Source organism: Pleurodeles waltl, chromosome 7, assembly GCF_031143425.1.
Source record: "Pleurodeles waltl isolate 20211129_DDA chromosome 7, aPleWal1.hap1.20221129, whole genome shotgun sequence".
Lineage (NCBI taxonomy): Eukaryota > Metazoa > Chordata > Amphibia > Caudata > Salamandridae > Pleurodeles > Pleurodeles waltl.
Window position 1 is genome coordinate 24,448,562 of NC_090446.1, and position 60,948 is coordinate 24,509,509.

Below are 60,948 nucleotides of genomic sequence, written 5' to 3' on the forward strand. Positions count from 1 at the left end.
GGGGTCATTTATTTCCTTTTTTTAAACTACTGGGTCAATAGGCAAAATTGGCCTGTAAGATTGTGGGTCATTTTTTCCTTTTCTTTTAAAGATTGGGGTAATTGTGAAATGGGACAAATAAGGTGGAATGCCAGCAGTAGTGGCAGCTTTTAATACCTGTGTAAGCAATGACCCCAAATGAGGGGATCAGATTTGTGAAGACGAAGACCTGAAGCCACCCCATCTAGTCCCAGGGCTTTGTTTTTAGATAGCCTCACTATTGCTTCACATACCTCATCTATCATGAATGTAATATGCATTGACCCTAAGGATGCAGTTATAGAAGGGTCATGAATTGGGGTTCTACATAGCTATGTATTTCTTGAAAATGGATTACCCATTTGTCTTCTGGTAAATGAAATGCCTGAGTTTCTGTTTAGGTCTATGAGGTTATAGTCAACATAGAAAACAGTACAAAGACCAAACATGATAGCAGTCTTCTACAGACAGCTGTCATGGAAATCTCAACTATGTCTTGGAAATCTGTAGTATGGAAGAGAGTACTGTGGCATAATATTACCTGACAAAAACAATGTGTCCTAAATATCATTTTCAAAAATATTGTGGAGTTAATAGTAGAACATCTACCACCAGTGTAACCGTAGTTTTGTAAACTATGTTTAGGCCACAACATTTAAGTCAGATAATATTTTTGCAACTGATATTCTGATATACAACCAACTCTACAGCAACTCATAATAACAATCAATTAAAAATGCACAGGGAATAAGTCCAGACATTCGTGTTCATTAAAAAATGTAGAAAATGACTTTAAATACCTTGCTTCATGAATGGGAAAACCATCTAATCTTTTAGGGTTAGACAGCCAATTTAAAATGGGATAGGTTTTCCAGTGAATGAAATATAAATTAAGCACACTCAATTTTATCTACAGTGATTGATGTTATTAATCTAATGTTTTCATATTTTCATTTCAGATATAATAATCTACAGAAAGCATAGAGAAAGGAAATAATACTGCCACAAGGGAATTTGGTATAAAGTGGTTGATGGTTGGCCCAGACCTACGTCCCCTCTTGTTCTTAGTATTTTTAATTATTTAACTCTTAATTGTTTGCAGCACTCTCATGATCATAGTGACAATATCTGTTGATCTTCAACTGAGAACTCCAATGTACTTCTTTCTCCAGAAACTATCCTTTCTAGATATCTTCTCCGCCTTAGTCACATTTCCAACACTGTTGGTCAGTTTCATGGATAAAATAAAGAGCGTATCTTTTCTTGACTGCATGATACAACTCTACTTCTTCATCGCTCTGACATGCTCTAATTTTCATCTTCTCACGGCCATGTCTTGTGAACGCTAAGTGGCCATCTGCCACCCTCTTCGATACACTGTCATCATGAATAATAAGTTGTGTTTCCTGCTAGCATGTCTTTCATGGTTATGTGGTTTCCTGGCTGTGGTGGCCCACCTGTTTATTGTATCTGGGATGTCTTTCTGAGGATCCAATGTAATCAATCTTTTGTGAGCCTGCTGCCCTAATAACACCCTGCTGTAATGACACGTATGCCCTTGAAACAACATTCTTTGTTGTTGGCACCTTTGCAGGTGGCATTCAATTTTTAGTAACTATTACCTCTTATGTCTGCATAATTTCTGTAATATTAAAAATTCATTCCTTGAAGGGGAAATGCCAAGCCTTCTCCAGCTGCACCTCCCACCTCACTGTTGTTACTCTTTTCTATGATTCTGTCTTTGGCATTTGTGTGCATCCTTCATCCTCCTATTCACTTGATGAAAGGAAGATGCTTTCATTAATGAACATTGCTTTAATTCCTGTGTCTAACCCTCTTATTTATAACCTTAGAAACAAAGATATGAAAGCTGCTGTTACAAAACTTGTAAGTGGAAAAGTTGCTTCACTGAAGTAATCTAGAGAATTCCTGTTTTGAAAGACTTGTTTCAAGATGTTGATGTTTAGTGCAAACTTAGTTTTATGGCCAGTAATCATGAACTCATAATTTCCATAAAAGTAAGACACTACCAGGATCATCAGTGGCTCCAGTGGCATTCTGAGGTTTCCAGTATAGTGCAGAATGTCAGATATCAATATGAACCAGTAATGTTTTATCATAAAGAGTATGTGTGTCATAGAGAACTCAAAATGAACCACTGCCAGTGACAGGTTTTTTTCCATTGAAGAAAATACGTTTCGCACTGGAAATTAAATTATGGAAATTAAATTAGGAAAAAGCGTTTTCTGCTAACTAGCATCAATTTTGTGATGCTAACCCAGAGCAAAATGTTGTAAATTTACCCCCTGGTCCCATGACAACCTTTCTGACCCTCATAATCTGCCACATGCAACCACTCCTTAAATATTGGAGAAAAGTACCACACTGAGGGCCTCATTTACAAGGCCCATGCTGCAGGACAGTGCAACAGGTGCCCAGCTGCATTGCCCTGCACCACCAGGAAAGGACAGAAATGTACCATATCTACAAGATTCAGCACATTTCTGTCCTCTCCCCCTGCACCGGTGGACAAATTGCTACCATGTGTCAACGTAGGCACCCTTGCACAAAGGTGCAAGGGTGCCTGTGTTGTGGTGATGATTGTTTTTGTGCAGGAAGGGACCCCTTCCTGTACCCCATGAGACCATCACACTGTCCACGATGTGGCCAGATAGAGGATGACTTCATACATGTGATGTGGCAATTCCAATAGATGGTGGCTTACTGGGACAAAATACTGTAGGCAGTTGGGAGGACCACTGGGGGGGGGTCTCTTCCCAGGGAGGTTGGGCACTGTCTATTAGAGGAGGTCCGGAACACCAAAACCAGGAAAATGAACACAAAATTCTAATTGTTGGGACTCGTCCTAGCAGAGCGACGATTGGTCATACAATGGTTGTCGCCCAAGGCTCCCACACTGAATGAGTGGAAAAAAGATATGATTGAGTGGGCGAAGGCTGAAGAATGTCATATGCATCATACGAGCAGAGATATAAAACTGGGGGCCGACCTGCTAACTTGGGCAACCCCGTTGACTGGTTTACTTGATCCAGATAATGCTGGTCCACCACAGTCAGGGGATGCAACTGGAGGCGGTAGCGGTGGAACTATAAGAGATACTGTCATTGAAATGCAGACGATAGATACAGCTGGTGCGATTGATGCTAATGCACTAACAAGATCTATTCCTATAGAGTGTGTTACATGAGTACTGCTGAAATGGGCTGGAAGTAAAGGGGTTTTCACTTTTTGCAACAAACACAATCTGGGTACGACACACTGAAATGTATCATTACAATGTTTGGATGTTGTTACACCATGAAATGCCAATAAAAACTTATACAAAAAAAAAAAAACAATCACAAGAGGTGTTTTCCTCTTTCTATTATTGCTGCATTCTCCAGAGCAGATAGAAAGGAAAAACATGGGAAGAAATAAAGCTATTTCTCCCTGTTGCATCACTCGCATGCCATGCCACACTCGAGGTGGCATCAAAATCTGACCCATTCTCAGACTTGTAAATCTGGGAATGTATCAGGGAGAGGATAGCACTTTTCCAAAGTTGAAAGAGACACAATCTCATATTCCATGGGGATGCACAACAAGGCTTCACTCAAAGGGAAAGATATGCTCTCTCTTGCAAAGTTTGGCACTTGATTTTGAATCCCTATTCTTTTTGTGTCACAGCAGAACATACAGTCAAACAGTGGGAGAGCAAACATGGGTCTGATTTAGAACTCGAAGGATGGGTTACTCCGTAACAATGGTGATGAATATCCCGTTTGCCAAAATCTAAATCCCATATGATGCAACCAGATTGAGATTTTGCTGGAGTGAATATCCGTCACTTTTGTGACGGATTAACCCATCCTCCTGGTTCTCAATCAAATCTTTCGCTTTTTAAATATAATTAGGTTTTAAACGATAAAATATAGGTTCTTTTGTTATATATATAAGTAAGACAGTTTGGACAACATGTATTTTCTTTGAGAGCATATGTAGCTATTTATGAGCAAGGCTCAGTGAAGGCAGGCAGCCATGTCAATGTAACATCTATAAATTTAATAGATTAACAGCATTGATCAAAAATCTAAAAGTGATTCATTCCTTTAAGCAGCTTTTGGGAAGAAAGGGTAAAGAATGTATAAGAAAGAGATAGTGTTCTTTTTCAAAGTTACATCAAATACAGAAAATGTCTATGAGTACTGGGTGCAAAAGAAGCAGGAGATTCCATTGTATTTAAAGGGAGTATATGACATTAATTAAGGACAACTTTCTGGTCTCTCTACACCTCTGCATGCAAAACAGAAGAATTATCTATTCTTAAAGAAAGACTTCAAAGGAGGTTGTGTTGTATGGCGTTTTGAAAAATACACATTAAGTATCACCACCATCTTTCAATCCCAGACATAAACAGATGAGGGTTTTGTCCTGAGGTTGAACACAATGTTTAGAGTAGAGATCTAGTAGGCAACTGCATTCCCAAATGCCTAGTCGCATACCTGGAAACTCCAAGGAGGCACTTTTTGGGTCATTAATTTCTGTTCTTATATTGTCTCTGTTGGGTGCTAAGATGTATAGCAGTTTCACTTGTATTAGTGCCAACCTGGCTTGCAAGATTGTACTGTGATATGGCGAACTTAAAGCGAGCCAATTCTGAATCTAAATTCCAAATGCACAAGAGGCAATAGCGGCCACCGTCTAGGGTCTCGTTTCATTTTAGGGCTGTGGCCAGAATCCTTCATTCAACAAATTCTGAGTAAATTTAAAGGTTTCTGCCCATTGATTTTTTCATTTTCTTTTAGAAAATGTTTGGGCTTTCATCTTTGGATTTTTGTCAGCTGGGAGACAGACACCAGTGAAACATCTTGAAGGTCTGTGGTTCAAATTCCTGACTGAGCGGTCCTGAATCCTGATTAGTCAAATTTTCCTTTTCCAATATCTGGAAGTTAATCATCATCTGGATTCTGCTGAGCTTTTTTTTAGTTTTTATGCAATAAACTCTCTATATTTGTGTTTCTCGCGGAAACACAAAAAACTAATTGCTCTAATGCGCTGAGAAATTTTACCCAGTGCATGGAGGTAATTTATGTTTTTCCTTTTTGGGACTGTTCTTTCTAGATTGGTTGGGCCTTGTCATGTTCAATGGCCAGTTTTCCTCTAATGGTTGGGATCCCACCTATAAATGAAGAGGGACCCTAGAATTTACTAAGGCTCTCTCTGTCAAACTCAACATGAGGTCTTAAAATGTTGAATCCAAAATATGCTGCTAATGTATAGGAACTCTACAGCACACTTGAATATTCATATTGCAAAATGCCACACATTAGAATTCAAATTGGAAAGATTCTTTAGTTCAGCTCAAAATCAGATCCACTTTTTCCAGGATAAGTGCTTTGGCCGAGTAGTTTTTATTTCAATGCTCTGACTATTGCCAGAATTTCAGAAAGCAGAAAACATAGCTTTATGTACTCACCTTGAGTGTTTATTTGTAAAATGGTGATGGATACTTACCTGCAGTATTAATGCACTATGTGGCCTACAAAATCTATTTTACAGAAACACATATATAAATCAACCTCTTAAGTTTAAAAACACATACATATAAGACTATTTCAGTCTTGAATCACACAAATTGTGACATAACACGACCCAAAAGTGAAACCCCAGGGAGCTGGTGTTATTTAATATATTGCTATAAAAAGCAATCTGGGGTCCGGAAATATTCAAGAAGAGTTTCAGATAACTGATGTTGTTTTTGTATTTGCAAATATTTCAAAAGCACCAGGAATTAAGCCATTGTTTAAATCAATTTTGATTCATTTTTACTTTCATTTTGTAAATTGTTTTACATGCAAATAAAAGACATTGTTAAAACCATGGAGCTAGTTAGATGCTTTCTGCAGGGCACCCTTACTAAGCAATGAGAAGGAAAGGGACACACTTTTGGAAAGTAATTCCTATATTTGTGTACAAAATGAGAGCTGTGTAGATTAAAGATAGGAATAAAAAATATTAATGGTGTTAAAACTCGGCTGTGATGTATATTCTAAACTAAGAAATTGCATGGGCTGCAAACAGTGCCTAGTTTATAAAGAACAAAAAATAATAATAAAAAATAAGGGGCATATTTATGAGCCCTTTGCACCATCATTGCTGCACATTTTGTGATGCAACAGCGGCGCAAACCCTTAAATCATAGCTATGAGACCACGTAAATCTACTTTGCATTGCTTTGAATGGTCTCATAGATACGGAGAAAGGCAAGGCAGTGCAAATCAGCAAGTATTCATCATTTTTAAGGTGTATTGATTTAATAAATAACTGCTGTTGTGCTCATCTCTGAATTAGACAAACAACACCACCATGTGGCAGACTGCCATAAGTGCCGATGTTGACAATTAAGTGCCGGTACTGAGCACCAGAAACCACCAGCTCAAATCAAGCACTGACTGCAAATTGTATAACATTAATATAAAGAAGCATGCACATGCAGGCCCCCGTTAAAAGTTGCCCTGGGACTTGGAATTTCAGCCTGCTCAGTTACCACTACTGCTCGATACGGTATCACCAGGGACCAGACAAAGAGCGAAGAGCATCTTTCTGACTTGTACCCTGATAGACCACAAAGAAATGAGGATTTACTGGGTAAATCAGATTTCTGGTTCCATTCCCACTTGTAATTCTTCAACCTTTGGATCAGAATTATAAGATTTATTTTCTTTCTCATTTCAATGCACAATTGAACTGATTTTGTTTGCATAATTCATTCATATGGCCTTGTAGGATTTTGACTGAACTTTTATTTTTTACGCTTTGTTCGAAATAAAAGTTTTGAAGTTGACACTGTTTCATTTTTTGAATTATTGCACTACAGTACCCTTCTTAAGATTGTGACTGCACTCAGTGTCATTTGGTGTGTATTGTTGAAGATAGAATTTTGAAAATGTAAGAGGTAAATTAATACGTGAACATGGTCCTGTGTGATTGCAATTGGATCCTCATCACAAACTATGTGATTGGGAAGAATAGTCTATAAATATAATCTACTTATGTTTTTTTAAGCTACTATTACTGCTCACCAGGAAGGTGAGGAGGTTTTTATGCTCAGTTATGCCTATTTACAGATGAGTGCTAGAGGACAGCTTTAAATATTTGTGATGCCAACTGCTCAACTGTCTGGTGTCGTCAGAGAACCCCTCACAACTGAAGGCAGGAGATGACAAAAAGTTTGTGCAGATAGAGGAGGCATCTACTCGGACATTAACTTCCAGGTAAAGTTTATAAAGCAGCACAAGGCTGATTCCCTCATGTGGTTTAACTGACCTTGGGGTAGAACCAGTCTCCATGCATGTCACAGACACAAAGGACAGTTACTTGTTAAGAGCAAGACTTACAGGATGTCAGACATGGTTTGGGAATGCCACATTTAGTTAGCCAGCATGACAGGTCAGAGGGTGATTGAGCACACCCTTAGTCCACAGGATAGCCTGTTAGTTTGGTTTCCAAGTTAATGTGATGAATCTACACATTTGCCTAGTCTCCCTGTGTTTTAGTACAGTGACCAAGGCCATTGTCCATCCCATTCCATGTCTAGACAAGCTTGTGGGTAGGTTAAGCAGTGCAAATCTGCTCTGCACTATGGACCTCAAGCCTTCAATACAACGTTTTGAAACACTAGCAGAATACTCCATCCAAGACCATCATAGAGTATGTCAGCCTCCCATTGTAGCTCTCACACTACACCCCATGGGCTATTAGCCTAGCCTATCTACTAGATGTAGCATCCACATACAGCTGGATACAAGTAGAGACAACCATGCAATAAAAATGATATCTCATTTACACAATCAACTATTCTAAAACAACCCACCTCAAATTTTCAAGCAAGACAAGTGGTATGTTTGCTTATATTTAATCACTCCTGTTAACTAAATCCACACTGTGTTGTATAGTTGATTTAGGAGGAACTTAACACCACTCTTTATGGCACCCCCCCAAAACTGTGAGGTTCAGACCAATCTCTTCTAAAAACTGGTTTTGCTCCTGAGAGACACATATTGTGAAGTTAAGGACGCAACAGTAAAATTCGATGTGCAACCACAGCTTAGAATCTGATACTTATCCTACCAATGAAAAGTTTCTCAAGAGTTCCACAGGTTTCATCCCTTGGACTGATAGAGATTGCAAAATGAAGCACAGAGGTGGGAAGAGAAGCATACTAGGAAGACAGCTGGAAAATACATGCATTCATAGAAAGGCAACAGGGTGTAGATTTTGATATGCAATTTATTCTACATTTACACTTTTTTTTTGGAGACTGACAATTCAGTTTCTTTCAACAAATGAATGTATTAATGGAAGAAAACAATGCAATAATAACTCTTAGAACACTGGCTTCACTTCCTCTTTCCCTTTGTCTTGAGTGTGATCTATTTCCTAGTTTTAACCCCTTCCCTCTTTTGCCCCTCTATCTTCCCAGCCCCTGTCCAATCTCCTTGTTTTGTTCTTTGCCACCCATTCCTTATCCTTGATTCTTTCCATTCTCTCTCCCACTACCTTTTGCTGTCACCCTCCCATGCTGTGCTCCTTTTCCTACTGCTCCCTCTGGTTTACCTCCATGTCCTTTTCCTTTGCCAGTTCCCTTTTCACTCCTCTTTTCTCTTTCCTTTTGGTTCTCTCTTCCCTTGCTATTGCCACCACCCGGTTCCTTTTCACCTTTTCCTTTCCCTTGTCCCTTCCCTCCCTTGCCACCCTTACCTCTTCCTTCTCCCTTTCCTTTCCCATGTCCCTCGACTCCTTCTCTGCCCTTACCCTTTCCTTCACCCTTCCCATGCCCTTCATCTCCTTCTCTGCCCTTACCTTTTCCTTTACCCTTCCCATGCCCTTCAACTCCCTCTCTGCCCTTACCCTTTCCTTCACCCTTCCCTTTCTCATTAGCGTTTCCCTTTCCTTTCCCACCCAGGTTTTCTTTTTCACTTCTTTTTTCTCGCTTTCCTTCATGTCCTTGTTCTCCTTCACTTCCTTCCTCTGATTCTGACTCTTCACTGTTGTCTTCTTCTTCTTCACTGTGATCTCGTTTTGGTCTTAGCTTTTGTTCTGCACCTTTCTCTTGTTGTTCCTTTTCAGTTTCAGCAGCTCTGTGGTTCTCTGATGTGTCCACCTTGCCTTCTTCTAAAAAAAAAAAAAAAAATACAATATGGGAATGGCAGATAAGAGATGGCCATTTTCATCATGTCCAGAGACAGGCTGCCAGCTTCCTGCAGGCATAAATGCATTATTTACTTATCACATCCAGAAGAACACTGCACTCCTACCTCTGGCTGGAGGAGTAAGCTCTTCATACAGCTGACATAAACACACCCACAGATTGCTGGGTATTTTCAACCCACAGTAAACTGTCCTCACCCTGGACAAGGTTGCAGAAACACTCCAGCCAAAGGAAAGAGTAAAAGGGCTTTCAGGGTGAGAAAGATTAGTGAACCCACTCAAATGTGGTTGGCTTCTCGGCAAAAGGATTAGTTTACCTGGAAAAATATGTCAACCACTGAGGATTCAGTTCAAATGTATTGATGTATGTATGTATGTATGTATGTATATGGTATATTGATGTGTCAAATTTGCACATTCGTGAATGCACCCTTAGTGAGAAGCATTGTTTATATGTGGGAACACAGAGGCCCTCATTATGACAGTGGCGGCAAATGCCGCCTACCGTCACAGCGACAGCCGGCAACATACCATTGCGTGGCTACCGACCTACCATGGCATTATGACCGTAGATGGAATACTGCCAAAATGCTGTTGTAATTCTATCAACAGTCATGGCAGTAAGGTGGCGCTGCTGCCAGCACCAGCGCCACGCCAGAAAAACACTGCGTACCGTATCATGTTCCATGATATGGTCTGGCGGTGTTTTGCTGGCTGCTGCTGGCAGCAACGCCGCGTCCCGTCTCCTGCCGGAGGACCCCCTGCAAGCAGGTAAGTTGGATTCTCCGACAGGAGAGAGGGGTGGGGGCATTGTGTGCATGAGTGGGGGTATGTGTGACTGTATGTGAATGATTGCATGTGTGTGTAATGCATGTGTGAATGAGTGGGTGTGAGTGTATGTGCATGTTGTGTTGCAAGATTGCATTTGTGCCTGGATGTATGTATGTGAGTGTTGCTGTGAGTTTGTATGAATGTATAAATGCGTGGGTGAATGTGTGTATGCGTGTGTATGGGTGTGTATGTATGTGCGTGTATGTGTGTAAATGTGTGGGGGGGAGGGGGTGGGAGGGGGAGACCCCTATCAGTGACAGGGAAGGATTTCCCTGGCACTGATAACGCCTACTGCCATAGTTTTAGTGGCAGTCCCTAAACCACTGAAACCATGGCGGTGGGTAGGGTCATAATGCCATGGGCGGCCTAGTGACGGTCATTACCGTTGTGGCGGTTGGTGTGGTACATTTGCAAACTGCCAATGTCATAATAGTGGAGGTAGGTACTGCCAGCCTGTTGGCGGTAATACCTCCACTATTCCATCGACCGCCAGGGTTGTAATGAGGACCATAGAGTTCTTTGTGGATAAAGTCTGTAATATAATTGAAGTGTAGTGTGGCCTTGAGATTATCAATGCCATTGAACACACAGTTGACTGCTTTAGTCCGTGGGACTATACTGTGCATATTCAAACCACAAAAGATATGGGGGTATATTTATTTAAAAAATCACACAGTGCAGCTCAACAAGTCATCTTGATGTGCTGCGCTGAACAGCATGATAGGGGAAGGGCAGGATTGCTCCATATTTAACATTATTTCACCATGGTGCAAGGGTGTCTGTGTTGTGAGCAGGACTGTTTTTGTGCACAAATAAATACTCCAAGGCATTTTCCTCTTTCTATGTGTGCCCCAGAATGTGTCACACATAGAAAGAGGAAGGAATAAGGAAACATAAAGATATTTCTCTTTGTTGCATCTCTCCTGGGAAGGCATTGCATTTGATGCATTCTCAGGTCCAACAGTATCTGTAAATAGGGCACGTGGTTGTTGGGTGTGTCACAAGGAATGAGGCAGATGTTGCAGCACTCTCTGTTACAGGAAATGCTTTGACTGAGAGCAAAAACTGTGGACACTGAATGTGAAATCACTGCAAAATACATGTTTCCCCGAGACTACCTGTCACTTTTTAATGACCAATGAAGATATTAACTAAACATCTTACCCTTCCTGGCGCCTCGTCTGCAGACCATGATTTTGACCTGTTGAGCTCTGTGTGACACGGTAATAAGCACTAATCATACAATTGTGAAATAACACTAAGCTATGTTTTTTGGGCCTTAAAATGTGCAGAACTGTATTAGGTAAAATGTTTATTGGCACATTTATTAAGCTTCCACACACTGAGCACATATAGCCTTGACCTGTGCAGATCTTGTATTACTCCAGCACACCTATGAGTAAATCTCGAATTGTTTTGAGCAAATAAAGGCTCACAGGACTGTGAAGCAAAGAAGAATACACTTTTCTGGTGCCACACAAACTTTTTGTAGCTGTGGCAAAACTTTTTTTCACGCAGGTGTTCTCCGAAAGGTAGTGTGTAAAAGTTATTTGTTTCATGATAAGTATGTGCATTGCTCAATGGATACACTTTTCAATTTTGTCCAGGCTATTGAAGACTTACAAAAAGGTAGGAGCATAGAGAACATCTAGAGTGAGAACAGGGGAGAGAATGACAGAATTTGCAATGAATTTGCAATGATCCCCAGGCTGTCATTTTCTATCTCCCAGGTTTGTTGTGCAGCATGTTGTTTTGACATTATTTTGCTGTGATGCTGTATTGGCAAATTTTGTTTTTGTGCTCTGTATCTGTCATGTATTGTGTTTTCTTTGTTTTGTCTTTAAATTTGTTTTGTGTTTATATTGCCCTTTATTTTATTTCCAAGTGGTGATGTGCTGTTGTTTTGTTGTACTTTTTTGTTCTGTTCTTGTAGTTTATAAAAGCAGGAAAACAGAACACACATAGTGGAAAAGTACCTACCCAGAGAAAGGAAATGAACTAAGATAAAATGGAAAACTATAGAGGTCAGCACTAGCACATTGCCATGGTCCTTTCCTGCATATTTTCTGTGTATCTTTCCCAAGGCAGAATCATTTACATCATTTTACACAACAAATAGAAAATGTCCCCTGACCAGTGAATATGTCAACAATGCAGAAACATTTCCTGAATGGGATTGCCAGGGGGTATTTGTTAACTTATTTTCCTGATAACTCTGGAACAAAATATGTGACTGAGAATCTGCAGTCTAACTTTGGAATGTGTCCACTGCTGGTTCAAAGGATGGCATTATTTATTGGAAAGTTATCTGGTTCTTTATATTCCCCTAGGCAGGAGGAGTCCATGTGCCCCCTGTATTAAATTCAGTACTTGGGATGTCAAAAGGAATCAAATGCTCACCTCAGTTAAACGATGCTATGACAAAGCAGAATATAGACCCAAGGTTGTACATGCTATAGAAATGGGTGTGTTAGACATGGCTCTCTCTACAGGGACACACCCAAATCTTTTGCCTTCCTCCTACTTTTTGCTGGATTTCTGCTTATTGGTCCTATAGGGGCCACAGGAGTCTATGCTGTTTCTGTTCAGAAAGGTGAGACATGCAGAACATTTTTGCCCAAAATGGAGTGGCTTAATTAAGAGCTAGACCAGGAGTCCTCTGTCTATCTCCATGCCATCTCTCACAACACTACTCCTACCTAGGAGAACAGAACTTTGAAAACATGAAAATGGCTAAAGGGTCTCTCTTATTGCTCATCACATTGGCAGTAGTCAAGATGGAAAAACCTGGACCTTTGTGTGGAATGTGCAGCCATCTTTGTATGGAGTAATTAACAACATTTACCTGGAATAGCTGATGCACCCTTTAGTGTGAATGACATCAGTGTACTTATATATGCTTTTTCAGTGACCAGCTTTAGAGCCACTTCTGAATGCCAACTATGTTATTTCCGTGACGTTGTTCAACTCACTTAACTCTGTCCATATGAAAAGGTAGAAAATAAATCTGAGAGGGAGGGAAAAATAATTTCAGTGTGACCTGCTTTGGAATCACTAACAAATAATTCATTGTTGATAGTAACTAAAGAAGCCAATGCTAGAACTATTCTCAAAACCTCCCTTATGTTTCTGCCACAGGTGGAGAAGTCTGTTGATCTCCAATAGCCCTCTAATGAGCGCTCTCAGGATGGCGTATCTTCCTAGATACTGGCTAATATTATTCTGAGACTTTGATGCAGTAATTGAAAACACTTAGGTCCATATTTATGAAAAATGGCGCACAACTGTGCTAACACAGTTGTGCGTAATTTTTTTAAAAAGCTGGCTAACGCCATCCCCTAACAGCATATTTATGAAATGATTCACAATGGCGCTAAGGAATGGCTAGAGTCTCAAAAACAGACACTAGCCTGTGAGGGATGGAGGTAGGGGAAATGGCACTAGTGGGACAGAAGTGACGTTAGGCAGGTTAGCAACAAAATATCTGCCTCTAAGCCGCCTAGAGTCATTTTTTGATGCACAAGCCGCCAGAAAATGACTCCTGTCTAAGTATAGCCCAATGCCCACCACATGGAATCAGTGTCCCTTGGGCAAGCCCTACATACCCAGTGCCAGGCAGGGGGCCCTATGTAAGGGACCTCCAAAGGCACACCACACACATACGCAAACACTTAGCTGAAACTTATCTGGGATGGGCTCCCTCCGCCTGTAGTGTCCCTGTGCTATGGGTGGTGGTGTTTCTGGGGCTTGGGGTGGGCATCTGTGAGCCCATTCCATGGTGTTTCCTCATGAAAATGGGCCTATTGGCACTTTAATGCCTGGTCTGACCAGGCTTTAAATAATGGTGCTAAATGGGCTTAGCACCATTATTGAGGCCTTCTTCTCAGTTGCACATAGTTTCTGCGCAGGGAGTTAAATATGGTGCAGGGGGGGCTAGTGTAATTTTTAGGAAGGGAATGCCTACCCTGCAACTCATTGGCGCAAGGTGGGTTGGTGTTTCCTAAAAATAGAGCTAACTCCAAAACTAGGATGTTAGACTGGTCTTGCATCAAAGTATAAATATGGAGTTAGGTTCGCGATGCCTTAGTGCCAAAATAAATGGCGGTAAGGCAACGCAAACCTTTCATAAATATGAGCCTTATTGAGTAAGGTAATTGAAATTCCCCTAAGTCCACTTGATATCTTAAAAGGAAACAAAGTGATCTTTGTGGGCACTCTAGGTGGCACCATTTGAGATGGTGGTAATTTATTGTCTGTTCTACCCCATTCACAGTAGTGCATGCTCATGCATTGACTATTGACAGAAGACCCTGACAAGAGAGAGAAGAGACATAATAGGTCCTTACCAAATATTGCCTTGGTGCACCTCATGCCGACCTTGGTGCTGCAGCATTTGTCCTCACCGTCGCAGTCCCAGTCTATAGAGCAGTTCTTCAGCTTGGAGAAGTCAGGTTTGGGGCAGGGTTTTTTATCTCTGTAGGGATTTGGTCCTTCTTTACTCTGCTGCAGATTATGGTGTTGCAGAGCCTCTCGCTCTGACGTCTCGACGGGTGATTTATTCTTAAAGTTCTCAAACTTTTGACCATGTTTTTGGATGTAGTCTCCAAAACACATCCCGGGCTTACGAACACCTTCATGCTGAGATTCACCTGGATTAATGCAATAAAGATATCACAGGCTTCACCACAGACCCATTATTTCTGATCTAAAAAGTCTTTAAAATGCAGTTCTCTTCTGCTTGCAGAGAGTTTGAACACCTATCTGACATCCAAATATCCATCAAAGGAAATGTACTACTGAGGACTGGCAGAGAATCACATTATACACTGGATTGACAAACCCATTGACCATCTTTATTGATTTCCAATCACCATGACAAATTAAGTCTTGAGTTTTAATATATTCAAAGTTAACATCCATAGCTCGATTTTCCTAATTAAGACATTTCGAAGTTTAAGTGGGGCAGAGCCAAGTCTTAAACTTATGGCCACTGATTCAAAGCCTTGTATACCTGAAGACAGTTCTTTAATCTTAGTGCAACTCACGTTTAAATCTGTGCAATCTGTGCAGGTAACATTCAACACAAAAGACCATGGGCAGCTACTGGTAAGATGTGGAGTTTACTTCTTAGTGGGCACAGTGTGTGAGTGAAAAGGAAAAAAGGATCAGACCGCAAAAGAGAGAAGAAACAGTCAGACTGATCTTGAGCGGAGGTAAGCAAAGGCAGTGGTATTGATTTCTATCATCACTGAGATGTTTCTTATGAGTATCCAACTTCAGAAACATCCTAATGTTTTATGAATATTTTACAAATAAGCTTAATTGTATCGCTAAACATCTTTTTACCAGAGAATTTTACTGAAACAGGATATCTGGTGAAATAATATTTCCTAAAACATTTATTTCTGAGAAATGTTGTTCATATTTGAGATTTACAAAGCTAGGATTTTCATTTTACATTAGAAACATTCTTGAAAGAAGTGGAATATGAAGGTGATGTAATTTTTATACTGTGCAGTGTCCAGGCGTGCACTAGACTTGCCCTCTGTTTAACCTATTTCTCACATATGTTCACTCAGTTTTGCTCAACCTTCAAAAGAACCAAGTTTGAACAATCTCTGCCAGTACCAAACTCTACTGTAATTGCTTGAATGGTGTGGTGCATGTTGACTGGATGGCAGCAGGACAGTAGAGCAGATTACCTGCAAAGAAGGGACACTTTGGATGAAATGACCCTACAGTCCTACCTGAATATTTTCACCAACAGTTTGTAAATGAAGACTGAGGTCCTGATTTTGACTTCGGCGGGTGGAAAAGGATGCCTGCCGAACTCCTGCTCCTATTCTGAGTTTCTTGCTGGGTCAGTGGGCGGGAACTCCAGCCCACTGGCCCTGGGGGAAATATCCCACAACCTTGATGCCAGTTCGTAATTCAGCTGCCGGCAATGTTGCAGTGCGTATGTCTGCTAAGCATGACAGTGAAAAGTGTGATGGGGCTGTACATGGGGGCCCCTGCACTGCTCATACCAAGTTACCACCATGCAAAAGATGGTGTAGAGGGGACTCGTAATCCCCAGGGTGGGGCTGCATGCAGCGCTGCCCTTTTGGATTAGGGCCACAAGCATGACCAGCCCCTCCTGTGGAGGGAAACGTCCGGTGCCGGGCGGTCCGACCATGGCACTTTTGCGATGCCTATATTGTGGAGGTCTGACTGCCACCAAAGAAGTCAGGCCACCTCTTTGGTGGCGGTCAGACCGCCATTGTGGCCCTGGCGCTCTAAAGACCACCAGGGTCATAATGAGGCCCCAAGTGTTTTCGAGAATGTAGCAAAGACAAAGTAGTGTCATCCATTAACATAGATGAGAAACAGCTGCCTTCAACTCAGCACAAACAAAACAGAAGTACTCATCATGGGCCCTCAACCCAACACGTGGAATGACTCCTGGTGGCCACCTACTCTTGTAAACCCGCCCACCCCCACCAGCCAAGCCCGCAACCTCGGAATCATCCTGGACTCCAACCTCAGCATGAACCATTAAATCAACTCAATCACCTCTACCTGCTTCCGCACCCTCTGCCTCCTACGCAAGTCCTTCAAGTGGATCCCCCTCAAACATAGAAAGACTTTCACACATGCCCTGATCACGAGCAGACTGGACTATGGCAATGAATTCTACACCGGAATCAACAAGAAAGTCAACCACAAACTAGAAAACATCGAGAACACTGGCTTCCCATACAGAAAAGAATCACCTTCAAGATCCTCACCCACACACACAAAGCCCTCCACAACACCAGACTAACCTACCTGAACCAGCGACTCAACCTCTACATACCCCCCAGGACCCTATGCTCAGCCCAACTCTCTCTCGCAGAAGTACCCTGCTTCAGGAAAACCAGAACAGGAAGACACTCCTTTTCGAACCTCGCAGCCACCGCCTGGAACGCCCTCCATCTCCACATCAGACAAACCACCTCCCTCCTCACCTTCACGAAGGAACTGAAGACATGGCTTTTTTAAGAACCACCTCACAGGTATCCGCTACACTTCTCCCCCAGCGCCTTGAGACCCTAATGGGTGAGTAGTTACGCTATACAAGCACTGATTGATTGATTGATTGATTAATACCACTTAAGAAAGGAGAAGCACTTTTGCAAATACATCAGGGCTTTGAGTTTGAAAAATTACTGTTGAAAAATGTACAATTTCTAGTGCTATCTCATGCTTTCTCATGTTTTTTCTTCACTCCTTTTTCTTTTGCACTTGTGCTGTCTTAACCACCTTCTCATTTTTTGTTACACTACTCATATCTCTTTGCTGTAAAGAGGTTTCTTTGCAAAGGTGGACCTCTGTAACCATGCCCCAGTTAGTGCTGTCAGGGGTACCAAGGCCTGTCTGTTACAGTCAGTATAATAGGCTTTTTGGGAAGTAGTGCCCCCTGTGTCAGAATTGAGAGAGCAGAGCCACACTACTAACTGTAATTACAGAACTACATGCTCCCTGATGCAAACAACCAGAAATGAGTGAATGTGTCACAATGACTACTGGGCCTCAGAACTGAGATCTGCCAATTCACACAATCTCACCGCATGACACACAATATTGGCTCCCATCACACGGTCACTCAGTGAGGAGCCAATATCACATGGTGGCAGCGAAAACAAGCTTATTTTCAGAGGCTTTTAACTACTGATGTCCATTGATGTGTATGAAAACACCCCAGGACATTGACTACAGCCTCAGCGAAGATTTTGTTTTTATTTTTCTTAGAGGAGGGAGTTTGGGGCTGGGTTGGGCGTGGTGGCAAAAGTGCCTCTTAGGTGTCTCTTGACATGAGGCCATACCCCATCAAAAGCCCTGCCCCCTACTCACACTGTGAGATTTATGTTGAATTTGGCAGGTCCGGGTAAACGCAGTTCTATGCACATTATTTTATATTTATCAAGTACTGTCACACATTGGGCTGGCTGGCAGTCACCTTATGTACTTGCTACCAGTAGGGGCCATCTACAGTCTCATTGCTTGGATGTCTATATGTAACCAGAAATCCATTGAGATTGTCAACTCATTGTACACTACTTTGGCGTCCAAGAAAATTATCCTTTTCAAGTGGCTCATTACGAGTAGCCTGGAAATAGGGTGTGATAATAAAAGTTGAATAGAAATACTGGGTCCTGATAATACCGGGGGATCACAAGTTGATCCCCTATAGGTGCCTTGCTGCTACGGTGATCACCATGTGCCAACTTGCAATCCTGCTTCTCAAAGTATATCTGTGCAGCATTACCACACCCAAAATACCACTGCACTCCTTTTGATTCCTGATAGGTAGACTATCAGGAGTTAATGTCCCCATTTGAAATATTTGGATACTTGGGGTTCATATGTATAAGGACTTACCAGCTGGTATTACAGTGGCCGCTGCGAGAGCGAGGAGTGCAGAGAAAAGGAGGGTCCGCATGTCAGCTCAGCACTCGACGCAGTCTCAGGATCTGCGCTTAGGATTGATAGGACAAGAGCTCTTTCCACTGCACACTAGGACCAGAGCATCTACTATTTATAAAACTCCAGGGGCGGAGTCAAGAATACAGAACAGAACAAGCCCCACCCCTTGATTAAGGGATTATTCCACCTCACCTAACTCCAACAGAAAACTGTCAGTAGCTTATTGTTCCCTCCATGTGTGCATAACCTTTACATTGTTGTGTCACAAGCACTTGTTAAGAATATCTGATAATTTGTTTACTTACTGATTTATTTCCAGTATAAGCACAGTTATCTATATATATATGGAATCAAGTTGCATTTTGTAAGTTTGATATCTTTTTCTTACAATAGGGAATGTACAGCAGTGCTTGGAAGTAGATATGACCTTGGACAAAACCTTCAAACCTATCAAATCACACGACAATTACTGACAAAAATATGACTTCAACCTTTGCTTTCTAAATCCTTTCGATAAGCAGATGAAGATGAAAACTTGAAATCTACAACTTCAAAAACTCCTCAGCTTATAACATTATCATCAGTAGAAAATTCTACTAACTCCTACTTATATTTAATGTTCCTCACCTTGCAATTGTTCTGACATTTAAACATATGGTTCAATCCAGTTGTTGAAAAATGAACAATTGTACCATGAGGGCTGATAGAGGAGGGAGAGGTTGCAGAGAAGTAGGTGGCAAAGGGCAACTTCCTGGGGTACTCATGCTTTAAAACTCTTGTTTTGCTTTAAAAGAAACTTTTTTATGGATGTTGCATGGAACATAAACACAAATTTCTCTGCAAAATGACAGCAATAGACTCAAACATCACCCACATTAAAATTAAAGGAAAATGTGATTGAAAACAATGTGTCTCATTTACAAGGAACTACCGCATCTGCTCCGATGCACCAGTTTTCTTGGGTTGCCCTGTGACCCCCTAACAACACCATGGTATTGCTTATTTTATAATACAGTGAATACAGTGCACCATGTGGCTTGTTAGCACAACTGTGTCAAAATCGTTGCTGGACTAGCATTAAAAATGTTGACACTAGTCCAGCAAAGCACAGGGAGGTCCAATGAAAATAGCCTAGTGTCAGTTTGACGCCTGCCCTGGGCAGGCATTAAAAAATTACACTAGAATGGTGCAGTGAACTTTTGTAGCAGTGACATTTTTTAGTTTTCACTGCACCATTTCTTTGGGACTCCCTGTGGGTGAACACCTTCCTGGCAAACATTATATCTGTGGGTCCCGTGCTTCCCTTGCCATTTGATTCAAGCTAGCCTTGCTGATGAGGGTTGAAACCCCGAAACCGGTCCCAGGATGCTTGTTTCCAGTCCAGGGAAGACCTGGCCTAGCAGTTCGGGCTGGACTGCTCCCATGGGGAACAGGGTCAAGACTGATTTGCATATGGCTGAGTCCAAACTGGAATGGCATGGGCAGCAAAAAAACGATGGATTTAGGCCCAGATCACTGTACTGGGGGTGAATGTTTGACAATGTTCAGCATTCCGTCCATCACTTGTTGTTTATACATTATATCTGGGGCAGGTATAATGTGGCACAAGGGTTTACAAACTGGAGCAATGATGACATTGGTCCAGTTTGTAAATACGGCGCAGGGTGGAGGACTGTTTTGTGCCACTGTAGCGTAAACAAAGATGCCACTACAGCTTGTAAATTAGCCATACTGTTTTTAAGAGTCATTCAAGGTCACCACGGCAAGCCTCTGTGCAGAACAGAGCTCGCCCTACCAGGGCTGGGGGGAGTTGTACTGAATGGCTGGGGGCCAGAACCCACTTTCCCCATGCCTTAAAACTTCTCTGGATATAACTCCAAAAGTGATCCTGTGCGAGATTGTGGTCCCATTACTTTGACATTCTGACTGCTGGAGCAAAAGATGGTGCACAAAATGACTGAGTAAATATCACTAACACACTGTATCTGGTAGGAATCTGCACCAGATTTAGCAATTTCCCACTTGCAATGATGAATGATGGTGAAATGGTTAAGAGATTTCTTTTACCTCATAAGTGTCCCTTTGACACACTATTGTGCTTGTCATGTCTCCTGGAGGAAGTTGTGAGTGCAAAAACCAGACAACTCAGCACAATGTGCAGTAAAAGGTGGTGAAAACTGTGTTTACCACATGAATGAGTAGAAGACTGACAGTGACCGCCCAAGGTGTCTGCATTTACCTTTGACTTTTTGTTAATAAGCCTCCAGCGTACCCCTGTGTTATTTACAGGTATGATGACCACAGATGGCCTCTAACTTAACCTTTACTTGGTAATCTTGTATCTCCTATCGATGGTTTCTTGGCCCACTCCAGGGCAGTCTTTGGGTGGCCTTTTGCTTTTTCTTTTGAACACTTTGGGGCATATTTAGAAGAAACTGGTGCATCGGTGCTGGTGCAGCAGTTTTATTTTGTCACCCCTGCCCTACGTAACCACACCATGGGTGTGCCGTATTTACAATACAGCACTCAAGGGCGGTCATTAGGCCAATAGACAAAAAAATGTTTATGCTTTTGGGGCACTTTGCTGCACTAGAATAAAAAATGGTGCTACTATTAGAGCAAAGTGCAAGGAGGCCCATAGGTTTCTATGGCTTCGTCATTTTCATGGCTGCTTTGAGCATGTATTGAAAATTATTCTAAAAATGGCACATGCACAATTTTTGCGGACCTCCTAACACCAGGACGCCCCCCTTGCATACATTTTGCCTTGCACAAGGGGTTGCAAAGTGGCGCAATGCGAGCCGTTAGCAAAACAAATGATGCTAATGTGAGGCAGGAAGGCATCCCCCTTTATTCATTTCTTCTTGTTGTTTTGGGATTTGCTTTGAACAGCTCTGTCTTGTTTATTTAATGCTTGCTGCTAACACTTATGATTCGACACTTCTTTGATTCAATTTCAGGAGTTTGTTTTTATTCTGTAGGGCATGGTTGTACTCTTTGCCACTGCTTATTTTTGGAATCTCAAGGCCAGCTCTGTAGTATAGTCAGTAACTACAGATTGAGAACAAGAAAGATGCTTTTTCTCTTCTCGGGGAAGAAGACATTAAGGTGAATCCTGAAAGTAAGTGGTTGCATACCCAAAGAGGCATGCACTTTGTCTTTACTAGGGGTTGGCAGAATTTCCGTACTTCCGTACAGCGTAATCACGTGGAATTACCTAAGAATTCCACAAGATTATGCAGCATTATGCAGGAAGACTGTTTCAGCGTTTAGCACTATCTCTTAGCCCAAACATGCCCCCTCATGTCCAAAATGGTTACAAGGAGGATTTTGCGCTAAGAAAATGCACTAAATGCAACAAAACCTGAAAAGCAAGCCTCCTCAGATATGATATACCCCCAACCTACTACCGACATGGAGCACTATTTCTTAGCGCCAAATGTCTATTTGCTAAATGTGCTCTCTCAATAGGATTTTATCCTCTAAATAAATTTTACTTCAGCAGGAGTAATTGTGCAATTATCTGTAATTCCACATAAGTGAAAGAGATAGAATTGCAAAAATGTCTCATATTTCTCTGCTGTAATCAAAATTCTGCCCAGGCCTAATGGTTAGTAACCACAATGATTGTTAGTGTCAACATGAGGCACCACTGCTCACACACGGACATGCTGCTCTTTCTGAGAATGGAGCTACAAAATAAGCAATGATTTTCACCTTTTCTGTGCCCTGTGTCAGACAGGTCAATCTCAATGGAAATCCGAAGGTTGTCAAAGTATTTGTAGACTATTGTACTGAACGCTTGTTTCTGTTTATTCAGTATCACAGCATATCAGACTTCTTTGGAACTTCAATACAATAACCCCTACTCCAGCACACACACTTACAGCAAACTGAGGGCCAAATGCGGAATACTCAATGTTTGATGCTTAACTATATTGGCTTACACTCGAAAATGTGTTGGTTGCCTAAAATTATAATTTAACAAACAAATTAAATACATTAAGTAATTTGTTGAGATAAAATGCTTTCAGAAAGAAGGCACAATGAGTCCCCATAGATTATATTGATCCTTTGTGAAGTGCTAAAGTTTCATGGTTTCTCTGCTGATGTGCTATTCAAAAACAGCAGAGACCGAGATGGTTTGTAAGACTTGTGCAATTATAATTGACTGTTTATTATTCAGAAAATGGAGGTATCAGTTCAAAGGTGAAGGAAAATAATGGGGGTCATTACAGCCCTGGCAGACGGTGTTAAAGTGGCGGTAAGACCGCAAACAGGCCGGCGGAAAAAAAGGGAATTATGACCGTGGGGGAAACCGCCAGCAAAGACAGCCACTTTAACACTCCGACCGTCACAGCGGTACAGACAAACAGCGTGGCGGTCACCGCCAACAGACATGCGGGAGACAAAGTACCGCCCAAAGTATCACAACCTACCAATAAGCCACCTTTTCTGGGGCGGATTCACTGTGGATAAAAACACGGCGGAAACAGCCATTTCAGTGGGAAAATGCTCCCCTCAAACACTCCACGAGGAAGGAGGGCACCATGGAGCCGGAACTCCAAAGACTCCCTGCGATAGTCTTCCTGCTCCTGTACCATCACCAGCAACGCCGGCCCCGAAGACAACGGTGCGTACTGCAACTACGACATAGGGGAGGGGGGAGGCAAAAGTCAGGGACACACACACGCAACACCCCCACCCCCACCCCCACCCACTACAACACACACACCAATGCATATCCAAACATTACAGTAACAACCCCCAACCCCCCCGGAATAATGCTAAGACAAAAGGAAATGAGTTCAACCATTGTAATGTATAAAAATACAGTAAGCTAATATATACAGATATATATACACATCCAACAATATATACATCACGATTAGTAGTGCAGGTATGCACCATTCAATGTCCGTGGACCACTGGCCCCAAAATGCATGGGTGAGGCCCACACTAGATACCTGAGCAAAACGGAGAGAACACTGCTGGGGCATCAGATCTAAATACAACAGGCACCTAAGGGGGAAGGGTAGGGGGGGCACCTCAGCCGGATGACAGCACCACGCCAGATCCACGATGGAGTTCCATGCCCATTGATGTATCCTGGGGAATGCAAAGCCACAGTCTCACAAGTCTTTTCAGTGGGTGGTTTGCCCACTGTTCCATCCTGGGGAGTGCAAAGCCACAGTCTCACAAGTCTTTTCAGTGGGTGGTTTGCCCACTGTACCATCCTGGGGAGTGCAAAGCCACAGTCTCTCAAGTCGATAACATGCTCCACTGGTTCTGGAGGGGGTATGGTGCCCAGAGTGCTTCATCCTGTTAAGGACAGACGGAGTGGATGCATGTCTCCACTGGTTCTGGAGGGGGACTGGTGCCCAGGGTGCTTCATCCTGTTAAGGACAGACGAAGTGGATGCATGTCTCCACTGGTTCTGGAGGGGGCATGGTGCCCAGAGTGCTTCATCCTGTTAAGGACAGGCGGAGTGGATGCATGTCTCCACTGGTTCTGGAGGGGGACTGGTGCCCAGAGTGCTTCATCCTGTTAAGTACAGACAGAGTGGATGCATGTCTCCACTGGTTCTGGAGGGGGCATGGTGCCCAGAGTGCTTCATCCTGTTAAGGACAGACGGAGTGGATGCATGTCTCCACTGGTTCTGGAGGGGGACTGGTGCCCAGAGTGCTTCATCCTGTTAAGGACAGACGGAGTGGATGCATGTCTCCACTGATTCTGGAGGGGGACTGGTGCCAGAGTGCTTCATCCTGTTAAGGAAAGATGGAGTGGATGCATGTCTCCACTGGTTCTGGAGGGGGACTGGTGCCCAGAGTGCATCACTGTCCCCGTGACGGTCCCAGTTCCGTCACTACCCCTGCCGCCCATGGGCTAGCGGTGCTAGAGTTGGCGGTGCTTGCCCTGTTCAGTGGTGCTTGCCATGGCGGTCTTTGCCCTGTTCAGCGGTGCTTGCCCTGTTCAGCAGTGCTTGACTTTGCAGTTTCTGACCTGTTCAGCGGTGCTTGCCATGGCGGTCTTTGCCCTGTTCAGCGGTGCTTGCCCTGTTCAGCGGTGCTTGCCATGGCAGTCTTTGCCCTGTTCAGCGGTGCTTGACTTTGCAGTTTCTGACCTGTTCAGCGGTGCTTGCCATGGCGGTCTTTGCCCTGTTCAGCGGTGCTTGCCCTGTTCAGCGGTGCTTGACTTTGCAGTTTCTGACCTGTGCAGCGGTGTTTGCCATGGCGGTCCCTCATTGCCCAGCGGGGCTGTGGCTGCCGGGGCCCTCCTGGGCACTGACTCTGGCAGTGGTCTCCTGACCACTGACGATGGGACTGCCCTCCTGGGCACTTACTCTGGCGGTGGTCTCCTGACCGGTGATGATCGGGCTGGCAGAGGCCTCCTGGGCAGCGGGGATGATGCCGGCCTTCTCCGCTGTGCTGCTCTTCCCAGACTTTGGTGCTATCTTCTGTCCCTTCCCCACCTTGGGAGGAGTCACAGCTGAGTCAACACTCCCCCTGGGACCCTTGTGAGCGGCTTTACCGGCTGGAGTCTTCCCCCTATCTCGTCGGGCACTGTCCAACTTCTGGTGCTTCACAAGGGGGGGGGGCTGGCTGTGCTTTGGCTCCGTGTCACACTGGCTGCCCTGGTGCCCGGTGCACTCCACATACCTCTAACAGGCCCCACTGGTACCGGAGATTTTTTGGCTGAGGTGCTAGTACGGGACCTATGAATTGGAGGGGGGGGTAGTGGGAAAGAGATCTACGGTGCTCAGGAAAAGTTTCTGACGAACAGATGCAGGCGCATGTTCTGGAGGCTATCGTGAGGTGGATGGATGTTGGGCGTGTGTGTGCCCGCGTTTGTGTACTTTGGGAGGGGCGTCACAGACACACTGGGAGAGGACACAGGGGATGTGTAAATGGTAGTGGGGGTGGTGAGTGCAGGTGAGCAGGGTGTGGTGGTGGGTGTGCTATGCTAATCCTAGTGGCTGTAGTGGTAGTGCATGCAGGTGAGAGTGTAGATGACACTGGGAGGGAGGAGGAAGACTACAAGGAGGGGGACACAGTGGAGGCAGTGGATGTTGCTGTGTCTGTATGTGGGTGATGCTTGTGTGAGTGCCTGTGGGATATGTGGTGCCTATGTTTGCCTGACCTTCCCTTGTGTGTTGACGTGTTTGCAGGCTGGTCTGATGTGTGCTTGGGATAGGCAGAGGTACAGGGGATTGGGTCTGGGTGGAGGAAGTTGGAGGGGGGAGGCTAGACACAGGGACAATGGCTGCCATCAGTGCTGAGGCCAGAGATTGCAGGGTTCGATGATGGGCAGTCTGACCAGAATGAATGCCCTCTAGGAATGCATTAGTGTGTTGCAACTCCCTTTCTACACCCTGGATGGCATTCACAATGGTAGACTGCCCAACAGTGAGTGACCTGAGGAGGACAATGGCCTCCTCACTGAGGGCAGCAGAGGTGACAGGGGCAGGGGATGAGGTGCCTGGGGCAAAGGTGATGCCCACCCTCCTGGGTGAGAGGGCACGGGGCGAAGGCTGAGGGGCTGCTGGGAGGGCGGTGCTGGTAGGGGGGGCGGCGGCTGTACCTGTAGAAGTGGGGGGCACAGATGTTGCCGCCACTACAAGGGAGCTCCCATCGGAGGATGAGTCCGTGTCGCTGGTTGCTGATCCGGTGACCGCCGTAAAGCTCCCCTCGCCCTCCATCCCACTGGTGTCTTCGGAGTCCGTGGTGTGGTCCTCCATGGCCATGTGGGATGCAGCCCCTTCGTGTTCCGGTGCCACTGTACCTCCACCTGATGATGCTGATGCACAAAAGAACAGGGAGAGCACAAAAAGGGGGGGTGAACGACAGAAGAAAGACAGGTTGAGTGCATGGCTTACCGCTACCGTTGGCGGACAATACACACACAGCCGCCCTCTGCACTACGTCGCGCTGTTGGGCTCTACAGATGCAGTTCCTGGGATATGGCCTACATGGCTATGGTGGACATCTGCACACATAGATGACACAGGGGCATGTATACCTGTACTTGGCACTCTACAGAGGTAGGGTTGAGTGGTACATGGCCTGCATTACGGAGGGGCCTAGCCTACCGAACTCGCCCTGGCCTAGGGAAACCCATAGCCCTCCTCCCCCACCCAGACCCCTCCACTGCGCGCAAAGTCAGCTGAATGAGAGTGTACTCACCACCTTGTGTCTGCTGTGATGCCCTCAAGCGCCCATCCAACTCAGGGTAGGCCAGCGCCAGGATCCGGAACATCAGGGGGGTCATGGTGCGACGGGCACCCCTCCCACGTTGGGAGGCCATCCCCAGCTGAGCCTCTGCCATCTTCTTGCTCCAGCGGCGAATGTCCTCCCATCTTTTACGGCAGAGGGTGCTCCATCTCTGGTGGACCCCCACGGTCCGGACATCCTTGGCGATGGCACGCCAAATATCCTTCTTCTGGTGGGCGCTGACCTACATGACATGTACAGGGTAAGAAGAGAAGTCATTACCGTCTAAATGAGTGTCCCACATCCCTGCCCTTGCCATGTTGCACATGCATTCACAGTCCTTCATGCTCACAGAACTCTGCCCCCTTCCTTCTTACGACCAGCCCTCTCCACCCAGGCATAGCCCATACAACTTGCACCCTATGTACTCACCTGTTGGTCTGGAGGACCGTAGAGTAGCGTGTACTGGGGGAGGACCCCGTCCACGAGCTTCTCCAACTCCAGTGCAGTGAAGGCAGGGGCCCTTTCCCCAGACGCACGTGCCATTGTCTCTTCCAGACCGAGGTCACAGCAGCACTTGCAGTATAGGTCCTCTCCTGTCGAAGATCAGGTATCGAGTGATTCAACAGATAGAAAATGGCGGTCACGTCCGCGGCGGTGACGTCCGCGGCGATGCGTATCATCACCGCTGGCGCACTTGGTCATTGGCTCCTGGGACCCATAGGCTCCAATGTTAAACAACGCAGCATTGCGCCGCAGTCTTCGACCGCCTACCACGACGGTGTACAATGCCAGCGCAGTTACCTCACATCCCATTGTCCCAGTTTAGAGGTCAGGCAGCCGCCATTTCAGGGGCCCACATGGCTTCATTTTCAACTGCGTCACACATACCTAGGCCTGGACTCAACACTCTTTCAGACAACTTTTTGGATTATGTTTCGTGTTCTGTGTAGCTGTGGGTACATACCTCTGAGTTGCTTGACCCTGCAGTCGCTTTTGTCCTTCCCAGGCACCTTCAGCTGGGACATGTGAGGTGATGGCGGAATCCTACGGTGTACCGACCACTGGTGGACCTGTTGACAATGAAGGAGCGACATTTAATCATCACCTACAGGTTTGACAATGCCACAATCCAGGAACTGTGTACCTAGTTGGAGCCAGACCTGATGTCAGCAATCCGCCATCCCACAGGAATCCCCCCTCAAGTGCAGGTGCTATCAGTGCTCCATTTCCTTGCAAGTGGGTAATTTCAAACAACAGTGGCCAAGGCATCAGGGATGTCCCAGCCAATGTTTTCCAACGTGTTGGCCAGAGTGTTGTCTGCCCTGCTGAAACACATGAGGAGCTAGATCGTTTTCCCTCAGGTGGAGGATTTGGCTACAGTTAAAGGTGACTTCTATGCCCTTGGACATATCCCTAACATCATAGGTGCCATTGATGGGACCCATGTAGCTCTGGTCCCCCCCCACAGGAGTGAACAGGTGTACAGTAACCGGAAGAGTTATCATTCGATGAATGTACAGATGGTATGTTTGGCAGACCAGTACATCTCCCAGGTAAATGCTATGTTCCCTGGCTCTGTGCATGATGCCTACATCCTGCGGAATAGCAGCATCCCTTATGTGATGGGTCAACTCCAGAGGCACCGGCTGTGGCTATTAGGGGACTCTGGTTACCCCAACCTTTCATGGCTATTGACCCCATTGAGGAATTTCTGGACCAGGGCAGAGGAACGCTACAATGAGGCCCATGGGCAGACTAGGAGGGTGATCAAACGCACCTTCGGCCTCCTGAAGGCCAGGTTCAGGTGCCTCCATATGACAGTATGACTGGACTACTCTTACCCTATTCCAGTGTTAGCAGCAGCAGCACACGGGATCATGATCAGGGCCCCAGGAACCACCCAAGCAGCCCCTACTCTACCCAGGCAGCCCCTATTCTACTCACCAAGGAAGGTGTGCCAGATTATCATTGCCTGCTGTATGCTTCACAATCTTGCTTTGCAATGCCAGGTGCCTTTTCTGCAGGAGGATGGTCCAGATTACGGTGTTGTGGCAGCTGTGGAGCCTGTGGACAGTGATGAGGAGGAAGCAGAGGAAGAAGACATTGACAACAGGGACTCAGTCATACAGCAATATTTCCAGTGGCACACAGGTGAGAACACTTTCTTGACTCCTACAAGTACTTTCACACTTCTACCTCTATCCTGTCTGTCATTTTCAACCAGTATTTGGTAAGTGAGTTGTACATTTCCATTACGGTTTCACAGGTGTGGTTACCAACGTGTGTCATCTGCTTGCATCCTTCATGGACTTGTAATGTGTGACATAGGTATGTTGACATTACTATTGAGAACGGATTTTGTCACTGTCATTGCTAATACACATTTTCTCAATCACAGACTGACTCCAGATTGTTTTGTGGTTCAAGGGTGTTTATTGAAGTGCTAAATATTGGAGGGGGTGGTAAAATGGTGAGGGGTGATGGCGGAGGAGTGTCCAGGCAGAGTCCAGTCTATTAGTCTCACATGTGCATTGCCCATATGGGCATGGGAAGTGGAGCTGGGGCAGTTCCAAAATGGACAGGGTTACAAAGGGGGACAGTGGGATGACAATCAGGGTGGTCTCATTTCTTGGCGGGGGTCTTGCCATCGTGCTCTGTCCTGTTTCTGGATCTCAGGGACCGCTTGCGGGGTGGGTCTCCGTCTGCAGGGGGTGGGGTTCTGGTGTGGTGGTCCTGTGGCGGGGCGTCCTGTTCACTAGCGCCGGCGGAGGTGGTGGGCAGTTCATCGTCCATGCTAGTGTCAGGGGCCCCTTGGAGTGCCACGGTGTCCCTCATGGTGTTCTGTATGTCCTTCAGCACCCCTACGATGGTGCCCAGGGCGGAGCTGATGGTTCTGAGTTCCTCCCTGAACCCCAAATACTGGTCCTCCTGCAGGCGCTGGGTCTCCTGAAACTTGGCCAGGACCATAGCCATCGTCTCCTGGGAGTGGTGGTATGCTCCCATGATGGAGGAGAGGGCCTTGTGGACAGTGGGTTCCCTAGGCCTGTTCGCCCCCTGTCGCACGGCAGCCCTCCCAGTTCCCCTGTGTTCCTGGGCCTCCGTCCCCTGGACCGTGTGCCCACTACCACTGTCCCCAGGTCCCTGTTGTTGTTGGGGTGGTGGGTTATCCTGGGTTCCCTGTAGTGGTGGACACGCAGCTGATTGACGTGTCCTGGGTACGGAGGTATGGGCCTGCTGGGTGGGTGCTGTGCTGGTGTTTCCAGAGGGTGGAAGGTCTGTGTTGGGCTGTGCCTGTGCGAGGGGAACCGACTGTCCCGAGGCCCACAATGGTCCAGGCTGGACATCTGGATCCAGTTGGCCAGAGCTGCTGTCATCACTGTGGGCCTCTTCTGTGGGTGGGGTAGAGATGTCTGGACCCTCCTGTCTGGTGACGTTAGGTAGTGGTCCTGCAGGGGTGTAAAAGTATGATTATTGCATGTGTGTGTGTCATGGTGTGCAATGGGTGGGTGAGCGTGTACCCCAGTGCTAGCATTCCTGTGTGGGGGCTTGTGTGATGATGTTTGGGGGGGTGTTATGGGTATGTGCAGTGGGCATGCTTTAGTGAGGGGTGTCCATGATTTGTAGTGTCATGCAGGGCTTGGTGTTGGGATGGGTAGTTTGTGTTACTAGTACATTAGTGAGGAGTTGGAGTGATAGGGGAGGGGGTGAGGGTGGGTGTGTGTGATAGCATGCAGGTAGGGTGGGGGATATGATAGTTAAGATTTGACTTACCAGTGTCCAGTCCTCCACCGACTCCTCCGAGGCCCTCAGGATGCATAATAGTCAAGACCTGCTCCTCCCATGTTGTTAGTTGTGGGGGAGGAGGTGGGGGTCCGCCGCTAGTCCGCTGTACCGCGATGTTGTGCCTGGAGACCACGGAACGCACCTTCCCCCGTAGGTTGTTCCACCTTTTCCTGATGTCGTCCCGATTTCTTGGGTGCTGTCCCACTGCGTTGACCATGTCGGCTATTCTTCTCCATAGCTCCATCTTCCTTGCAATTGAGGTGTGCTGCTGCTGTGCTCCAAATAGCCGTGGCTCTAACCATACGATTTCCTCCACCATGACCCTGAGCTCCTCCTCAGAGAACCTGGGGTGTCTTTGCCGTGCCATGGGCAGGTGTAGGTGATGTGTGGGGTGGTGTATGTGGTGATGAGTGTGGTGATGTGTAGTGGTGTGTGGTGTTTTGTGCGTGGATGTTGTGTGGGTGATGGTGTTGTGTGCCTCTGTGTGGTGGGATTTTCTATTCTATGTTCTCTCTCTGGCCTTCGTCAAACATTTTGGGTCGTAGGAGTTTATGTGTGATGTGGGTGTATGTTTTATATTGTAATGGGTGTGTGGGAGTGGTGTTTGTATGTGTATCAGGTGTGTGTAATTTGAATTGTCCAATGTGGCGGTGTTTTGGAGCTGTGTGTGTATTTTGAGTGTGGCGGTGTGTAACGCCAATGGAATACTGCGGTTGAAAGACCGCCGCATGGATTCGTGGGTCGTGATAGCATGGGCGTGTTTCTGTTGGCGTGACGGTGGAGGTTTTGTTTTCGCCAGTTTATCACTGACCTTTGGTGTGGCAGACTTGTGTGGGTGTCTGAATTTCGGCGGATTCCGAGAGGTGGGTCATAATAGCTGTGGTGGAATTCCGCAGCCGCGGCGGTGTATTGGCGGTCTTCTGCACGGCGGTAAGCGGCTTTTACCGCCAATGTTGTAATGACCCCCAATATGTGGGAAGTATTAGTCAGTGGACACATTTTCTTCTGATACAACAATCTAGATTTGGTTCTACTGATATTTGGGCTAATCCCCGACCCTTGAAAATATTATTTTACTGAACAATGAGTCAATTAATACTAATCAGCTATGAGGCATGAGAAGTGCTTTTATTGTGTTGTGGGGTTATTTTAGCACATTACATGGACACATTCATTTTAGCTCTGGCCCTGAGGCCTGTCCCTTTCACCTAGTTACATTTAATGTAATTCCTTTTATTATTTTAGCAAAGCTTTATTTCAGTGAAGATGTTTCATTAGTTTTTATCATTTGCCCTTCCATGCAGATCGTGTTATCAGTTTCTTGCCCAACATTTCATTTTGTTCTTGGCCTAAGGCTATACATGATTATTTACTGGGCATTGCCGGTCCAAAGCGTACACTGTCTACCCTACACAGAAAAGACCTATTATCACATCTGGACAGTTCTTAGAACAACATATTTTATTATAAAACAACACGCTGCCCAAACAAATGAAGAGAGGACATTCCAGTCAGCTAGCCATCTTATGCTGCCCCATTTCGCAGTTTTTCTGAACTTGGCATCTTTTCTTCATCCATTTGGGAGGACTGTCAGCAGACTAACAGGCCTCTTCTTTACCTATCACACAGGTATGAGGATTGTATTTCCTTGCAGAGGCTAGATGGGCAGATGAGGGCTAACACTACTAGTGCTCTCATGTGGATGTTTACTAATGCAGGTGGTGATTCTAGGGAGTTTAGATTAATTTGGATGACAGAATGTTGGAACCTTTCATCTGTTTGACTTTTTTGGTCATTGTCAAAATAGCGTTGTGTTTCATTGTGCTAATAATCATAATTCATGCATTTTTAAGTAGAATGCAGTTGCTTCAATAAAATGAATTGTACAGAATCCTGCTTCTGTTTGTCTTGTGCACACATGAGAATTGTGTAACTAAGAGAAAGGGGTATGATCTGTTCCACCACAACTTCTCTGAGAAGTCACAGAGTGTCATGTGTCAGGCTGCCACAAATTAGCTTTACTCTTGGGTTTTGGTGAAGTGCTGTTAACTAGCAAAAATGGTTAGGCCGACCGTTATCAGATGGTGAGGGTTCAGACTCAGTACCCCACATGTGTGGTACGGGCACCAGAATCCAGCAGTCTTGCCCCCATGACGAAAGTCCTACGACAATTCAAGATAAAAGAATTGCTGGCTTGGAACCTTGTGTGAGTGTCTGCCAGTTTGGAAGATAAAGTCTTGAGTGATCTTGGGGTGCTTTCAATTGAGCCGGGTTCTACGCTGTAGTAAAGACTAAAAGAGGTATGTGCTAGAACAGTTCTGACCATTCAGGTATAACTACAAATCGAAAGATAAACAATGACATTTTTATACAACATGAGAACAAGAAAGACATTCAGTCATCCCAGATGTTCAACTTGACCTAAGGTCATGCAGAAATGAATTTCTCCTTTTATATGGTCCAATCGTGATGCAGGCCAGACAAAAAATTATAGCTTGAAACAAGTTCACACTAAGCAGGCATAATTATAGACCCAAAAATGCAAACTTTTTGTGTACTTAATGTGCCTACTTTGAATTGGATTCTTGTAATACTTCATTCAATATGAAAGGTCTAGTTGACTCTACTAGATTCAATTAAATCTTTAAAAGAAAAAAGGAATCTGTTATACTTTATTATGTTTGATGATGGACACACTTTGTTAATTTATGGCAACGCAGAGATGCCACTGTTGCTCATAACCCACTCAGTTTTTACTTTTCACTGCTCCACCTAAACACAAAAACCAAGGGGAAAATTATAATTTAGATATACTTAATGAAAAGAAGATTCACTACAAATTAACACATCCTAAGAATAAAATGGGTCTGTTGGGATGAAAATGTTCTCTGCATGTCATGTGGGCATGTTTACCTGCCACAAGTACCTAATTGCGAGTACATCAGATATCCTGCCCATTTATTTTGGCCCTGGCCTCACACTAATCTCATCCTGTGTGCAGACACCTAGTCCCTTCATTGACTATGTGATACCCTGGACTTGACCAGTGACATGGAGGGGCACTACAACCATGCCCTAATCGCTGACAGTGAATTACTGTCCTTGTAATGGGTACAACATACAGAGTGGAGGTAGCAGCATAGGGTGTTTAAGACAAGTAAGCACTAGTATTACCAGACCTTTTTTTTATCTGTGTCACTGGAGTTGATGCATACAAGCCCACCTGCATAAAATTCTATTCCTGCACTCCCAGTGCCTTGTCCTCACATTCCTGTGCTTAGCATGCATACATATGTAGGATGTGTATTACTTGAAACATTTGGGAATGAGCTAGCAAAATGGAGTCCAGCTGATCCAAATTTGAATATCCCTGACCTGATGTAAAACACAAGGTTAGGGTAAGGACTCTGTTCACAGAGAGTTGAAGTGTGTTGCTTCACTTTCTGTAGCTGAAGGGGGGAAATCAAGGCACTGAAGTGAAGGGAAATACGACAAGACAGCCCTTAAACATTCTATGAGCCCATATGGTGGATGGTGTTGGCAGGGGTGATGGACGGGAACACAAAATCTGTTGTGCACAGTGAGAAACTGTCTTGGTGAAGCATGAACTTCTGTCAATCCCTGATTACTACCTCAGTTGGGCAGTGGAAGGCCAGGTACTGAAAAGTCACACCTCTTTGTGCCTCTGTTGTGGGTGCTCCATAATGGTGACAGCCCCAATGCTACCTGCTGTGTGTTTTGCAGCTCGGACTGAACAGCTTGGACAGGTCGCTTATAAGGAGAACCAACCCACATTGGGGTCCACCACAGTGGAACCACCTTCCTTGTCCAGAAGTAGTGTATAAAAGTGGGACTCCAATCACTCCACTTGATTCCAGTTCCAAATCCATTATGACCAAAAAAGGGAATGCTCAGCAGAGTACTCAAACACTGCTATGCCACAAAGCTGGCTTCTGGCTGGCAGCCTGTCTTCCAGAGGTCAAGAGACATCAATTCAAGTCTGGACACACTACTGAAGAAGATGTGGACCCGTCCTCCAGCACCTACGCCTGCCTGCCTGGTGAGAGAAAGAAGATGTCTGTTTGGCCCTGAAGATTGGCTGTCCAAACTTAGCTTACTCTATCCCTTGGGGCCATGGGACATCCAGGAAGAGGAGGGAGACTATTCCAGAGAGCGAAATATGGGGACCATAGTGCCTTTCTCACCTCCCCCTCAGTTTTTATTGCCATCTTCTAGCAGAAACTGTTAGACTGTGCTCCTCATCTACCCAGCCAGGTCTGCAACTGTGTGACTGCTGTGGGGCCAGAATGGGCTTCAACTACATTGTTGTGGGGCCACACTCCTGGAGCAATTGGAGTGTGACTGGTCTTTGTCATTCAGACCGGTCCTATATTGTGTGCAACCCGTGTTTCGGTGTCTCTGGTGCTCTCTCGAACATGCATTGGAAGTTTGCCTTTCACGGCAGCGCCCCCCAGCAATAGACGCTGATCTGTTGATGTTCTCTCTGAGGGTTCATTACCAGACATGTGCACTGAGGCTGTGTTTGCTACATGAGGCTACTTATGAGTTAACCTTCCTGGAGGAAGTTGCTGACAACTCATCACTGGACACTCCACGGGATGCCGCCTTGGTTGACACTGGGGCTATGGAACACACATGCTCCCTGTTCATTTTTGGCGTGGACCTTTCGGTTTTGACATCTGCCGAAGTGGAAGACCTACTATTCTCCATGACTCATCTATAGTTTGGATCTTTTTTAAATTGACATCTCTTTGGAATTCGGTCTTGAATCACATGCTCATGTTTTAAAATTGCCACGTAGTATGTTTATGTGTCTCTTTAACTTCTCAAAATTGCTTGGGTTTTTATATATCTTAGGTTGAGTTTTTAGAGCTATTGGTTTTTAGATTTGTAAATTTGGGCTTTTCAACCACTTTAACCGGTAAGGGGAGGGTGTTGTGGAGCCATTTTAGTTACATCTCCATGCACGTTAGTTTAATACACTAGGCCGCTGTGCACCTTCACCTAGAGCCACTGTGCACTTTCACCTAGATATATTTTATTTGGCTTTGCATTATTATTCTTACAATAACCAGTTTCACGGTCTTGTTTTAATTTTCATTTATCTAAATGTTTAGCTTAGCCTAACACTGTGTTCTCAAACACAAAATTCTTGTTGACTCTTTGCTTCAGTCAAGGCTACAGTTTAGTACATTGCCGGTGAACGTGGTAGAAGTTATGTCTCCAACATTCGTAGGCATTACACATCCTTACGTAGGGACACTTTTTCAGGGCATTAGCTGGGTTATTTTAAAAACACTTGATAGTCCCAGTTCACGTCACAAGGGAGATTCCAGGCAGGGAACCACTACTGTAAACTGAACGCTGAATGCTTTGCTGCAGATGCTAACGCAAACTACAGGCCTTTGCTCAGGTATGAGGGTCGAAGTCCTCCCTGGGGAACCTAAAAGGCAGAGTTAGAGCTTACTATGCTGTGCTCAGATTATGACCTAGATAGGAAGTAGTCCACAAATAATAGTCACAAGATTATAGCGTTATTCTTGTCATTTATATATGAGACCGAATTGTGTATGAGAGAACCGGATGTGACCTGAGTGACCACGACTTCCCTGAGAAGTATAATATGTCATGCGCTCGGCTGCCCAATCATCTCTATCCCGTGATGGAGATGAGGCACTGCTAGTTAGCCGGAACAAAACCCGGATTTGGAGCGACAGGTGTCACCTGTAGTGGGTCAGACTCAGTCTCCCACACAGCGGGCGATTGTGCTGCTCAAAATCCAGTAGTCTCATTAGAATAATGAGAACCTACGCGACAACATGATTGATGTAGTCACAGAAAACAGATGCAGCTGCCTATTTGCTTTAACCGGTTCTGTGCCCAGGACGTAATGGTTACGTCCTGAGGCACAGTGCTGCTGTGCCCAGGACGTAACCATTACGTCCTGGTCACAGAGCCCAGAGGTAGCGCTAGCGCTCCCTCTGTGGGGTTCCTCCCAACCCCCCCAAGTCAGGTATGGAAGGGGAAGCCCTTCCCCTTCCAGCCCCGACCCCCCCCACACCCCCCCGTGCCGTCTGCGCGCATTTCCTTTCCTTTGAAGTCTCTCCAAGCGTTTCAAAAGCCGGATTGCTTGCTTTTGAAACGCCCACTAGACACCAGGGATTTTTTGGGGGGGGGGAAATTGTCATAAAGGAGCGACCCCTTGGGCAAGGGTCACTCCCAAGGGGGGCATTTTTTTAAGGCCTTTTCTGCCCCCCCAGAGCAGAAACCTCTAGGCACCAGGGATAAAAAAAAAAATGTTGTTTTGTTTTTTGTTTTAGGTGTGGGGAGCGACCCCTTAGGCAAGGGGCGCTCCCCTGGGGGGGAAATTTATTTTAGGCCACTTCTGCCCCCCATGGGGGCAGATCAGCCTATTGTTATTAGGCTGATCTGCCCCCAGGGGGGGCAGAAACCTCTAGGCGCCAGGGCAAGTTTTTTTTTTTTTTAGAGATGGGGAGCGACCCCTTAGGCAAGGGTCGCTCCTCTGGAGGGGCAAATTGTATTTAGGCCATTTCTGCCCACTTTGGGAGCAGATCGGCCGATTTTAGGTGGCAGAAACCACTAGGCACCAGGGATCTTTTTTTTGCGCCGTCACGAAAGGGGAGCGACAAATTTATTTTAGGCCATTTCTGCCCCCACTGGGGCAGATTCGCCTATTGTTATTAGGCCGATCTGCCCCCAGGGGGGGCAGAAACCTCAAGGCGCCAGGGCAATTTTATTTTAATTTTTTTAGATGGGGAGCGACCCCTTAGGCAAGGGTCGCTCCCCTGGAGGGGCAAATTGTATTTAGGCCTTTTCTGCCTGCTTTGGGGGCAGATTGGCAGATTTAGTGTCAATCTGCCCCCAAGGGAGGCAGAAACCACTAGGCACCAGGGAACTTTTTTTTGCGCCGTCACGCAAGGGGAGCGACCCCGTAGGCAAGGGTCGCTCCCCGGGGGTATGGGGGGCAAATTTATTTTAGGCCATTTCTGCCCCCCCTTGGGCTGGCTGAGCTAGAGGCCAAAATCCACATGTAGCACTTTGCAAAAAACACCTCTGTTTTCTGTGAAAAAATGTGATGTGTCCACGTTGTGTTTTGGGCCCTTTCCTTTCGTGGGCGTTAGTGCAGCGCCACTTTTATTAAATCGCCCCTATGTTTTTACTCTGAATACTCTGAATAATAAAGCTGCATTTCTCAGAAACCATCTTAGCTATAAGTACAATTGTTTTGTATGCTTCCACCTGCCAAAGAGAATTACAAATATTTTTTACTTAGTTGACAAAATTTCATTCAATTGTGAAATTAGATTTGTGACACTTGTAGTAGTAAAAAAAACCTTAACATAATAGTGCACTTTGTAGTGCCTGAGAAAAAACTGTATAAGAACTAGTTTGCCTTTCAGCCCTAATCCTGAAACTCAATACACATTCCTTGATGGGTGTTAATGGCCAGTGTCCCAAAGTACAATGGCTTGATCTCTAGGCCCAAGAAGGGAAGTGAGTTGTCAACAGCCAGTCGGTTAACAGGAAATGGCTATATGTCAGGAGTACAGGAGCAACTGGCAAAACAAAGGACAGTCTTCTTTTGACTTTGTGTTGCCAAAGGTGGTTGGCAGGAACTACCATCTTTGTTTGATGGGGCACAATAGACATTCTGACTCCAGCCCCACAGGACAGAACCAGTAGGAGCCCAGAAAAAGGAAAGCACCTCATACACAAAGGGAGTGGCTAGGGTAAAAACAGGGCTCTTCTAGGTGGAGGCTTCCAATAATGATATTGGTTTTGGGCATCTGAGAATTGTTGCAGAAAACCAAGAGAGGATATCCTGAAAAAAGGTAAGACTAGTAGAGCAGTGAGGATTGTATGGACTGTCAATGAGCCTTGGGTAGTTCATCTGCAATAATGCCCTCTGCTAGGAGATCTCTTTCCTCATTTGTGAGATGTCCCATTGGGAGGTTCTTCTATGAATTCTGTAATCATGTTTTGGTCTGAGCTGCTGGCAGTGATCTGCAAATGTCTGAGAAATTTGATAATGCCCAGTCATGTGTTGTGTGTCTTGTTGCTTATAGTTTGGGTGGTGTTATTGTATTGGAATAATCAATGAAACAGTCTGCTCTCCTGTTACCCAACTGATATACTCTGCTTTGTGATGCCAACAAGGCTATCCCCACTACCCTCCCCATTAGAGAGTTTAGCACAGTGGTGTTGTGTGCTTCTAAGAATCTGTGATTCAATGAGTGGTGAATTCTACCACAACCAATGAGTTTGTCCTCAAGACACTTCTCTTTGTTGACATCTGAAATGTCTTTTCATATAACTTGTAAGGCTGTTCCTCATATTAAACTTGAATACCTCCCAAATAATCAATTATGAGCCCACTATGCCACACTTTTTTTTTGCAGTCCTCATTTGTCGTACCCTAACATTTTCGTTGACTGCTCACTGGCCTCTTTCTTAAAGACAGCAATACTATTGGGGTGCAGAACAGTGGATTCCCTCCAACTAAATGTTTGAGTGTGTTGCTTTCTTCAAAGTACCCATTCAGAGGTTGAAAACATTCAAGGCTATATTATCCAGAGGATTAAACATTGGAATAAAAGCAGTGTAGAGGACAGAAAACAATGTGTCTTGTTCTAATGAATAGGAGGATGCAGGACGCACATACATACAGATAACAGCACCACAGAAGACAATCACAACGGTCAGGTGGGAAGTGCAGGTGGAGAATGCCTTGAGTCTCCCCTCACAGAATGGATTTTTAGTATTACACGGATGATATAGACATAAGAGGTAATAGTTAGCACAACGGGGATCATCCCAGCAAATACACCTTCAGCAAAAATCAGAGTTTCAACAGCATGTGTATCACTGCAGGACAGCTTCATTAGGGCAGTGAGATCACAGAAGAAGTGTCTGATGACATCTGAGCCACACAAAGACAACTGGGACCCCAAGACAGCATGGGGTACATTGTCTAGAAAACCAGGCACCCATGAAAGAGCTACTAGCAGAATGCAGGATTTCTTGTTCATGATGACGGTGTATCATAAAGGGTGACATGCCACATAGCGATCATAAGCCATGGCTGCAAGAAGGTCGAATTCTGTGCTTGTGAAAGATAGGAAGAAACGCATTTGGGAAATGCACCCACTAAAGGAAATAGTCCTGCTTTTGTTCCCAAAAATTGCTAGCAGTTTGGGGAAAGTGACAGAAGTGCAAACGATGTCTAGAAAGGACAGGTCCTGGAGAAAGAGGTACATTGGAGTTTTCAGTCGAAGGTCCATAAATACTGGCACAATGATCACGAGATTGCCACACAGCATTAAAATGTAAACAAGCAGGAACACTGCAAAAAGGACTGTCTTCAGATCTGGGCTAACCGCGAAAAACCCACAATTAAGAATTCCGTCATGATTGTTTGGTTTTCCATATGCTCTGCAGACTTTAGATCGTGGAACACAATTTGAGTCGAAAGAATATAAACATTATAAGACTGAGTATTGCATAAGTTTAGAGATTCTGTTAATGGGGACATTCAAGTGTTAAAGAACTTAAAGTGTAGGTGTACAACAATCTATATGCCTTGCAAAGATCATGGAAATGAGCTAGGTAGACATTCAGATGCCACAAATTACTCATAAGACATCAAATGTTGCATAGAGTTTGTAATTGGAATTAGTTGACTATGCTGTAAATAAAAATTACAGAGATTCAAAAGATACAAATTGGTGCAGTCCTTACTTTTATATTGTTATTCCTATCATGCAAGGATATCAGACTTCACACTGAAAAAGGAGACATTAGGACTGCCTGAACCTCCTTCCACTGATGAGCAACATAATTTCCAGATGTATTTGAGCCACAAAAGTAAGGAATACCATTTCTCTATATATACAGTTCTAACAAGACATCTTAAATAAGTAACCTAAGATTCTTCTGCTCCAATGCCATGTCCCTGTATAATTACATTACATGACATTAGAACTTGGAATTTACCCAGAATCTAATTTGTCTTAATATAAATATGAAATACATTGATCTCCTTAATTTCCTTTTCCTTGATCTGACTTGTTAATGTAAATATTCTCTGGCATTTATTTTACACTCCTTTTCTTTTTACTACTGCAATATTTGTCATTTTTGCTCTGGATCATTCAACTTTTAACTTATGTAAATAACTCAATGACCTTATTAGGTTTGGTTTGCACTACAGAAAGGTGCTAAATAAGTTCATTCAAATGAATTCCTTTAAGACTTCACCATGAGTTTCATGGAAGTTTGTTCGATGAATATTCAGAAGGCCAGAATCTACGTTACCGGCCCGTTTCTCTGCACCAAAGTCCGGTCACTAAATGTTTTTCCCTTGAAATGGGGAATAACTGCTCTGCCCTGTGTAATTTAACAGCCAGATGTCCTTATTTTGGCAATACCCTTGAAATTTTTTGCTCACTCTGAGCTGACAGAAAGTGTTAGAGAGGATGCCAGGATGGGTGGGAGGGAGAAGGCATATGATGTAGGTCACGCTTGTGCCTTCTACCCCGGAGACCTTGAAAGGGTAGGCAGGGGGCTGCATTGCGGTTGCCCACAGCCTGCCTCCTCCAAATAATGTAGCAGACATAGGGGGTCATTACGACCCTGGCGGTATAAGGCGCTTACCGCCGTGCAGAAGACCGCCAATACACCGCCACCGTGGCGGTAGACCGCCACAGCTATTATGACACACATCACGGAATCCGCCGAAATTCAGACACCCACACAATACCGCCACACCAAAGGTCAGCGATAAACATGCAGAAACAAATCCTCCACCTCCACGCCAATAGAAACACGCCCATGCTATTACGACCCACGAATCCACGCGGCGGTCTTTCAACTGCGGTATTCCATTGGCGGTACACACCGCTGTGCTCAAAATACACACACGTATACAAAACACCGCCACATTGGACAATTCAAAATACACACACCTGACACACAAACACACACCACACCCACACATCCAATACAATATAAAACACACACCCACATCTCCCACAAACCCCTACAACCAGAAATTCTGAGAGAAGGCGAGAGAGAGAGCACAGAATAGACAACCCCATCACACAGAGGCACACAACACCATCACCCACACAACATCCAAGCACAAAACACCACATACCACTACACTCACCACACTCATCACCACATACACCACCCCACACATCACACACACCACCCCATGTCACGCCAAAGACACCCCCGCTTCTCCGAGGAGGAGCTCAGGGTCATGGTGGAGGAAATCCTACTGGTAGAGCCACAGCTATTTGGCTCACAGGTACAGCACACATCAATAGCCAGGAAGATGGAGCTATGGCAAAGAATAGTGGACAGGGTCAACGCAGTGGGACAGCACCCAAGAAATAGGGAGGACATCAGGAAGAGGTGGAACGACCTACGGGGGAAGGTGCGTTCAACGGTATCCAGGCACCACATCGCGGTACAGCGGACTGGCGGCGGACCCCCACCTCCTCCCCCTCAACTAACAACATGGGAGGAGCAAGTCTTGACCATCTTGCATCCTGAGGGCCTCGGAGGAGTCGTTGGAGGAGCGGACACTGGTAAGTCAAATCTTAACTATCACATCCCCCACCCTACCTGCATGCTATCACACACCCCCACCCTCACACCCTCCCCTATCACCCACACTCCTCACTAATGTACAAATAACACCAACTACACATCCCAACCCCAAGACCTGCATGACACAACTAAGCATGGACACCCATCACTAAAGCATGCCCACTGCACATACCCAGAATACCCCTCAACCATCAGCACACAACCCCACACACAGGAATGCCTGCACTGGGGTCCATGCACACCCAACCATTGCACACCATCACACACACACATGCAATAATCATGTACTTATATCCCCGCAGGAACCCGAAGGACCGTCACCACACCAGAGGGTCCAGACAACATCACTCCACCCCCAGAAGAGGCCCACAGTGACGACAGCAGCTTTGCCCTACTGTATCTTGATGACCAGCCCGGACCATCGTGGGCCTCAGGACAGTCGGTTCCACTTGCCCAGCCACAGCCCAACAACGAACTTCCACCCTCTGGTAACACCAGCACAGCACCCACCCAGCGGGCCCAAACCTCCCTACCCAGGACAGGTCAATCAGCGGTGTGTCCACCACTACAGGGCACCCAGGCTAACCCACCACCCCAACATCAACCGGGACCTGGGGGCAGTGGTAGTGGGCACACGGTCCAGGGGACGGAGGCACAGGAACATAGGGGAACTGGGAGGGCTGATGTGCGACAGAGGGAGGACAGGCCATGGGAACCAACTCTTCACGAGGCCCTCTCCTCCATCATGGGAGCATACCACCACTCCCAGGAGACGATGGCCACGGTCCTGGACAAGTTTCAGGAGACCCTGCGTCTGCAGGAAGAGCAGTATTTGGGGTTCAGGGAGGAGCTCATGACCATCGGCTCCGCCCTGGGCACCATCGTAGGGGTGCTGACGGACATTCAAAAGACCTTGAGGGACACCGTGGCACTCCAAGGGGCCCCTGACACTAGCCACGATGATGAACTGCCTACCACCTCCGCCGGCGCTAGTGGACAGGACGCCCCGCCACAGGACCACCACACCAACACCCCATCCCCTGCAGACGAACAACCACCACGCAAGCGGGCCCTGAGATCCAGGAACAGGACAGAGCGAGATGGCAGGACCCCCGCCAGGAAATAAGACCACCCTGATTGTCCCCCCACTGTCCCACTTTGTTACCCTGTCCAAATCGGAACTGCCCCAGCTCCACTTCCAATGGGCAGATGTGCAGTGTACCTGTGAGACTAATAGACTGGACTCTGCCATGGACATTCCTCCACCATCACCCATCACCATTTTACAACCCCCCTTCATTTTTAGCACTTAAATAAACACCCTTGAAACACTAAAAAAACTGGAGTCAGTCTATGATTTGTAATTTTGTATTATCAATGACAGTGTCATAATGGGTTACCCATTGGAAGGCTAACATACCAATGTCACACATCACAAGCCCTTCAAGGATGCAAGCAGTTGACACGTAGGTTACCACATTTGTGAAACTGAAATGGAAGGGGACAACTCAGTTAACAAATAGTGAGTGAAATGTCGGTACAGGATAGAGGTAGACGTGTGAAAGTTAATGTAATGTAAAACCTGAAAATGTACTCACCTGAGTTTCACTGGAAATATTGCTGTATGACTGACTCCCTGTTGTCGTTTCCTTCTTCCTCAGCTTCATGCTCATCACTGTCCACAGGCTCCACAGACTCCACAGCTGCAACAACACCGTCATCTGGATCATCCTCCTGCAGAAAAGGCACCTGGTGTCGCAATGCTAAATTATGGAGCATGGAGCAGGCGATGATGATGTTGCACACCTTCTTCGGTGAGTAGAATAGGGACCCACCTGTCATATGTAGGCACCTGAACCTGGCCTTAAGAAGGCCGAAGGTGCCTTCGATAACCCTCCTTGTCAACCCATGGGCATCATTGTAGCGTTCCTCTGCCCTGGTCCTGGGATTCCTCACTGGGGTCAATAGCCAGGAAAGGTTGGGGTAACCAGAGTCCCCCAATAGCCATACACGGTGCCTCTGGAGTTGACCCATCATATCAGGGATGCTGGTATTGCGCAGGATGTAGGCGTCATGCACAGAGACAGGGAACATAGCATTTACCTGGGAGATGTACTGGTCTGCCAAACAGACCATCTGGACATTCATCGAATGATAACTCTTCCGGCTCCTGTACACCCGTTCACTCCTGCGGGGGGACCAGAGCTACATGGGTCCCATCAATGGCACCTATGACGTTGGGGATATGTCCAAGGGCATAGAAGTCACCTTTCACTGTAGGCAAATCCTCCACCTCAGGGAAAATGATGTATCTCCTTACGTGTTTCAGCAGGGCAGACAACACTCTGGACAATACGTTGGAAAACATAGGCTGGGACATTCCTGATGCCATGGCCACTGTTGTCTGAAAAGACCCACTTGCAAGGAAATGGAGCACTGACAGCACCTGCACGTCAGGGGGGATTCCAGTCGGATGGCAGATTGGTGACATCAGGTCTGGCTCCAACTGGCTACATAGTTCCTGGATTGTGGCACGGTCAAACCTGTAGGTGATGATTAAATGTCTCTCTTCCATTGTCAACTGGTCCACCAGTGGTCGGTACACCAGAGGATTCCGCCATCTTCTCATATGTCCCAGCTGACGGTGCCTAAGAAGGACAAGAGCGAAGAAACAGTCACTATTCCTCCAGGTATGTACCCACAGTCACACACAAGACTAGACAATGAACCCTTCCTGTATGTGTGTTGAGTGTAGGCCTCGGTATGTGTGACGCAGTTGAAAAAGAATCCATGTGGGCCCCTGAAATGGCGGCTGCCTGACCTCTAAACTGGGACAATGGGATTGTGGGGTAACAGCGCTGGCGTTGCACACCGTCGCGGTAGGCGGTCGTAGACTGCAGCGCACTGCTGCATTGGTTAACATTGGAGCCTATGGGTCCCAGGAGCCAATGAACAGGTGCGCTGGCGGTGATGATGCGCACCGCCGCGGACGTCACCGCCGCGGACGTCACCGCCATTTTCTATCTCTTCAATGACTAGATACCTGACCTTCGACAGGAGAGGACCTACACTGCTAGTGCTGCTGTGACCTCGGTCTGGAAGCGACGATGGATGCTGCGTCTGGGGAAAGGGCCCCTGCCTTCATTGCACAGGAGTTGGAGAAACTTATGGATGGGGTCCTCCCCCAGTACATGCTACTCTACGGTCCTCCAGACCAACAGGTTAGTATACAGGGAGCACGTTGTATGTGCTAGGCCTGGGTGGACAGGGCTGGGTGGAAGAGGGAAGGGGGCAGAGTTGATGCTACAGTAAAGCATGGGAATAAATGGGCCACATGGTCAGAGTAGGAAGGGGGCCACTCACATTGATGGTGCAGTTGGTAATGACTGTTCCTCTTCCCTTGTGCATGTCATGTAGGTCAGCGCCCACCAGAAGAGGGACATTTGGCGTGCCATCGACAAGGAGGTCCGGACCCTGGGGGCCCACCAGAGACGGGGCACCCACTGCCGTAAGAGATGGGAGGACATTCGCTGCTGCAGCAAGAAGACAGCGGAGGCTCAGCTCGGGATGGCCTCCCAACGTGGGAGGGGTGTCCGTCGCACCATAACCCCCCTGATGTTCCGGATCCTGGCGGTGGCCTACCCGGAGTTGGATGGGCGCTTGAGGACATCACAGCAGACACAAGGGGGTGAGTACAACCTCATTCTGCGGACTTTGCGTGCAGTGGAGGGGTCTGGGTGGGGGAGGTGGGCTGTGGGTGTCCCTAGGCCAGGGCAAGTTAGGTAGGCAAGGCCCCTCCGTAATGTAGGCCATGTGGCACTCTACCCCACCTCAGAAGATTGGCAAGTTGAGGTATAGTTGCCCCTGTGGCATCCATGTGCGCAGATTTCCCCCATTGCCATGTAGGCCATATCCCAGACATTGCATGTGCAGAGGCCAGGAGCACAGCGTAATGCATGGGGCTGCTGCGTCTGTCTTTTCCGCCAATGGTAGCGGTATGCCATGCACTAAAACTCTCTTACTTCTGTCTCCCCCACATTTTTTGCTCTCCCTGTCCTTTTGTACATCAGCATCATCAGGCGGAGGTACAGTGGCACCGGAGCACGAGGGAGCTGCATCCCACATGGCCATAGAGGGCCACACCACAGACTCTGAATGGACCAGTGGGACGGAGAGTGAGGGGAGCTTCACATCGGCCACCGGATCAGCAACCAGCGAAACGGACTCGTCCGACGATGGGAGCTCCCTTGTGGTGGCGGCACCATCTGTGCGCCCCACTTCTACAGGTACAGCCGCCACCTCCCCTACCAGCACCGCCCTCCCAGCAGCCCCTCAGCGTTCGCCCCGTGCCCGCTCACCCAGGAGGGTGGGCATCACCTTCGCCCCAGGCACCTCAGGCCCTGCCCCAGTCACCCCTGCTGCCCTCAGTGAGGAGGCCATTGACCTTCTCAGGTCACTCACTGTTGGGCAGTCTACCGTTGTGAATGCCATCCAGGGTGTAGAACGAGAGTTGCAACACGGTAATGCATTCCTGGAGGGCATTCATTCTGGTCAGGCTGCCCTTCAGCGAACCCTGCAATCTCTGGCCTCAGCACTGATGGCAGCCATTGTCCCTGTGTCTAGCCTCCCCCCTCCAACTTCCTCCACCCAGACCCAATCCCCTGTACCCCAGCCCATCCCAAGCACACCTACAGACCAGCATGCACACAAGTCAACACACACAAGTAGCTCAAGCAAACATAGGCACCACACACACCACAGGCACTCACACAAGCATCACACACATGCAGATACAGCAACATCCACTGTCTCCACTGTGTTCCCCTCCTTCTCTTCTCCCTCCTCCCTCCCAGTCTCGTCTACACACACACCTGCATGCACCACATCTACAGGCACTAGGACTCGCACCAGGACACCCAGCAACACAAGCCGCTCACCTGCACTCACCACCTCCACTGCCATTTACACATACCCTGTGTCCTCTCCATGTGTGTCTGTGACGCCCCCTCCCAAAGTACCCAAACGCTGTCAATCACTCACCCAACATCCATCCACCTCACGACAGCCTCCAGTACCTGCACCTGCACCCAAAACACCTAAAGTGACACCTCCGACAACCACCTCCTCTTCCTCCACTCCCAGACCCCCTCCAGCTACCCATCCCAGTGTCCGTCAGAAACTGTCCCTATGTCAAATTGACCTTTTTGCCGCCACCCCTCCTCCAATTCATCAGTCCCGTCATAGCGCCTCAGCCAAAAAGCCTCCAGTACCAGTGGTGCGTGTTCCAGGTTTTTGGAGTGCACCGTCCACCAGGGCAGGCAGTAGGACCCGGAGCCAAGGCACTGGCAGCCCACCCCCTGTAAAGGCTCTGAAATTGGAGAGTGAACGATGGGACCGTGTCAAGACTCCTGGTGGGACAACAAGTGAAATGGGATCGAAGGTGATTGGTGAGTCAGCTGTAACTCCAAAAAAGGTGGGGAAGGTCCAGAGGAAGTCTGCCCAGCCTGTTGTGAGTGTCACGGCGGAGAAGTGCGCCATCTTTTCCGGCCGTCCAGACACAACCGCCAGCACCGTCGTCACTGGTCCAGAGACCACCGCCAGAGTCACAGCCCAGGAGGGCCCAAGTATCGTCACTGGTCAGGAGACCACCGCCAGAGTCACAGCCCAGGAGGGCCCAAGTATCGTCACTGGTCCAGAGACCACCGCCGGAGTCACAGCCCAGGAGGGCCCAAGTATCGTCACTGGTCAGGAGACCACCACCGGAGTCACAGCCCAGGAGGGCCCAAGTATCGTCACTGGTCAGGAGACCACTGCCGGAGTCACAGCCCAGGAGGGCACAAGTATCGTCACTGGTCAGGAGACCACCGCCGGAGTCACAGCCCAGGACGGCACAAGTATCGTCACTGGTCCAGAGACCACCTCCAGAGTCACAGCCCAGGAGGGGACAGGATGCCACAGCTCCGCTGGCCAATGATGGAACGTCATGCCACACACCAATGCCCAGTGTAGAGATCGTCATGCCACACACCAATGTCAGTGTCAGAACCGCCATGTCAAAGCACCGCTGAACAGGGCAAAGACCGCCATGGTAAAGCACCGCTGAACAGTCCTGAACCGCCATGGCAAAGCACCGCTGAACAGGGCAAAGACCGCCATGGTAAAGCACCCCTGAACAGGGCAAAGACCGCCATGTCAAAGCACCGCTGAACAGTCCTGAACCGCCATGGCAAAGCACCGCTGAACAGTCCTGAACCGCCATGGCAAAGCACCGCTGAACAGGGCAAAGACCACCATGGCAAAGCACCGCTGAACAGGGCAAAGGCCGCCATGTCAAAGCACCGCTGAACAGTCCTGAACCGCCATGGCAAAGCACCGCTGAACAGGGCAAAGACCGCCATGGCAAAGCACCGCTGAACAGGGCAAAGACCGCCATGTCAAAGCACCGCTGAACAGTCCAGAACCGCCATGGCAAAGCACCGCTGAACAGGGCAAAGACCGTGTAGGAATGAATGGACCGCCACATCAGGCATCCTTATCCCATGTGCAGCTGGGACAGTGACAGGACAGGAACTTTCACGGAGAGACTCATCCAGTCTGGGCACCAGTCCCCCTCCAGAACCAGTGGAGTCCTGCATCTACTTGAGAGACTGTGGCTTTGCACTCCCCAGGATGGCACAGTGGGCAACCCACCCACTGTAGAGACTTTAGAGACTGTGGCTTTGCACTCCCCAGGATGCAGCAGTGGGCAACCCACCCACTTTAGAGACTTGAGAGACTGTGGCTTTGCACTCCCCAGGATGGCACAGTGGGCAAACCACCCACTGGAGAGACTTGAGAGACTGTGGCTTTGCACTCCCCAGGATTGAACAGTGGGCAACCCACCCACTGTAGAGACTTGAGAGACTGTGGCTTTGCACTCCCAAGATACATCAATGGGCATGTAGCCCCGTCGTGGATCTGGCTTCGCATTCATGTGGCTGAGGTGCCCCCCCTTCCCTTCCCCCTGAGGTGCCTGTAGTGTTTCTATCTGATGCCCCGGCAGTGTTCTCTCCGATTTTGGTCAGGTATCTATTGTGGGCCTCGCCCATGCATTTTTGGACTATTGGTGCACGGGCATTGTTGTGTACATATCTGCACTACTTCTTGTATTGTATATATATTCATGAGTGATTTAGAGATATATATCTGTATATTTTTGTATGACATGTACATTGGCACATTACAATGTTTGACCGAAATTTGCTTTGTGTTTTCATTCTTCCGGGGGGATTGTGGGTTGTTAATGTGATATTTTTGACTGCATTGGTTTGTATGTTGTGATATGCGAGGGTGGGGGTGTTTGGTGGGTGTCCCCCTAACTTTTGGCTCCCCCCTCCCCGTGTCGTAGATGCAGTACTCACCGGTATCTTCTGCGCCTACGTCGCTGTTGGTCGTAAAGGAGCAGAAAGACAAGGGCAGGTAGTATTTGGAGTTCGGGGTCCATGGAGTCGTCGTTCCTCGTGGGATATGTTAAGGTGAGCGTTTTCCCATAGCAAAAGCTGTTTCTGCCGTGTTTTTATCCACGGTGAATCCGCCCCGGAAAAGGTGGCGAATTGGCGAGTTGTAATAGTGTGGGCGGTACATTGTCTTCCACCTGTCTGTTGGCGGTGACCGCCGCGCTGCTTGTCTGTACCACCGTGGCGGGCGGTGTGTTAAAGTGGCTGTCTTTGTTGGCAGTTTCCGCCAGGGTCATAATTCCCTTTTTTTGTCCGTCGGCCTTTTGCGGTTTTACCGCCACTTTAACACCGTCCGCCATGGATGTAATGACCACCATAATGTTTCCAGGCCCAAGGTCTCCAGTCTGACAATTCTGGGTTTAGAGACCCATAATGGCAACTATGGGTATTTAACCCATAGTTATGGGTAAAATACTACAGCTTATAATGAGGGCCTCAGTCACTTCTACAATTTACATCATAAAAAACCTGGCTTTGTCAAATGTAGGTGTGTATGATAGCATTTTCCATACCAGGAATGTTACCCTGGAAGAAAGAGTCTAATGTTAATTTTTATATGTTTAATGCATTTGTATATAGTAGATTTGTTGTGATCAGGTGTTTCTCAGGCAATTTGCATTATTGTGCATTGCTACCAGCTATGTGCCATTTTACATATTTGCCCATATTTCTTCCAGCATAGGTTAGGGTAGGAAGACATATCCTACCCTTGGCTCAGTTGATGAGGTCAGCGAGCTATTGTAAATACATTTTATGAGTATTTCTTCTTAACTGAAAACAACTAAAATGCATGGCTACTCTTGCCAAGATGTCAAAAAAGACCAAATCGCAATCTCCTGTAGTTGGCTTGTTGAAATTAATCTTTCTACTGTTTGAAATTCAAGACGATTACACTGTTCTTCATTTAGGCTGTTAAGCCTAGATCAGTAGTTTCCAACCTGTGGTCAGGGGACCCCGGGAGGTCCATGAAGCCTCCTCAGGGGGTCCGTGACTTCTTAGAAAATTAAGTAATCTTAACAAATGAGGTCCCCAGTATTTAGTAGTGGCTCAGTGGGGGTCCCTGGATTCCAGTAATGATTCAGTGGGAGTCCATAGAAGTAAAAAAGTTGGGGACCGCTGGCCTAGATATTTAACTCTCTTCATCACACATTCCCCCAAAGAACCTCCTACTAACAACTCTTTATTGAAGCAGCAGGGTTTCAGCTCTCAACCATCTAAGATCCATATGGCCATCCTTGGCACGACATTGTAGTCTAAGGTTGCCTGCACCTTCTTGCTTGAAATAAGGTATCTGACATATGTGTTGGCAGAAAACAGATTATTTATCCACTGTAAGCAAGGCTTGTAGAGGTACATCACTGCCTTTTAGGCCTACCTTACAACTTTGTAATCTAAAAGGGAGCCATAGTTTTGAAGTTAAAAGTTAATTATTAATATCAGGGATTTCCAGTCCCCAGCAGAACAATTTGAATTGTGGATAGAACACCCCACTTTATAGAAACACTACTTTACCCTAGGAATGTTAATCAGATTGAAAAACAGAAAATTAAGAAATATTATGAGAATATTTATTTTTTAACTTTTTACTGTAGAGATGACTGAGTTTTCATTTTTAATCCATCTGTTCATGTCGTCTTTATATAATACTGATAATATTTTAAGTGTGCTGAAGGGGAAATAAAAAACACAGGTTATATTTGCACACAAGACGTTTTACTTGACGGCTTCAATGATACCTGCATCATCTGAAACAATCGGGTTGCATTACCTGTTACAAATGATTTTGGAACCTCAGAGGACTCCAAAAAACTTCACTTCATACCTAGGTTCTGTATGTGCAGGAATATAAAGAGAACAATATAGTGAAAGACGTGAAGTAGAGGGAGAAGGTAGAGCAACAGAGATGATATAGAAAGATACATGAGGTAAGGACAGAAGAAAAATAAATAAAGGTGGGGTAAACGGAAGGAAGCATAAGGAGAGGTAGAAAGAGGAAAATCTAGATATAAAAAGACAGGCAAAGAAATAGAGACTCTTTTCTCGAGTGGCAGAAGGAAATGGAAAGGCAGAGTAGTACAGTGCTCCAAGGGGTGATGCAGACAGGAAGATAATGTATCACAATGTGACTTAGAGTGAGGTAAAGGGAGCAACAGGTGAAAGGTAGAGGAAGCAATATAAGGAAAGGTATAGAAACGCAGGTCAAGTAAAGTGAGAAGGGGGGTGAAAGAAAGTTTTGTAAGGATCATGTCTTCCAGCGTAAAGGGCCCAGTTTCATTTCAGTTTGAAGACATGTTATTGAACATGGAACAAATGATGAATTGCTATTTCTTAAAATGCATGTTTCTGGCATGTGCTTTTATTCTCTATATATACTGAATATCTATAAGTAAAATAAATTAAAAACACATTCAGAGGGAATTTAGTGACTATTTAGCTTAGAAATTGTGCCAAGAATATCATAAATCTTAGGACGGTTACACTCCATAATTCTAATATACTATCTATTTCAATCACTTGATTTTAGGCTTCTTTTTTAAGTTTTAGGTTCTTAGCATTTACAGGACAGGTTCCATTTTTAGCTATAGTGTTCATTTAAGTTAGCCTATCCAGCATGTTTACCATTGGCCCAAATACTGCATGTCAATATGACATAAAGTCCTAAGGTCTGAATCCATTTTAGTTAATGGAAGTTGCCATATTATGTAATGTAGGTCGCCATCTTAGGAAATGGGAGTCGCCCTCTTAGACAATGGAGGTCATCATCTATAGACAATAGACAATAGAGGTTGACACCTTTCCAAATGTATGCAGATTCATTGTCATGTCTGCCATTTGATGCAGATGTTGCCTGACCTTATCTTTCCAAGAACTGTGAAAGTGTCAAGTCATTCAGATATAGACATCACCAAAACACCCAGACCCAGATTCTCAAAGGTTTACCATCAGGATAGCCTTACTTTTTTAAAGCTAAACCAACACTAAACTTTTTTGGGTTTTCACAAATCAACAGAAATTGTTATTTGCATTGGTTTGTGTGGCAAAGTAACGCAAGGCAGCCTAAAACACTGGTTGCATTACTTTGCATCATGGAGGCATTATATGGGTGGTAAATGGGTGTACCTGTGTGACCGCCCATGCTTTTTGGAACTAAAACCCTATTCTGACACATCAGTAGGAAGGGTTTAGGGCCAAACATTAATGCCGCCGAAAAGCAGGCATTTAATGGAGAAATGTTTTTATTTCTCATCCTTTTCCTCCTTTGCATGTGTGCTGCAGAGTACAGCACACATACAAACTGGAAAAGTATTTCCACTTATCTTGGCAGAGTATTTTGTACAGGAAGGATATCTTTCCTGTACAAAACCTATGCTAGACTCACAGACCCACCCTAGCACTGTAGTGCTAAGGTGCGTGTGTGGCGCACGGCAACTGAAATCAGTGCCGGCACTAGGGAGAGGGTAGGAGAGTGCCATTTCTATGTGAATATAGAGTTCTCATGCTCTCGCCTTGTCACGAAGACATCACAGCATTTGTGGCTGCTGCGCTGCATTGGGTGAAAGATTTCAGAATCTGGGCCCCAGTGCCACATCAGTCTGGGACAGGTACCATTTTCAATGTCAAATAACAACCATAACCCTCACAATGTAATCTATATCTTCTTATTTTTACCTTATTAGTACATCCACCGATGTATATGATCACATTAAAACATTTCAAAGATAGCATTGCACAATAAATCATAGATCAAATACAATGTATAAGAACTACCACTTGACCACTTAGAGAGTAGACAATCTTCACCCAGGTCACAGATGCAGATCCAGATGAGCACCAGATTCCATCCTGAAAGAAGAAGCATCCAAACAAGCTCCCTGATGCTCTGTGAAGCATTCTAATCTGCCTTCAAGAATTGGTGCCGGGATTGTGTTATCGCACAGACAAAATCTCCTAGCTCTTGGCCTTGTGCTTGAAATAGCTGACAAGCTGTTCCAAACAGACAACAGAACCTGCTGTCTAGGCATGTGCACCTCCTCCGGAACTCAGTCTTATTATTTATTCATCTGCTAGAGGAGGCACAGAGCTGAGCGATAGCACAGTGGGGGTGTAATGACTGTAAATAGTGATGTTACACGTGCATCTTGTTTTCACTGTTATTGAAAAGATTAGCTGCTTTTTATTATCTTCTGTGATGTGACCAATATTATGTGCACTAGATCTCGACATTTTAAACTCACTATTTTAAAAGAAATATTTTGAGATACATATTCCCTTTCTAGTAATCTTGAATGTGTAAATAATTAATGAACGATTGTTTGGATTACCACTTCTTCCTGTTAGTAATCCAAAGGCATTGACACCACCTCAGTTATGTTTTGGGTGGGGTTCTGCTGGGCTACAATAATCTGTTTTTCACATTCAGCGCTGGTGCATTGAACTCTTGCCACCTGTGGATGTGAAAACAAACCTTATAGAGTTGAGGCAAAGACTTTGTTCATACAGATGATGCTGGAGACAGAGGTAAAAGGTAGAAGGAGAAATGTGTGAAGTAAAAAGAAGATAAGTGACCCATGTCGAAAACAGAAAGACAGGTGAGGCTTATGTAGAGGTAGAGGGTTGATAACGAAAATGAGGAACAGTTGGTGAGGTCAACAAATCTATAAAGAAAGAGGTTGTGAGAGGTAGTTGAAGTAGAGGTGGGAAGTTGAAATGGATAAAGAGTTACGGGGAGAGATATGTGTTTGTGAGTGTGAGAGAGACACTGTGAGAGGAAGAAGCAAATGAGTTTATGATAGAGAAAAAGAGATAAAGAAATACAGGTAGCCAAACATATGTATGGTGTTTAGATAGGTGAAGTAAAGGAAACAGAGGTAGAATTAGAGATAGAGGAGATTTAGAAGTGAGGTAATGAACTACTGGTGAGGTAAATGAGAGGTTAGTTTGTGAGAAAGGGCTATTTCGAGAGATGAGTTAAGGAGGGAAATTTGAGGTAGAGAGAGAAATGAGATGCGAGGGAAGGCAGAGTGGTGAGGTAGAGAAATGGTTGAGAGAGAGAGAGAGGTAGACAGAGAGAGAGATGGAAATGAGGTCACGCGAAAAAGTTGGATGAGAGATACAGGGAAGTCAGGCGGAAAATGTGCTGTATGATAGAAAAAAGGGATGAGTTAAAGAGAGTAAAGGTAGAGAGAAATGATCAAAAGTGACAGATTTAGATGTCGACACAAAGAAATCAGAGAGAGGAGCAATGTCATGAGAAAGAGGTACAGATGACGGTGATATTTTTGTATAGTGAGAAAGAGGTGAGGTGGACAAAGGTGAGGTTGAGAGAGCTAGGATTGAGGAAGGGTTTAAGAAACAGGGCTAAGGGAAATGAATTAATGTGAAGTAAGGTGAGAAAAATTGTATGGAAAGCCTGAGAAAGCCACCAACTGTTGTAGAGTGTGAGGGCTAAGGCTGAGCAGCCAACAAAGAAAGAGATTTACTTTTTAGTTTACAATGGAGCAGAGGTGTGTGCACGCTGTCTAGCTTAGGATTTGGAATGGAAGTATACCCTTCCAGTACACAATGGCATGGCTAGACAATTTTTTAAACATATATATATATATATATATATATATATATATATATATATATATATATATATATATATATATATATATATATATATATGTGTATATATATATATATTTATATATATATATATATATATATATATATATATATATATATATATATATATATATATATAACAATGTGTTTGTGAAGAAATGAAAATATTTCTCCATCTTAGCATCTGCTTCAATTAACATATAGCCCAGTCTGGCCAACTTCTGTAGATTATGCATTGCTTCAAAATAAAAAATTTAAAACTATGGGTGCCTGGTCTAATCCACCCAAGTCATGATCCCTCTGAAATAAAAAAACAAACTGATTTTTTAAGAGCAAAAATGTAGTGGCAGGACTTTTGTCTGTCCGCTATCTGACTTGGGGGCCTCTTGGAAGTTGGGGACCCCAGACAATTTACTATTCTGCCCATGCCGTAAAACATCTCTGAGTCTGGTGAGTTGGGAACATTAACACTCTCACTGATTGATATTGCATGTTTGTCTCTGCTTCTGCAAAGGACTGGACAAGGATGAAGGAAAGGCCTGGGCACATGATGTTCATTTATTCAGTTAGTAGATTTTGAAGCTAAATCATTTGATAACAATCTTTAAAATAGTGACGTTTTGTAAGGTCGTCCAATCTGTATATGACTGTTGATTACCTTTAACTAACTTTACAATTATATTCTGCAGTCTTGGCTATTGTAACTAACCATAAAACTACACTACCATGATTTTTGCTTCCAAGATGTATCACACATTTCCAATTGCAATTAGAAATGTCAAAGAAGGACAGAACACACTGACACCAAAGCCAGAGATAGTATAAGTGGAAAGAAATCAGCACCTTAATCTGTTATAGGATGGTATTACTGAGCCTTTGAAGCAAAACACGCAAGTGAGAGGTCACATGGTGCAATTTGCAACCACTGTATCGTATGTAAAGGTTATGCACACATACACTGGACAATCAGCCACAAACTACTTTTTGTTTAGATTTGATCATAGGGAATATACACATAATCAATGGCTGGACTTTGTCCTAATCGGTTGTCTTTACACTGCCATTGAGAGCTATAAATGGTGAATTTTCTGCTCCTAGTCACTAGTGAAAGCTGTTTAGGTCCTCTCAGTCCTTACTGCAGCTACTAAGACTGTCTACGGAGCTGTCCCATCATGAGGATTCTGCTCATGTCTGCTCTGCTGGCCCTCGCAGTCGCAAATGTAACAACTTCTGGTAAGTCTTTGATTCTGAGACCATAAAGCAGGAAGCTTTGTGCCTCTACAGGACAAGTCAACAGACAGGCTTTAAAGGCAGAGCTCATCTCCAAGGCTTTTGTGATATTGGGATCACTGTGTGGAGCACCAATGCTTTTGATCTGAACCTTAACATGTCTGGATCATGGCACCGCTAAAGCAGGAGACAGGGCAGTGGCAGAAGATCTACATAACAGGAGACTAGTGTCTTACTTTTGGGTAAGAGTGTCCAGCACTCCTGAAAGGAAAATAATGGTTTAATTTTTTTGCCACATTCAACTTGATGTCTTGCAAACAGAAGAAATCTTCAGTACATAACAGTGATAAGAGAGGACACGTGAATCTAGAACATCACAGGACCTAACAATTCACGGTGAGGTATATTTATGTATGAGTTGCATCACCTTTGCTCTACGCATCTACGCAATGGGTGCAAGAGCGATACAAACCATAATTTGATTTATCTAGCCACACAAGGCCACCATTGCTGGAGCATCGGTGTTCCCAAGCATCCATCCATGGATTTTAATGCATTCTTAGATTTACTATCAGTGGTTAACCCGTAAATGAATCAAAATGCTGCGCTGCGTGATAATTTCATAAATATGCCCCTTTACGTGTTTGCCCACCTGTAGTACTGCACATCACTAGCTAGCAGTAATTGTCTAGAAACATAGAGAGTCCAGGTGTAATCTGCATAGTGGTCAGGGAGTTTTTACGTCAGGAATCATGGCTGAATGACATTTAACCTCAATCCAAGCATCAGTTCAAATAAAAGGTAGGTTTCACAAATGTTCAGTGGCATGCGTGCTTCACAGTGCACCCTAATATTCTTCATGGTCTCATGGCCCATAGATTCTTCGCACCTCTCTCCTTGGCTTTGACTTCCCCTACCTTTGCCATGAGGATTTAGACCTTCCTCGGACTGATCGTTAGGTTTATCTTGGATTTTGAAGAGTCATCCATACAAAATTTGTAAGTATCATCCTAACAAGAGCATCAGAGAAGCACACTCTGCTAAACAGTTTTTAATGGCCACAAGTTCTAGTCCTCCCTCTAGCTCATAAAACATATGTGGTCTTGAGAACGTTCATATTTACTCAGGTTGTATTTAGGTAAACATAGGGATGACTTTAAGCAGGAATTTGTATAAATTAAAAATGTGAGCAAGGTTTCTGCAACATTAACTTATTTTCTTTACATATTCTGTATACAGACCGATCTCAGATTGAGGGTGCTCAGAAGCCAGGGATGTGCTTTGAAGAATTTGTCAAAAAACATCCTGATGAGTTTACACAGCAGAATACAGATGGGCCCCACCCTAACGCAGATGGACCTTCTTCTTGGAGAAGCAAACCTCGCCCAGATTTCTCCAAGTTCAAGGGCTGTTCCGTAGACTGGGATTGTGATGATGCAGATAAATGCTGCCATACGACGTCTGGCATGAAGTGCACCAGGCCCATGTTCGGTACGTATCCATGGTTTCTCACCCCTTCCTTGTCGGAGGGTTCTCTAAAGTATTTGTTGCCCCTACAACTGGATATGGGTTTAGCTGTACCTAGTGGTATGACAGATGAAACTGCAATGGGAGTTTTCTTCTCTCTTGTTTAGGATTTTGTTCTGATTAAATGGTGGGTGGGGGACTACTAGGGGCTGAAAATTAGGAACATTTCAAATCCCAAGTAGATTTTTACTTTTCACTTTTAATTTACACAGGCTTGCCTTGGCGATGCAAAAACTAGTAACAGGGATCAGTTCACCATTCATCCCAAATCCATTCCTTATGTAGTCTATTTTGCATGTTTTTGTTTACTATAATTATCTAAAGAGTGTTAATTGTTCCGATTTCAACAGCAAGATGAGCTTTGGCTCAAGAAATTCATAAATCAGGCAAAAACAACTTTGTCAACTAAAGTCCCCTACTCACTAATAGGGTTTGGAAAAGTAATTTCAGGAAGTAGTAGTCTCCCCAGAAAAGAAGCAAATGACAGGGGGCATGCTTGCTGCTCATCACTGAAAGGGTTGCACATATGCTGTGCATTGAGGTCTGTAGAACAAAAAGAGCTCTCTCCTCGATGCTTAAAAGATGACTACAAAAGCAGCAGTTCAAATGCACAAATGTGAATACATGTTGTAAAAATGTAACTTCAAGAAGGCATTCTAGCACTGATATATTTTAATTCATATCCATTGTAAATATTGTGAACATACCTGCGAAATCTCAAAAGGTTTATAAATTAGAAGTTAGAAAAGTACCTACTGAGAAAGCATATGTGTAATAGATGCGCCTTATCATGAAATGGCTCTAAACTAGGCGTGCCCAGTGCGGGATCAGGGTGATGGAGCCATGGCAGAGTTTTAGGAAAACCTTTTAAATTAATGGTGCTCCAATGGCACAACATAGAGCTCATTCACATAAACAGTCCTTAGCCTGAACATCCTTAGCCTGAATATCTCAGAAGGACCTTGACCTGGATCCAGAAGGGAATCTCTGTAGTTTATCCCACACTGAACTAGATGAGTCCATGGTGGTGATGATGGTGCTGTACAATGACAATAATGTGCTTTTTCCAATCATGTTTGACTTCCAGAGTAAAATGAAATGTAAAGAGGCACGGGAGAGCGTCATTTGGTAAACCAATATATGAGAAAAAGGCTGGTGCAGACTTTTAGCCAAGGTGCTTAACAGGGCCAAAAGTAATGCAAACTGTCAATGCAGGTTCATAAAGAGGAACCTGGCTCTTCTACTTTGGATCTTTGCATATTTATTTAGTGCATGGTGTAGGTAGGAGGGGGGGCAGGGGAGTACTTTATTTATGTCAGAAGTTATTTAAATATATGCAGGGTATAGGAACAAATGGGAGGCGTCTACATCATTTCCACATTCAAATTCTGTTTGCTCCTAGCTGCTCACACAACAAGACGATGAAGGAAAGGAGAAAAGGATCAGGTTTCTTTGGAAGGCAAACAAATGAAGGGACTTCTTCAGGGCCTTCCAGTGTTTTGTGTGTGTTTGGCTAACATAAGATGCCATACTTATATGGGACCATGAACACTCAACAGTGAAGCTCGGCCTCATTGCTCTTCTGTTTGCTTCTCTGAAGGTTTTGCTCATTTATAAATTCAGTTAGTTTTCTTTCTCATATAGCTTATGTAACTGTGTTTTAAACATAAGGAAGATTTAAATAGGCCCTTGATTTACAGAAAATGTAGTAGGATCATCACACTGCTCATTTTGGCAGGTCCAATAACTGTGTCTTGTTTGCTCAATAACTAAGAACATCATGTGTTAATACCTGCTGCCAGGGAAAGATGTCTGCAGTATACCGTATGAAGCTATGATTGAAGAAGAGTTGTGCAGCCCTTTGGCAACTTATAGCAACCAGTAGAAGTTGAAGGTGAACAAAACATATTCACCATCACTTCATACAGGTCTCCCAAGGCAGAAAAGGAGTAGCCACTGACAAAATTAGTGGATAGGGATTTCATCACTTTGGGGCTGAGGCACACTCTAAACGTGCTCGTTCTAAAGACCAGCCTTATTTTGGATGAGTTAAACACACTTTTCAATGGTGTGGACAGGGTCGAAATAGGAGGAAAAAGTGCAAAGCCTGAATGCACATTTTCCTCAGATTTGCCCTGTTTTTTCTGCACTTCAGCAAAGTATAAATGATGGTATTAGTGTTTTTTTGCTCAGTACAATATTGGAATCATCCGTGGTCTTTTCCCTGTTGGCATTCAAGGAATCCTCTCTTCCTTCCTTACCCACTCCTCTCCAGGCTGTTGACAAACAGTTTATTCTCATGAATATCTGCTGTAAAATGTTCCTGCATTTAAAGAAACTCAATTCAAAAGTCTCTGTGCATTTTCTATAATCGACCATGAATTCTCCATATTGAATACTTTGTATAAAGTTTAGGGATGTCAACCTTGTGCCTGCAGAATCATGGACCTGATTTAGATTTTAGAGGCTGCCGGAATATAACTCCCATTATTTGTAAATAAGGTTGTATTTGATCAAACCATGAAAGGCCTTCTCTAAATCTTTAATATCTGTGTAACAAAAACTATTTCTTATGCCAAACCAGCATTCATTACTGCATCCCAGGCCATTATTCACCTAATATTCCAGCAATAAATTAGCACATATTGGGGACAGGCACAAGCCAACTACTGCTCTCTGTACTAACAGATAGTCACTTTCATTAAAGAAAAAATTATTATTATTAAAAAAAAATAATAATACCTCAATAAATATCTTGATGTGGGAGAAATGTGAGACTGGATAGCCTGTATGAAATATTTGGTCTCCTGCTATCCTTAGCCCTAATTCTGGAGTACAAGACAATCACATGTTACCTAACAAAGATGGGATTTGGATTGCACTGAAACTTATTTACATTATTCGAAACAGGCACTCAGGGCCTCATTTTA

At 45.2% G+C, this 60,948-nt stretch overlaps 1 protein-coding gene and 1 pseudogene across 1 annotated transcript; both read right to left on the reverse strand.

Moving 5' to 3' along the window:
- Positions 1-8,289: 8,289 nt before the first annotated feature.
- On the reverse strand, positions 8,290-18,585 carry LOC138247144 (high mobility group nucleosome-binding domain-containing protein 5-like). The gene is made up of 3 exons (XM_069201884.1): positions 18,460-18,585; positions 14,406-14,708; positions 8,290-9,192 (listed from the first exon to the last, which is right to left on the reverse strand). The coding sequence occupies exons 1-3, from the start codon at positions 18,518-18,520 to the stop codon at positions 8,543-8,545; spliced, it is 1,014 nt and encodes a 337-aa protein (XP_069057985.1). The 5' UTR covers positions 18,521-18,585; the 3' UTR covers positions 8,290-8,542.
- A 20,495-nt stretch (positions 18,586-39,080) lies between these two features.
- On the reverse strand, positions 39,081-39,823 carry LOC138246745 (olfactory receptor 5AR1-like; annotated as a pseudogene).
- Positions 39,824-60,948: the final 21,125 nt, after the last annotated feature.

What these genes read in the sequence shown, in the direction of transcription:
- LOC138247144 (XM_069201884.1), bottom strand. Translation starts at nt 18,520, where the DNA reads ATGCGGACCCTCCTTTTCTCTGCACTCCTCGCTCTCGCAGCGGCCACT. An exon ending in GGCCACTGTAATACCAGCTG is followed by an intron (nt 14,709 to 18,459) that starts GTAAGTCCTTAT and finishes GCATTAATCCAG; the next exon opens with GTGAATCTCAGCATGAAGGT. An exon ending in GTGCACCAAGGCAATATTTG is followed by an intron (nt 9,193 to 14,405) that starts GTAAGGACCTAT and finishes TTTTTTTTTTAG; the next exon opens with AAGAAGGCAAGGTGGACACA.